This window comes from Lontra canadensis, unplaced genomic scaffold (genome assembly GCF_010015895.1).
Source record: "Lontra canadensis isolate GAN:19392208 unplaced genomic scaffold, GSC_riverotter_1.0 scaffold192, whole genome shotgun sequence".
NCBI lineage: Eukaryota > Metazoa > Chordata > Mammalia > Carnivora > Mustelidae > Lontra > Lontra canadensis.
In genome coordinates, this window is record NW_022631186.1 from 1 (window position 1) to 72,089 (window position 72,089).

Genomic DNA, 72,089 nt, shown 5'->3' on the forward strand with positions numbered 1-72,089 from the left:
TTAGTTATGTGTCTGCCTTCCGCTCAGGTCACGATCCCAGGATTCTGAGATGGAGCCCTGTAATTGGGCTTCCTGCTCAGCATGAAGTCTGCTTCTCCTTCTCCCTCTTCTGCTCCCCCTGCTTCTGCTTACCCATGTTCTCTCTCTCTCTCTCTCTCAAATAAATAAATAAAATCTTTTTTTAAAATTTTGGGGGGAAATCTAAATCTGTTCTTCTCTAAATCTTTAGCTATTTTAGCATCTGGGAATTTACAGTCTTGGAATATTAGGACCATCTTTAATCCTTTCTACCCAGAGATTCTCTAGGCTAAGGCCAAGTTAGGATGTTATTTTTATCTAGACCAAATTCTTCTACCTCAAGAAGCCTGATACCTTTCTGTGTGGTTACCAAGAAAGAACAATTCTTGTTTGTTTGTTTGTTTGTTTGTTTAAGTGGAAGAGTATAAAAGTGAAGAGAATAAACCTGGAAATGACTTTTAAGACCTCAGTCTTAAGGGTAAGCCTAGAATCTAAGTTTAAATTGTGAAAATGATCTGACTGGGAAAGCCTGAGATCTGAGTGAGGGTATTATGCCTAAATTTAGAATTTTGCTTTTCACCCTATGGTTGAAGCTTTCAAACCTAATTCAAAATGCACAGCCTATTTGAGCCAAAGTCCAACATTCTGGCATATCAGAAACAAATAGCCATTCTTGACACAGAAGGATCTAGTTTTAAGAACAGTAAAAGGTAACTTAAAAAGCTTACTAAAAAAGCCACAATAGGCATTGGGCAGCACACAGTTTTTTCTCAACATTTTTATGAGATAAATGCAAATAAATAAGAGACATGTGTTTTCTATTTTCCTGAAATTAGACAGAGTACAACAGGCAGTGAGCTCCAGTTCACATTTTAATAGACTGAGGTTTTTGTTTAGAGGTAATCAATAATACAATTATTATTCTACTTGGCAAAAAGCAAAAGGCTGGCAAAGAATTACGAAAAGGAACTCTAGTATATCCCAGCACAGTGTGTATACATCATTTAATTAAGGATGTATTTACTGACTCCTGCCTCTTTTATCCCTTTCAGGTGTTGACTGTGTTTTTGGAAATACCCAGGAAAGCAGATTTTGAGGGGTGTGAGGGAGGACAGAAAATGAAACTCTTCCAAGCATACTTCTTATAGCTCCAGCACTGTGAACCAAGGAGACTAGGCAAGCCCTTGTGTATAGGGGTTGCAGGATGTAGTGAAAAGATTATGAAACCTGGATTCTAGTCCTGACTACCATTTAGCATAACCTTAGTTTTCTCATGTGTAAAATGAGAATACCAACCTCTGCTTTAAGAAACTCAAATGATTATTGTGAATGTCCAATGAGATCATGGGTGAGAACGTGCTTGTAAACTATAAAGCACTGTGCAAACCCCAAAACCTTCCCTCCTCTGTGCACTATCTTATGTGTTTATCACAATACTTGGCACAATACAAAGTGAGGTCTTTACTGGTATATCTCATCTACCAGACTGTGAAGTCATTAAAGGCATGGAACATATCTGTCCTTTTCACTGTTAAACCCCTGCACCTAGCCCAGAGCCTGACACAAAGTAGGTAGGTATCCAGTAAATATTAAATTGATCATAAGAAGTTCATATTAAAAAGGCATAATTTGCTTTTATGGCCCTTGATATTTTTTGCCAAACTTTTCTTATCACTGGTGCTCCTTCTGTTTCAGAACCCTACTGCTTGACACTTTCCTGTTTTTTTTTTTAATTTCTTTTCAGCGTAACAGTATTCATTGTTTTTGCACCACACCCAGTGCTCCATGCAATCCGTGCCCTCTCTAATACCCACCACCTGGTTCCCCCAACCCCCCACCCCTTCAAAACCCTCAGATTGTTTTTCAGAGTCCATAGTCTCTCATGGCTCACCTCCCCTTCCAATTTCCCTCAACTCCCTTCTCCTCTCCATCTCCCCTTGTCCTCCACGCTATTTGTTATGCTCCACAAATAAGTGAAACCATATGATAATTGACTCTCTCTGCTTGACTTATTTCACTCAGCATAATCTCTTCCAGTCCCGTCCATGTTGCTACAAAAATTGGGTATTCAGCCTTTCTGATGGAGGTATAATACTCCATAGTGTATATGGACCACACCTTCCTTATCCATTCGTCCATTGAAGGGTATCTTGGTTCTTTCCACAGTTTGGCGACCGTAACACTTTCCTGTTAAAAAAAATACTCTGGGGAAAATAACTTACAAGATGTCAAGATGGACAATACTTACTGGGATATTTTCCTTTTCCTCTTGAGAAATTAACATTCTAATAGGAGTGAAGAACTTAGGCTCAAGGAACAATCTCTAATGGTTGGAATTTCAGGTAATTGTGGGCAATTTTTGAGTTTATGCAAGAAGCCTTTGGGAGTTACTGATTTCCAGAGCCAGGTAGGGTGAAGTATGGCAATGGCCTTGGATGCAAAATTTAAGAGAGCATCAAAAACTCAGTAATCAAGATAAATGATATTTTAATAGTTGTTTACATTTTTAGTCTTATTGAGATATAGTTTATATACCATAAAGCTCACTCATTTAAAGTGTACAATATAGGGTTGCTTGGCTGGCTCAGTCAGTAAAGCATGCGACTCTTGATCTCAGGGTTATAAGTTCAAGTCCCATGTTGGGTTTAGTTAAAAAAATAAATAAAATTGTAAAAAAAAAGTGTACAATACAATAGTTTTTGGTATATATTCAGAGTTGTACAATCATCACCATAATGATTTTTAGAACATTTTCACTGCCCCAAAATGAAACATTGTAACCTATAAGAGTCAGTTCCCATTCTTGTCAACCCCCTACCTCTCTCCTCCCAGTTGTAGACAACCACAAATATTTTGTCTGTATAGATTTATCTGTTCTAGACATTTCATGTAAGTGAAATTATACAATATGTGGTCTTTTGTGATTGACTTCTTTAATTTAGTATAATGTTTTCAAAATTCATCCATTGTGTGGATATACCACATTTTGTTTATCCATTCATCAGCTGATGGACATTTGACTCATTTCTGCTCTTTGGCTACTATGAATAATGCTGTTATGAACAAGTTTTTGTGTGAACATGTTTTCCATTCTCTTGGACATATACTTAGGAGAACTGTTGGGTCATATGTTAACTCTAGGTTTAACTTTTTGAGGAACTGCCGAACTATCCCTCATTTTACATTCCCACCAGAAATATATATATGAGGGTTTCCACTTCTCCATATTCTTGTCAGTGATCATTGTCTTTCAGTTATGGCCATTCTAGTAGGCATGAAGTCATGAATGCAAGATTTTTTTAAGATTAAAATTAATGCAAAAATCCATGATGAACAAGATATTGAACTTTTTAATAAAGACAGAACCTGCAGTTCTGTGCTGAGCCATATTAGAGCCTGAGGCAAAAGGAAATATATATGTTCCCATATACATGTTTCTATTTCTTTTTAGTGGTCATAAATAAAAACACTTTGAAAGTACCTTTATGACTGTGAGGAGATATGAATATGCTTCCTGAATTTGAACATAAATTAAAAAGAAAAGAAAATTGGAAATGTACAAATAACCAGATGAGAGGATCAATTAGAGAAAAAATATCAAAGAGAAATTAAGAAAATTATAGCTGTCCTAATTTCATATTTGAAATGGAGATATAAAAAATTACATGAAGTGCCCTCAAAATTTTAATTTTAACCAGAGAAAAGTTTTTGTCTATGAATACTTCTGATTTACAAAAAGAAACCAATGACTTGGCTCATAAATATTTTGATGACTTAAGCCCTATATAAATTTTATCTGAAATAGTTTTAAGAAGCATGCAAAATTATAACAACACAAACTATAACTGACTCAAGAAGAATAACTGACTCAAGAAGAAATAAAACATTTGAATAGATCTTTAAAAGTAAAGAGATAGCATTAGTAATCAATGAGAAGTCCATAAAGAGAGGCACAGGCCCAGATGACTTAACTGATTAATTCTACCAAATGTTTTGGGGTGCCTGGGTGGCTCAGTGGGTTAATGCCTCTGCCTTTGGCTCAGGTCATGGTTCCGGGGTCCTGGGATCGAGCCCCACTTCGGACTCCCTGCTCAGCGGGGAGCCTGCTTCCCTTCCTCTCTCTCTGCCTGCCTCTCTACCTACTTGTGATCTCTGTCTGTCAAATAAATAAATAAAATCTTAAAAAACAAAAAACAAATGTTTTGTTTGTTTTTTTTTTTTTTAAAGATTTTATTTATTTATTTGACAGAGAGAGATCACAAGCAGGCAGAGAGGCAGGCAGAGAGAGAGGAGGAAGCAGGCTCCCTGCTGAGCAGAGAGCCAGATGCGGGGCTCCATCCCAGGACCCTGAGATCATGACCTGAGCCGAAGGCAGCGGCTTAACCCACTGAGCCACCCAGGCGCCCCAAAAAACAAATGTTTAAAGAAGAATTAACAGTCCTTCACAAACTCTTCACAAAAAATAGAAGAGGAAGGAACAATTCCTAACTCATTCTCTGAGACCAGAATTACCCTGATATCAGAACCAGAGAAAGACATCATTAAAAATGAAAATTACTGATATTTCTTATGATTATAAACACAGGAGCTTCAACAAAATACTATCAAGCTGAACCTGGAAATATATAAAGGGGATGATATGTCATGAAGAAGTGGAATTTACTGCAGAAATTGGTTCAACATATAAAAATCAATCACCCTATTAATAGAATGAAGTGCAAAAACCACATGATCATTTCAGTAGATGTACAGAAAAAAATTAACAAAATCCAAACCTTTTCATGAAAAACAAAACAAAACAAAACAAAGTAGGAATAGAAGGGAACTTACACAAACTGAAAAAGGGCATCTATGGTAAGCTGAATAATGGCTCCTGTCCTCATCCCTAGAAACTGTGAACATGTTACCTCACATAGTAACATAGACTTAGATGTGACTAAGATCTTGAGATATGGAGATTATGCTGGATAATTTGGGTGGGCCCAATCATAAATTTCCTTATAAGAGGGAGACGGGATCAGAGTCAAAGAGAGTAGATGAGAGATTAGGGATGATGCTACACTGTTGATTTTGGAAATTGAGGAAGGGGCCCATGAGCCAAGGGATGCATGCAGCCTCTAGATGCAAGAAAAATGCAAGGAAACAAATTCTTCCCTAGAACCTCCAGAAGAAACACAGACTTGCTGACACCTTGATTTTAACTAAGTGCGACTTATTTCAGATTTCCTATCTCCAGAAATGTTAAGAGAGTAACTTTGTATGACACTCAGTCACTGACTTTGCAGTAATTTGTTATAGTGGCAATAGGGAGCCAATACCGCACCAATAAAAATCCTTTCTTCTTAGGTCAAGAATAAACCAAGGATGTTTTCTCTTACCACTTCTTCTTCTTTTTAATATTATTCATTTGAGAGAGAGACAGAGAGAGCACAAGCAGGGGGAGAGGCAGAGGGAGAGGGAGAAGTAGACTCCCTGCTGAGGTGGAAGCCTGATGTGAGGCTCCATCTCAGGACCTGGAGATCATGACATGAGCTGAAGGCAGATGCCTAAACATCTGAGCCACCCAGGCACCCCCCTCTTTTTTAAAGATTTATTTGAGAGAGGGAGAGAGAGAGAGAGCACAAGTGTGAGGGGCAGAGGGAGAAGGAGAGAGAATTCCAAGGGGACTTCATGCTGTGTATGGAGCCTGATGTGGGACTCAATCTCATGACCCTGGGACCACAACCTGACCTGAAACCACGACCTGAGCTGAAACCAAGGGTCGGGCACTTAATTGACTGTGCCACCCAAGGGCCCCTTCTCTTACCACTTCTATTCAGCCTTGTAGTAGAGGTTCTGTCGGGGCAATTAGGAAAGACAAAGAGATAAAATAAATTAAGATTAAGAAAGAAGTAAAACTCCACTGGATTCTACCCCTGAAACTAATAATACAGTATATGTTAAACAAATTGAATTTAAATTAAAAAAAAAAAACAGAAAGAAGTAAAACTATAGGGGCGTGTGGGAGGCTGCAATAAGGCTTGAGACGAGGACCAAACCAGGCCCTGACTTGTGCCTCCTTTAAAGTCCGAATAACCTAACAAAAGGTTTAGGACGGGAAAAGTTGAGTAGCACTGAGAAAAGGTCTGTGCTATGTATTGTGCGCTCGCCTACGTGACTTCCCACACGCTTGCTAAACAAATGAGAACCATTCGGTTGGGGTCAAAAGTTCGTTGCTGGTCCTTGCTGCCCTAGTACAGCCCATAAATTACTTTCAGCTTTGCTGTATTTGTACTGGCATCAACCATTTGGCGTCATGATGAACTCGTGGTTGTTTAACTAGACACAGATGTAAGTAATATCACTATATATGGCCTTAATGCTTTGAATAAACTTAGCACTGTTGGACATCCTCCTCAGTGCCTCCTGCCCCCACCTCTCTGCTTCTCGAGTTCTTTTCTTCATCCTCTTACCCTCACGTTCCTGGTCGATTTGTCACGCCAGCTACAACAGGGGCGCCTGGGTGGCTCAATCATTAAGTGTCTGCCTTTGGCTCAGGTCATGATTCCAGAGTCCTGGGATTGAGCACCGTATTGGGCTCTCTGCTCAGAGGGAAGCCTCTTTCTCCCTCTCCCACTCTTCCTACTTGTGTTCCTTCTCTCGCTGTGTCTCTCTCTGTCAAATAAATACATGGAATTTTTAAAAAAAGAAGTAAAACTATATCTATTTTCAAATGACATAATTTTGTATACTGAAGATCCTAAGGAATCCATAAGAATTCTAGAAGTAGAAATAATAAACCATTTTGATAAGGTTGTACAATACAAAACCAACATACAACAATCAGTTGTATTTCACACATTTGCAATGAACAATCTGAAAATGAAATTAAGAAAACAATTTTATTTAAAATCGCATCAAAAACACTTAGAAATATATTTAACAAAAAAGTATAAAACCTGTACACTGAAAAATTACAAAATGTCATTGACAAAAATTTAAGAAGACCTGAATATGTGGAGAAACATCCATTCCGTGTTCATGGATTGGAAGACTTAGTATTGTTAAGATGTTTTGTATTGTTAAGTATTGTTAAGATATATTGATACTCTCCCAAATTTTGTACACATTTAACCCATTCCCTATCAAAATTCCAGCTTGACTATTTCAACAATTGCCAAGGTGATCCTAAAATTAATATGAAAACACAAAGGACCGGGATAGCTAAAACAATCCAGAAAAAAGGAATAAAGTTGTAGCACTCAGACCCCTTGATTCTTAAACTCACTTCAAAGCTTCAGTAATCAAGATTTGTGGTAGAGACATAGGTTAGAAATATAAATGAATGAAATAGAATTGAGAGTTCAGAAATAAACTTTCACATTTTATGGTCAATTTCCTACAAAGAAAGAATAGTTTTCTAACCATAGGGTGCTAGAACAACTGAATATTTACATGCAAAAGAAAGAAGTTAGATGCCTTTTTTCCACAATATACAAAAAATAATTCGAATTAGGTTAAAGATCTAAGTGTAAATACCAAAACTATAAAAGTCTTAGAAGAAAACTTAGGTGTACATCTTTATGCCTTTAGGTTAGACAATGGTTTCTTAGATATGACATCAAAAGTCCAAGGAACAAAAGAAAAAACAGATAAATTACATGTAATCAAAGTTAAAATATTTTATGCTTTAGATGACACGTTAAGAAATGGAAAAGAACCCATAGAATAAGATAAAATATTTGCAAACTACATATCTGATAAGGCACACATATCCATATATATATATATATCTTACAACTCAACAGTAAAGGACCAATAACCTAATTGAAAAATGGGCAAAGGATTTAAATAGACATTTCTCCAAAGTAGCTATGCGAATGGCCAATAAGTACACACAAAGATGCTCTACCTTGTTAGCCATCAGGGAAATGTAAATAAAAAACACAATGAGATGGTACTTCTCACCTACTAAGCTAGCTATAATTAAAGTGACAAATGTTAGTAAGGATGTGGAGAGACTGGCACCCTGATACTTGCTTGTAGTAATGTAAAATGATACAGTGCCTTGGAAAACAGTTTGCAATTTTTCAAAGGGTTCAATATAGGGCTACCATATTATCCAGCAGTTCTATACCTAGGTATATGCCCAAGGGAATTGAAAACATGTCTATACAAAACTTGTACATGAATGTTCATAGAAGCATTATTCATAATAACCAACAAGTGGAAACAATTCAAACACACATAATGGATAAACAACATGTTGTATATACATACAATGGGATATTATATAATCATAAAAGGCTTGGAAAAGGAATAAAGTATTAATATATGCTATATCATGCATAAACTTTGGAAATATTATGCTATACAAAAGAAGCCAGTCACGGAAGGCCACCTGCTGTATTACTTAATTTATATGAAGTTTTCAGAAGGGATAAATCCATAAAGACAGAAAATAAATTAGAAATTGTTAGGGACTTGTTTGTTGGGGGGAAAGGTGATAATGGGTATGGGATTTCTTTTTGGGGTAATAAAAATGTTCTGAAATTAGATTAATTTAATTTAATTAGATTAATTAATTCTGAAATTAGATAGTGGTGAGGGCTACTACTGAATCATACTCTTTGAAATTATGAATTTTATGGTGAATTATATCTCAAAAAAAAAAAAAAGACCTGGGGTGCCTGGGTGGCTCAGTGGGTTAAAGCCTCTGCCTTCAGCTCAGGTCATGATCCAAGGGTCCTGGGATCGAGCCCCACTTTGGACTCTCTGCTCTGTGGGGAGCCTGCTTCCTCCTCTCTGTCTTTGCCTGCCCCTCTGCCTACTTGTGATCTCTGTCTGTCAAATAAATAAATAAAATCTTTAAAAGAAAAAAAGACCTTCAAGACAGAGAAAGTTGTGTGATTTTACATGTCTCATGATACATTCTCATTCTATATAAATGCCCTCAGTGGTTCAAAGTACATTTATAGATTTCTTCTTGTTTTTCTTCTCATACCCTACATCATTTAGTACAGTGCCTTCCAAAATGTATGATCTTATAAATCATTTTAGGTGTGAAATGTATGCATTATATGTGTCAATTGTTTTTTAATCTCCTTGAGCTCCCTAATAAAAAACATTACTCAAACCTCATGTTTTATTTTTCTCCCCTCACCCACAAATTCCCTGAGGTTAAAAATCATGGTAGATTCATCCCCCTATTCTTTGCACACTCAAACCTCGCTTTTATTCCCACCTTGTATTAGTGTCTGATACAAAGATACTGCTTATAATTCTTTTAAAACTCCTTTTATTTCCCCCTCCCCAACTTGAACCTAATCTTAATGACCAATACTGGGTTTCATTCATATTTGTATTCTCTACCATCCTCTTGTGCAGCCCTATTCTTCATGTAAGTTCTTTTTTTTTAAAGATTTTATTTATTTACTTATTAGAAAGAGAGAGAGAGAGCATGCGTATGCACATGAGCTGGGGGAAGGGCAGAGGGGAAGGGAGAGAGAAAGAATTTCATGCAGAATGCTTAGTGTGGAGCCCGACATGGGGGTCGTGATCTGAGTGGAAACCAGGAGTCTGGTGCTTAACCGACTGAGCCACCCAGGCGTCCCTACATGCAAGTTTATAATGAATGAATAAATTCTGTTATATCTGGTCTCCCATTTGCCACACCAAATTGTACTTTTACCCAATTCATGTTTCAAATTAATGTACTCTAGTTTAACCATGCATGCATCTATTATTTGGACTGTCATTTATAGGTTCATTACTCATTTGTTTGTCTTAAAAAATAAATGCGAAGGTAAGAGAAACTATTTTCCCAGAGATCATAACCTGTGCAATTATATTTGTATATTCTCCAACTGGGAGTCTGCTAAATATGGCCAGATGATGGTGAAATCCCAACTCTTCGCTTGCCTATTTGGATTTTACATCCTTGCAGGAGACAGTTTTCTTATTTTTTTTTTAAAGATTTTATTTATTTATTTGACAGAGAGAAAGGTCACAAGTAGGAAGAGAGGCAGGTAGAGAGAGAAGGGGAAGCAGGCTCTCTGGAGCCTGATGCGGGGCTTGATCCCAGGACCCTGGGATCATGACCTGAGCCGAAGGCAGAGGCTTAATCCACTGAGCCACCCAGGCGCCCCAGTTTTCTTACTTTTGAAACAATTACAATGAAAGGTGAAAACTGGGCTCTCATAGAGCATGGAACAGGTACTGACTGGACCAGGAGTCCAGGAAGTAAACAGAATCAGCCTTGAAGAGCAAATGTTGTAGGTTGGCCACCAAACTCTGTCTCTGGTGTTTTCTGGAGGCATTTTTCTTGGGATCAAGGCAGGTATACTAGAAGTAATGTGAGTGGTTAGAGGCAGGGGTTTCTACCTTTGCTGTGAATTAATTGAACTTTTCTCCTCCTAGGTCCCCGGGTCCAGCACTTCTCAATTTGATACACAACTAAATAAAACAGTGCACCAGGTTTTCCCCCCTAAAACTGACTAGCAGCTTTAAAGCCTATTGTTCTACTAATGCTTCCTTCTGATTATTTATTTATACGTATTTCTTTAAAATCCAAATTGTCATATGTTCCAGACAGAAAAAATCCTGAAAGTCATCAGAGCAAAACTGAAATAGGTTTCACTCAATGCTCTCCACTTTTCTACTTACCCTTAAATTGATGTAGAGAGATGTTGTGTACTTAGCTCAAAATAAATACACTTGGTAGTACAACCAAATCTCCTGCAATACTCAGGATTGATTCTCTCTTTACCCTAGGTTGTTTGCCTGACTCCCTCCTCTCTTAGGATAAGTTATTCCTCAGGACGCCAGAAGTTCCTTCTGCAACTGACTTGTGGTGTCTGCCCTATCAGTTTCCTAGATGTGCTCACACTTGTCTAAACCCCAGGCAATGACACACCTCAAGCTTAAACTAAGACCTCTTCATCTCACTACACAGATTACTGACAACACAGACTGGCTCCATACAGTGTTTTACACAAGAATGGTCATAAATCAAGGCAGAGAAGCTTACACAATTCTCTATGATTAACCTTTATTTGAAGGTGACAATGATCAAATTAAAGAAAGAAAAAGTAATGATGCAAACTTCAGATATCGGGGCGCCTGGGCGGCTCAGTGGGTTAATGCCTCTGCTTTAGGCTCAGGACATAATCTCAGGGTCCTCCGTATTGTGCTCTCTGCTCAGCAGGGAGCCTCCTCCCCCTCCTCCCCCGACTACTTGTGATCTCTGTCTGTCAAATAAATAAATAAAATTAAAAAAAAAAAAAAAAAGAAATAGAATAAGCATATTCCATGCTGGGTTCTTGTACAAAGCTAGAGGTGACATTAGAATGGAGAGAGAAACCAAACTTTGGAAAGGGATTAGGACCCCTTTATTGTCTTTCCCATACTTTATGCAGCACAAACCTTCCCTCACACTAATCTCTCACATCTTTCGTGCACAATGCTTCACAAAGAAGTTTCGGCCTTGTTTTTTAAACGTGTTTTGGGGGCTCGCATCCAGCTAGTGTATTTTCCGTCATGGAGAGAGCCAAGAAAAGATAAACGTTTTTGATAAATATATACAGGCTTTTTAAAAGAGTCAGGGCTGAGCTCAGAGAAGAGAAAGGAGCTTTGGGATTGGGAACAGCGTCCCAAACCCCTTATGAAGATGCTTACTGTTACAGAATTAAACAAGGAAGCGACTTGTTTTGAATCCAGTTTTGTCACTGACTCACTGTATGAATTCAGGCCTAACCCTTCCTATTTCTGTCTTCAGTTTTCCCATTTTTCATTAGTTGGATGAAGTAGACTTTGATCTCTAGCAGCACGGGGCTCCCTGGCGCAAAAAAAAAAAAAAAAAAAAAAAAATAAGGTTCTGTCCACTCTTACTAGCACTTACTAGCTGTTACACTTATTAGCTGTTACAACTTTTGGAAAATTGGTTTACCTCTTCTGGGCCTTAGTTTCCTCATTTATAAAATTGGGAAAATCAGTCCCCAGCTTACCTTATAGTATTACAATAATTTGCCAAAATAACAGAAAGGCAGTTTTGTCATAAAAATGCTGTACACCTGCGAGGTAACTGAAAGTCGAGAACGAGAGAGATCTATAATGTAGAAAGAAGAAAGGACTGGAGGCAAAGGCAAAAGAAATTTGGAATGGAAAAAGAAAAAAGAAGAAAGAAAAGGAGGAAGGACGAGACAAACTCGATGAAGATAAAGGCCGTAAGAACACGCAAGCGCTCTGGAAAACTGGGGGTAGGGCCGCCGGGAAGCCGGATCACGTTGCAGGCGGAACCATTTCGGCAGTGCACGGCGGTTAGGCGCGGACCTATTTGGCTGTGACGCCCGCTCGAGGCTTTTATCCCCTAGAGCTCAACTAAGACTTAAGATGGCGGCGTGTGTGCTGGGGAAAAGTACTGCCGGCCTACCAGGTGTGGAAAGCAGCCAAAGAGCAAATCTGAGGAAAGTACAGAAGCTCGCCAAGTTTTGTTTTGTGGTGAGTGCTGAGCTTCACGTCAGCTAGAGAAGTGTCCGTTAGTAAGGCTACACACTTCGGGATCGCGTGGCCTGCCTAAGTGGGGGGAGGAGCCGGCCGATTCTCATTTTTCTCTCCCGCCTCGCTCTAAAATATCGGAGAGTAATTTTTCTTTCTTTAGTCACCTTACCACCACTGAAAAAGCTAGACGGTTGTGGGTATTAGCTCGTAGGAGGGATTCTGGGCCATTTTCCTCTCATTTTTTCCTCATTTAAACGGGTTTTTATTGACACCACGTGGGCTTAAAATGAAAGATTTTGTGTCCCCAGAGCGCTTTCAGGAGCAGCCTAACCTCTTGGACCTACTTTCTCTTTACTTTCTTCGTACTGTATTTCGCGTGCAGACGTTGTGGTTTTGATAATCAGTTTGTAACATATTCATGGGCTAGATTAAAAAAAAATTTTTTTTAATGCCCCTTATGCTTCAGATGAGAACTTCTGGGCATTTTAAAATTAACATTTGTTCCGGAAGCACATTGTTATGTCGGAGGTAGGTGTGTGCTTCGGTGTACAGGTAATCTTTGGGGGGAATTGTTATATTATTTCGTGGATTATTACCTTGATTTCTTACTGAGTAGGAAAAGAAGTAGATTTTCCGTGTTCAGATCTGTTGATGAAAATAAATTTATATTAAGCATAACATGTTTGGGGAAGACAGTAAAAAATGTGCAGCTTTGTTTTTATGACGAGTAACTGGAAACAACCTGTATAGCCATCTATAGATTGTTGGAATAAATTGTGGGACCTTCGTGTTACGAAATATTTTGCAGCTATAGAAACAGATTTACCTCTTCACACACTTTTGATTTAGCGTATGTTAGATTGTTAGGTGAGAAAAGTAAGTTGCAGATGCTAATATATTCCTGTGTCTTTGGTGGGAAGGGTGATGAGGGAATGTAAGATTAACGTTTTTGTGTTCTTTTTTGGGGGGGGGTTTCCACATATGTTATGAAATAAGTACTTGAAATATACAGACATGTAATGAATAACACAAGAGATGACCCCCCAAAAAAACAAAACAAAAAACAGTGAACCTCTGTTTTCATCATCCAAACATAAAAATAATATATTACTATGATAGTTGAAGTTCTCTGTGTACCCATTCCTGGAGCTCTTTTCTTCCTTCATCCGCAGAGGTTAACCATTATTTTAAACAGTGATTATATTTCCCATGCATTTCTTAAACTTTTGTGACATGTGAACTTACTTCTAAGATGGGTTATTTTTAAAAAAAATTTTGAAGAGAATTTTTTAAAAGAAAAGTCAATAAAAAAGATTAATTTTTAAGTGCCTCTTATCTGGATTACAGTAACAGGGCCGTTTGAAGTTTCTTCTAAGTTGAAGGCAGAATCTAATTAAAAGAAAAACAAAAACAGGAAATAAGTGTTGGTAAGGAAGTAGAGAAATCGGAACTCTTGTACATTGCTTTTGGGATATAAAATGGTGCAGCATGGTTTTGCGATTTCTCTGTAGGTTTAACGTACAATTACTGTGCTTCCTTGCCAACACTTATTTCATTTCGTTTTGTTTTTTCCTAAGAAAATTAAAACCATTTTAGTATGTTTGAAGTATGTCATGGGTTAGATTTGCATTTTCCTAAAGAATTATTTGGGGCATGTTTTCATGTACTTGTTAACCATTTGTATATTTTCTTTGCAGAAATGTCTGTTCAGGTCCTTTGTCCATTTTTTAATTTGGGTATATTTGTTGCTGAGTTGTAAGAATTCTTTATATATTCTGAACTGTTATATATATGGTTTGGAAGTTTTTTTCCCATTCTGTAGGTATTTTTCATTCTTTATAATGTCTTTTGGTTTGCTCTACAATTTTTTTTTAATTTGAAGTCCAGTTTGTCTATTTCTTTTGTTGCTTGTGCTTTTGGTGTCAAATCTAAGAAATTTTTTTTTTGTTAAATCCAAAGTCATGAAGATTTATCTCTTTGTATTCTTCCAAATGTTTTATGGTTTTAGCTCTTGTATTTATGTCATTGATCTATTTTGAGTTAATTTTTGTATATGGTGTGAGGTCCAGCTGCATTCTTTTACATGCATATAGCCGGTTGTCCCAGCATCGTATGTTGAAGAGACCATTCATTCCCTATTGAATGGTGTTGGCACCCTTGTTGACGTCAGTTAGCCACAGATATAGGTTTATTTAAGGTCTTTCAGATTTATTCCATTTGTCTCTATATCTGTTCTTATGCTAGTACCACACTATTTTGATTACTCTAGATTGTAGTAAGTTTTAAAATTGCAAAGTATCGCTCCTCCAGTTTTGTTCTTTTTCAAGATTGTTTTGGCTTTGTGGGCGCCCTGCAATTCCATATGAATTTTAGGATTAGCTTGTCCATTTCTTTGTAGGCCATATGAAAAAAAAAAAGGAGTCGCAAACCAAAAACACAATAGTAATGGCTTTTATAGTTATCTGTATAGTTATCTTTACCTATGTTCTTTATTTTTTCATATACTTCCTATTATTTCCTATTTCATACTACTTTCTATTCTTCCATTTTAGCCTGAAGAAGTCCCTTTGGCAGTTCTTTTAGGGTAGGTCTATTAGCAACAAAATCCCTCATGTTTTCTTTATCTGGAAATGCCTTAATTTCTCCTTTCAGTTCTTTTGACAGAAATATAATTCACACACCATACAGTTAACCATTTAAAGTGTATAGTTCAGTGGTTTTTAATCTATGTACAGCTATCACTGCAGTCATTTTAGAATATTTTCATCACCCCAGGAAGTCCATGCACTTTTTAGCATGGACCCATATCTCCTTGAGTCCTATCTGCCCAGCCCTAGGTAATCATTAATCTACTTTTTGTCTCTATAGATGTCCCAGTTTTGAACATTCTCTATGAATGGAATAATATAGTATGTGGTCTGTTGTGATTGGCTGCTTTTACTTAGCATAGTGCTGCAACGTTCATCCATGTTGTAGCATGTATCAGTACTTCATTCTGTTTGTGGCTGATTAGTGTTACACATTATGGATATACCACATTTTGTTTATGCATTTATTCATTGATGGGCATTTAGGTTGTTTCCACCTTTAGGCTATTAAGAATAATTCAGCTAAAATATTCATGTACAAATTTCTTTGTAGACTTGTTTTCATTTCTCTATGTGTATACTTTAGAGTGTTTTTGCTGGGTCTTATGGTAGCTATGTTTAATTTTTTGAGAAACTGCCCAACTTATTTCCAAAGTGGTGGGCAACCATTTTACATTGACAGCAACAGCGTATGGGGGCTCTAACTTGTCTGCATTCTCACCAACATTTGTCATTTGACTTCATCCAATTCTAGCCATCCTAGTGGATGTGAAGTTGTATATCATTGTAGTCTTCTTTCCCACAAGGTTAGTCCTCAGATGGTGGTCCGTAGGGAGGGGCAATTTGAATATGCCCACAATCACCCTGGGATGACTGGTTTTGTTAGGGCTGTCTTTCCCTTACCACACCCAGCAGCCCAGAGATCAGCTTGCTGGGAACTAATTGTTCACTTGTTTTCCATAATGCCTGGGGGCATAAACTACTTTAAAAGTTAATCCAATCAAAATACGGTCCTTTGAACTAGTTTTTGAGGATAGTGTTTGATACTTGTTTTGACCCTAGGAGGGCTCCTCCCAGTTGCTTCAGTCCCCAGCTCTCTCCTGCAAGCTAGTTTACCTACATAGAGTTTAGCCTCTATATTTTGAATCTGCTAGTTGGCTTTTGCTACAACCTCATTTTCTTTTTAGGACTCCTTAAGGCTTGACCTTCTCCATGCTCTTGTAAATGCAGTCAGTCCCTTTGGGAAGAAATTAAGAGCTCTCTGTTTTAATGTCTGCTTGAGCCTGGTCTCTGGAGGTGGGGTAGGAACAACCCAAGTTTCACTCTGAGTGACAATACTCTCAGGGGTGTAGGGTGTAGCCAGAGGTCATCTGGGTTTGCTTTTCTCTCCTCACAACCCAGGGCAGGGATGATAAGATTCCGGGTCTTTTCCATGCACCATACCCAATAAAGTATAGATTCCACCAGTGGAGGCTGGAAGGGCTAGAACCCCTACCTCACTTGCCCAGGACTCAACCCTATTAATAGGCAGCTTGGGACTGGATGAGAAACGGTTCTTCCTGGGAAGAAAGCACTCTGAACTCTGGACCTGGGGGAGGGGCGGAAAGGGAGCCCTGTATTCTTGGTTGCAGGAATGGAGATTCCGCTTTCTTGAGCTGAGATGAGAGAGGGAGGTATTTGTTCAAATCAGACTCATCTTTCTTAGTGAATTTTTGAAGTTGTCCTTGAATATATGTTTCTTCATTTGCCGTTTATCCTTAGATCAGTTTCCAGAGGCTTTAAATGGCTTCAAAATAAAACAGTTTTCATCAGTTTCAGTGGGGAGCCGCAGGTCACTGGAGCTCCTCATTACTGTCATGCCATAAGCTGATCTCTTTACTTTATTTTTGAAAGACGTTTTTTATCAGATACAGAAGTGTTGTTGACAGCTTTTTTCTTTCGGCACTTTAAATATGTCATTGCATGGCGTTCTGGCCTCCATGATCTCTGATGATGGGTTGCTTCTCTTGATTGTAGGATTCTTTGGGGGAATGTCTATTTGGGATGTCTTTGAGTTTATTCTCTTTGGGGTTCATTGAATTTTTTAAGTTATGTAGATTCGTTACTATTAAATTCTTTATGACTCTTATTTTGTTCTGGACCTCTCATTTTGCATATGTTGCTACGCTTGGTGTTGTCTCTTAGAGTCTTAATTTTTCTTCAGTTTTTTCTTTTTCCATTCCTCATACTAGATAATCTTAATTTAACTATCTTCATGGTCATTTATTCTTTCTTCAGCCTATTGAAATTTTATGTTGAACCCCTCTGAAATCCAGGGAATTTTTCATTTCAGTTACTGTGCTTTTCAGTTTCAGAATTTGTATTTGGTTCCTTTTTATAACTTGTGTTTCTTTATTGTTATTTTCTGTTTATTGATCTTCTGATCTCCTGGTTTTCTTTAGTTTTTGTTCCTGGTTCTGTTAGCTCTTTGGCATATTTATGAAAGTTGATTTTTTTATAAAGTCTAATGTCTGGCCTTCTTTGGGGACACTTTCTGCTAACTTCTTTCTTTCTGTGAATGGGTCATACCTACTTGTTTGTTTATATGCCTAATAATTTTTTAGTGAAAATTTGCCTTGAAAAATAGGCACACTTTGAATTTTGTCGTATGGTGGCTCTGGAAATCAGAGTATTTCCCCCGTCACCAGGGTTTGTGTTGTTGCTTATTGTGGGGGTGCAGTCATCCACTTGTTTAATGACAGTCCACTTGTTTAAAGTCTAAACTATTTTTGCAGACTATATTCCTTGTCATATGTGGTCACTAAAGTCTCCTGCCATTATCTTTGTTGTCGGGTAGTGACCTGATAAGATTTCTTTAAATGACAAAATTTACAGCCCCTTTCTTCTTTGAGCACTGTCCTGATAGTGGTAAATTTCTGATTAGGTTCTAGAGTTCTAAAAGTTGATTCTTACTTTTTTTTTTGCCACTTTAATGATTTCAGTGGAGGGATGAATTCTAGGAGCTCCCTATTCCACCATTTTTGGTGTTGTCCTCTTGTCATACATTTGATACTGTGATTTTATTATAATTCAGTTCATAGTACTTTTTATTAATTTTGCTTGTGAAAGAAATTTGCTTGTGATTTCTTCTTTGACTCATGGGTAATTTAGAAATGTATCGTTTAATTTCCAAATATTTGTGGAATCCCCAATTTTTCTTTTGGTTTCGATTTTTAAAAATTCTGTTGTGTTGGAGAACATACTCTTTATGATTTGAGTCCTAAGGTTCTTCAAAGTATGGTTTGTGGGTCAAATCTAGCCTGTTGTCTGACTTTCTATGACTAGAAAACTATGAGTAGTTTTACAGTTTTAAGTGGTTTAAAAATTCACAAGCAGAATTGTGTTTCTTAACTCATGAAAATCATGTGACGTTCAAATTTCAGTGTTCATAAATAGTTATACTGGTATACAATTATATTTACCTGCATGCCCGTTGTCTATGGATTCTTCCATTGTATAACAGCAGAATTGAGTAACTAAGACGGTAACCATGTAGCGTGCAAAGACTGAAATATTTACTCACCAATTTTTCATCAGAGCTTGCTTACCCTTAAACATTCCTGTACCTCTAACTCTACATTATGCTGCCACCACCCCCTCATCAGCAATAATTGAGTAAAGATTTTATGTTATAGCATTCCTGTTAAACATGGAATAAAAATAATCTTTTTATATCTTACCATTTAATGAACTTAAAAGGCAGAAAAAAGCACACTGAACAAAAATATTGGTGACTGATGTATGAGAAAAACTACAACTATCTTATGCAAGTAATTTTTTTTGTATTAGACCTTTATGCACATCTCTTCCTTCCATTTTAATTTCTTTCCAAACTTAAATTTACCAAAAACAATAAATATTAAGCCTTTTTTAATTCAAAATAATTTATCTGTACTAATGTACACCTATACATTCTGTGTAGTTATAGTCAACTTGTCTTAAAAATACCATTTTATATTTCGTTTTTACTCTTTAATGATACTTCATACAGTATTTTATATCCGTCAAGATGGGCCACAGAGGTGTAGTTTCAAATAGGTTTTTAGTATTGAATTTCCTTTTTTTTCCGTTTTACTGTTTGATCCCCTTCACCCATCCCTGCCTCCCATTGCTCCCCTTCCCCCCATTCTCCATACCTCTGGCAACCACCAGTCTCTTCTCTGTATTTGTGAACTTGGTTTTGTTATTGCTGTTTTAGATTTCACATAGAGCTCAATACAGTACTTGTCTTTCTCTGTCTGAGTTATTTCATCTAGCATAATGCTCTTGAGGTCCATTCATGTCGTTGCAAATGGCAAAATTTCATTCTTTTTTTATGGCTGAATTGTATAATATACACCACCCTTTCTTAATACATTCATTCATCAGTGGACATTTAGGTTGTTTCCTTATCTTGGCTATTGTAAATAATGCTGCGGTGGAAGATGGAAGTGCATATATCTCTTGGAGATCCTGATTTAAATTCTCTTGTATATATACTCAGAAGGGGACTTGCTGGATCATGTGGTTGTTCTATTTTTGATTTTTTGAGGAACCTCCATAATGTTTTCAGTGGTGGCTCCCCCAGTTTACATTCCCACCAATAGTGTACAAGAGTTCCTTTTTCTCCACATCCTCACAGATACTTGCTACTTCTTGTCTTTTTAATGACAGTCATTCTAATAGGTATGAGGTGATACCTCATTGTGGTTTTTTATTTGCTGATGATTAGTGATGTTGAGCATCTCATCTTTTCATGTACATGTTGGTTATCTGGTTATTTTCTTTGGAAAAATGTCTATTCAGATCTTCTGCCCAATTTTTACATTGGATTGTATAACTAACTTATGTCAGTAATTTTTGACTCCCAGTATGTTGGAAAAGAGTGAGAAGGTAACAAGTTTTACTTCGAAAAGTGAATAAAGCAGATTAAAAAAAAAAGTCAGGCCTGCATAGATCTGGAAAATACGAGGAGAGAAATCTATCAATTGAAGCTGGCTTCAGAATGACATCGATGATAGAATTAATGGTTTAAGGATTTTAAACTTACTGTCAATGTAGAGGAAAGACTGAAAATGTTAAGTTGAAGTATGAAAAATATAAAAAAAAATTCCACTTCTGAGAATGAAAAGTATAATTGATTTTTAAATTTTAAAATGTTGAGGGAGTTTCCTATCTTCTTTTGTTATTAATTTCTAGTTTAATTATATTATGGTTTGAGGTAATACTTTCTATACTGTTTTTTATGTATGTTAGGCTTTGCTTTACATGAGTGTTCCTTATATACTTAAAAAGAATGTGAATCCTGTTGTTGGATTGAGTGTTCATACCATTGATTTGTATTTCTTTTGTCAGTTTTTGTTTCATGTATTATGAATCTCTGTTAGGTGCATATACTTTCAGACCTGCTGTGGCTTCTTGTTGAATTGGCCCTTGTCTTATTATGTAATTCCCTTCATTATTTCTGGTAATTTTCTTTGCTCTGAAATACGTTTTTGCATTTTATGTATGATATAACCAGTCCTTTTCTTTGGTTGGTCTTTGCATGCTGTGTATTTTCTCATTCCTTTACTTTTAGTCTTCGTATATCAATATATTTGAAGTCAGTTTCTTGGAGACAGGATATTGTGTCATGGTTTAGGTTTTTTTTTCTTTCTTTCTTTTCTTTTTTTTTTGGATCATCCTGACAGTCTCTTGCTTTTGAGTTTTAGTGGTTAGGCAATTCATATTTAATGTAAATTTGATATGTTTGGATTTAGGTTTACTACTTTATTCATTGGCTTCTCTTTGTTCCTTTTTTGTTCCTCTTTTCCCCCCTTTCTGCCATCTTTTGGGTTATTTCAGTACTTTTTAGTTTTCCATTTATTATTTTTTACTATATCATTTTATGTAGCCTTTTTAAGTAATTGCTGTAGGGGTTACACAATGTGTTCTTAAGTTTTTGCTGTCTAGTTTACCCTATAACTTTGGAATGTAGAAAAAATAACATCTTTTACGTCCTTTAACTTTCTTTCACGCTCTAATGTCAAGTATTGCATTGGTATACATTGAAAATTATCAGAAGATGTTCATGTCTTTTGTTTTTAACCTTGAAACAAATTTAAATAATTCAAGAGAGATAAATAATCTGTTGCATTATCCAGATAAATATTTCTGTTACTCTTTATTCTTGATGATTCAGGTTTCTTTCTTTTTTTTTTTTTAAAGATTTTATTTATTGATTTGACAGAGAGAGATCACAAGTAGACAGAGAGGCAGGCAGAGAGAGAGAGAGAGAGAGAAGCAGGCTCCCTACTGAGCAGAGAACCCGATGCGGGACTCGATCCCAGGACCCTGAGATCATGACCTGAGCTGAAGGCAGCAGCTTAACCCACTGAGCCACCCAGGCACCCCGATGATTCAGGTTTCTTTCTGGTATTTGCCTTCTACATAAAGAACTTTTTTTGTAGCAATTCTTACAGAGAAGCTCTCAGGGGCTATATATTCTTAGTTTTCTCTGATGTGAGAATGAATGTCTTTTACTTCCATTCCTGCTGGTAATTTTTCTGGATTATTTTAGGCTGACATTTTCTTTCTTTCAGCCATTTAAACATCTGTGCCACTTTCTTCTGGCTTCTGTGGTTTCTGATGGGAAGTAATTTATTTGAATCATTATACCTTTATGTGGCAGTATTTTATTTTTCTCTTGGTGCTTTTGTAATAGTTTCTTTAGCTTCAATTTTTGGCAGTTTTATTATGGTATATCTGGTTGTGGATTTCTCTGTGTTTATCCCTTCTGAAGTTTTCTAAGTTTCTTGAATCTGTAGGTCTGTTTCTGTTGCAAAATTTAGGAAGTTTTCAGGCATTTATTTTCTCAAGTATTTTCAGTCCTACACTCTTTTCTCTTATCCTTCTGTTATTGTCTCATCATTCGCTAAGCCTTTGTACATTTATGCTCAATATTTTCTCTATTAGTATTGGATGGTTTCTATTTATCTCTTTATTTTCCTTTGCCATCTCTGTTGTGCTGTTGAATCTGTCCATTTATTTTTTAATTTTAGTTACTGTAATTTTAATTAAATTACATTTAGTTACTATACTTTCAACTTTAATTTTTAAAAAGATTTTATTTTTTAAAAAGATTTTATTTATTTATTTGATAGATCACAAGTGGGCAGAGAGGCGGGGGGGGGGAGGGGAAGCAGGCTCCCCACCAAGCAGAGAGCCCAACTTGGGGCATGATCCCAGGACACTGAGATCATGACCTGAGCCAAAGGCAGAGGCTTAACCCACTGAGCCACCTAGGCGCCCCCCAAATTTTCACTTTTTTGATTGCCTGTTAAGATTTTCACTTTCAGTATTTGTTGCAAGAAAGTTTGTGATTGTTTATCTCAGTATTTTTTCCAGCATTTTTATAAATAGTTATTTTAAGGTCTTATAGTTTTAAGAACTGTAATCTTGTTGGCTTTTTTTTTTTTTTTTTTTTTTTTTTTTTTTTTAGTTGGCTCCATGCCCAGTGTGGAGTCCAGTGCGGTGTTTGAACTCATGACCCTGAGATCATGACCTGAGCTAAGATCAAGAGTTGGACACTTAACTGACAAAGCCACCCAGGTGCCCCTCGTTGGGGTTTTTCACAATTTAATTCATGTTATGCAACCTTGGCAATACTACAAAAGTAATGCTGTCCCATTCTCTGTTTATCATATGTACATGTTGTCAGTATGTCTTAATACATGTGCTGTTAACTTTCATCTCTTGGTTAAAGTGTACCAAAGTTTGCTACTATAAAGTTACTGCTTTTTACTTTGAATTTCACTTGTATCTTGTGGGGATATACTTTGAGATTATGGAAACATCATGTTTCTCATCATACGTTTACCCACTGATTCTATCCATCCATGCCTCTTACCTTTCACAATGATTATGTTAGTGTTTCAAGGTTATTTAGGATTTCCATTATTCCTTCTATGTTTAATAATTGGAAATCCAAGGGGCGCCTGGGTGGCTGAGTGGGTTAAAGCCTCTGCCTTCGGCCCAGGTCATGGTCTCAGGGTCCTGGGATCAGCTCTGCATCAGGCTCACACCTTGGTGGGGAGCCTGATTCCTCCTCCCTCTCTCTGCCTGCCTCTCTGCCTACTTGTGATCTGTCAAATAAATAAATAAAATCTTTAAAAAAAAATTGGAAATCTGAAAGGAATAGCTGTTCCTTCTCCCCATTTTATTTACTTAAATATTTATTAGTATGGACTCATTGATATTTATTTCATTCTTTTGGTTATAATCTTAATGCTGTCATTTTGTTGTAATGGCTCTCAGGTTTAGCCACTGGCCTTTTCTTCATGTTGGCTCCTGTGTCCTTTTGATATGCTCCCATGTTTTTTGAGCATTGTACTCCTTTCTCACAATACAGTATGTATTAGACATATCTGTTTTCTCCCCCCACCCAACTCTAGAATCAACCATTTTTCTAAGGAATCCTGATTCCTACTGGAGAATGGTTTTTAGAAAACAGTATTTGTGTGCTCACTGTGTACTCTGTATTGTGTACTCAAAAACACATGTCTATGTGGTATCATTGTTTTTAGGTCCTCTCAGTCAACAAAGTATATGTTTATAATCACGTGTAGACATCCTTCTTTCTATAAGTATTCTTCTGTACATATGTGTATGTGTGGTTGTGTATGTCTGTAAAACCATGAATTCATATTAATATGTGTGATTCCAGATAAAAGCACAGGCTTCTTTCTCTTCTAGTCTTCCCATTTTTCTTTATTGTAATTCCTTTTTATGAAAGTGAAAAACCTTATTCTCATTATCCTTGATATATATATGTATATATATACATATATATATGTAGGTATATATACTTGCTTGATTTTAGAATGTCAGAAGTTTTTTGATCGTTTCTGTATTTGAAACAATTTCAAAATTACCAAAACATATCCCTCCAGAGAGCAAATTTCCTAGAGTACAGTATTTGTGTACAGTATGTCTTTAGTCTTACAGTATATAGTCAAAAATACTGTTTCTAAAGTTACTTAAGTCAGTTCTTTTCTTATCTGCCCAGTTAAATATGCTTATGTTACCCATTTGTTTTACAGTTCAGTTGGTTATTTTTTGTATTCCATTTTGGGTTTCCTCCCATATGTTGGTTATGTTGAAATTCATATTTATATTTTGGTTATGTGAAATATTACCATGGTTCCAAATGTCAGACCTATACGAAAAGGTTTTTTTTTTTTTTTTTTTTAAGATTTATTTATTTATTTATTTGACAGAGAAAGATCACAAGTAGGCAGAGAGGCAGGCAGAGAGAGAGGAGGAAGCAGGCTTCCTGCCGAGCAGAGAGCCCGATGTGGGGCTCGATCCCAGGACCCTGGGATCATGACCTGAGCTGAAGGCAGAGGCCTTAATCCACTGAGCCACCCAGGCGCCCCTATAATACGAAAAGGTTTATAAAGAGAAGTGTCACTCTGTTCCTCATATTATACATAGGAAAAACATTCCTAACCACCCCCTGTATATAAACAGTCTTGGTAGTTTCTGCTTTATACTCCCTGAATTTCTTTTGCAGAAGTGAACTGATACATGTGTATTTTTGTATATCCTTTTTTTTTTTTTCTTACATGAAAGGTTGCAGACTATAGCTATTCTTTTGGAATTTGATCTTTCTTATTTTCCATTTACAGCATATCCTCAAGAAGTCACTCTGTATCAGGTAATAGAGATCTTCCTCATTTTTATTTTGTTTCGTTTTGTTTTACTGCTGCATTTTTATCTCCTTGTTGGATACACTGTTGTTTAATTATATGTATGTGGGCATTTAGATATTTTTCAATGTTTTCAATTGCAAACAAGACTAGGTTATAGAGAAAAGCTTTGTTTATATATATTTTGTATTGTTGAAGATATATCTATGGTGTAGACTTCCATGAGAGTTGTTAATTGCTTTTTAAAGGTGGTCTTGTTAAGTATTGCCAAATATCCCTCCCAATGATTGTACACTTAGCATTCATACCAGCAGTGTGTGAGAGTACCTATGTCCTTACAGCTTCACCAGTCGAATGTAGTTTTTTTTTTTTTTAAGCTTTTATTTATTTATTTGACACAGAGAGAGCAAGCATAAGCAGGGAGAGGGAGAGGGAGAAGCAGCCTCCCTACTGAGCAAGGAGCCGGATGTGGGGCTCCGTTCCAGAACACTGGGATCATGACCTGGGCTGAAGGCAGATGCTTAATTAACCAACTGAGCCACCCAGGCACCCCTGAATGTAGTTTTAAACAAATGAAAGATTTTACCAAACATGATACATTTTTTGCATTTAACAATAAACGGTGGTCATGTGTGTATACATATGCATACAAAATGCATAGATACACACCTATGTATGTGTTTGCAATGGCTGAACTTTCCCCCCATATGTGTGTACCATATTTAAATAAGCTTCTGCTTTTTTATTTAAAGATTTTATTTATTTGAGAGAGAGAGGAGGAGCAGGGGTAGTGGGTGGAGGGAGTGGGACAAGCAGACTCCTGGTGAGCCTGGAGCCCGACATGGTGCTTGTTTCCTGGACCCTGGCACTCCCAAGCCTCTCCTTGTTGGGTCCGTAATCAAAGGAACGAGACCAATACAAAGCGAAGGTCAAGCAAAGCTTTATTTTGCGCCAAGCATCGAGAATCAAACCTACCGATCGTGGCTGCCTCTTAAGAGAGAGCGACCCCTCCTTGCCTTACAGGCTAACTTTTATAGAGCAGAGGCCATGTGGTTGAAGCTGGCCACACGCAGGTGGCCAATGAGATTGTAACACACAGAGAAAGCTGCACAGTCATGCTAGGTCACACACGGGTGGCCAATTGAATTACAATTCACCCCATAGTAGCTATTTGAACTAGCCTATCACCTTGGTCAGAATTGGCGCCCAAAAGGCGGGGCCCACACTCCTTGGTAGCTAGGGAGACACTATGTGCACTCCACTGATTGGATGTCTCCACCTGGCCCAACTCTTGCATCCGGGCTCTGTTATCTCTACCTGACCTGACCCACCCTTGTATTTGGGCTCTGTTATCTGGGACTGGTAGACCATATTTTACTGGTTTCCTGGACTTGCTTTTAAGTAGGTTCCCCTGGGGTGGGGGGAACAGGGTCAGTTTAAGTTTTACTGCATAAACAACAAAATCACTGTTTAACTGGATAGAATCACTCTGGCTAAATAGATCCTTACATCCTAATGAAACTTTTAGTTTTTTCACGATTACGTACAGTGGTGTGAATAACTTCATAGTGGTTGTGTTTTGTGTTTTTGTTGGAGTCCTGTCTAAAACCAGTTTCTTTAATCAGTGTTTTAGTTTTCTGAGTACACTCTTATACCTCTTTAGTTAGGTTTATTTGTTGGTATCTTATGGTTTTGGTGCAATTTTAAATGGGATTGATACCTTGATTTCCCCTTCTGCTGCTGCTTTATTGGTGTACAGAAGTGGAACAGATTTCTGTATGTTGATTTTATATCCTGCATATGTCAGTTTTAGCAATTTTTTGGAGTCGTTTGGGTTTCCTGTATGGAGTATCATGTCTTCTGCAAATAGTCTAAGTGTGACTTCTTCCTTGCCTGTTTGGATGCCTTTTCTTTTTGCTGTCTAATTGCTGTGGCTAGGACTTCCAATACTGTGTTAAATAACAGTGATAAGAGTGGACATCTGTGTTTTTTTTTTTTTTTTTCAGACCATAGAGGAAGAGCTCTCAGTTTTTGCCCATTGAAAATGGGCTTTTTGTATATGGATTTTATGTTGAGGTATGTTCCTTCTGTCTCTGCTTTGTTGAGAGTTTTTATCATGAGTGGATCTTGTACTTTGTCAGATGCTTTTTCTGCATCTATTGAGAGGATCGTATGGGCTCATCCTTTTTCTTTTTTTTTTTTTTTTTTAAAGATTTTACTTATTTGACAGAGACCCAGTGAGAGAGGGAATACAAGCAGGGGGAGTGGGAGAGAGAGAAGCAGGCCTTCCACAGAGCAGGGTGCCTGACGTGGGGCTCGATTCCAGAACCCTGGGATCATGACCTGAGCTGAAGGCAGTTGCTTAACGACTGAGCCACCCAGGCGACCCCCTTTTTCTTTTATTAATGTAGTGTGTCATGTTGATTTGCAAATATTGAATGCCTGTTGTTGCAGCCCCCAAATAAATCCGACTTGATTGTGGTGAAATCATTCTTTCATTCTTTTCATGTATTGTTGGATTTGATTTGATGGTATTTTGTTGAGAATTTTTGCATCCATGTTCATCAGGAATATTGGCTTGTATTTTTTGTTTTTAGTAGAGTTTTTGTCTGGTTTTGGAATCAAGATAATATTGGCCTCATAGGATGAGTTTGGAAGTTTTCTTTTCACTTTTGTTTTTTGGAACAGCGTCAGAAGAGTAGGAATTAATTCTTTAAACGCTCAGTAGAATTCCCTTGTGAAGCCATCTGGCCCTGCACTTTTGTTTGTTGGGAGATTTTTGATTACTGCTTCAGTTTCTTTACTGGTTATTGATCAAATTTTCTATTTCTTGCTGTTTCAGTTTTGGTTGTTTATATGTTTCTAAGAATTTATCCATTTCTTCCTTATTGTTCAATTTGTTGACATTTAATTTTTCATAATATTCTCTTATAATTGTTTGGATTTCTGTGGTGTTGGTGTTCTTTCTCATCTTTCACTTGTGATTTTATTTATTTGGGTCTTTTCTCCTTTTTTTGGCTAGTCTGGTTTAGGGGTTTGTCAATTTTTTTTTTTAAGATTTTATTTAATTATTTGACAAACAGAGATCAAAAGTAGGCAGAGAGGCAGGCAGAGAGAGAGAGGTGGAAGCAGGCTACCCGATGAGCAGAGAGCTTGATGGGGGGCTCAATCCCAGGACCCTGAGATCATGACCTGAGCTGAAGGCAGAGGCTTAACCCGCTGAGCCACCCAGGTGCCCCTAATTTTTTTTAAATATTTTCAAAGAAAGAGCTCCTGGTTTCATTCATCTGTTCTGGGTTTTTTTGTTTGTTTTAGTATCGTTTATTTCTGCTCTAATTTTTATTCCCTTTTTCTGAGGACTGTACGCTTTCTTTGTTCTTTTTCTAACTCCTTTAGGTTAGGTTGTGTATTTGAGATTTTTCCAACCTAAGGTTAGGTTGTGTATTGAGATTTTTCTTGGTTCTTGAGATATGCCTGTGTGCTGTATACTTCCCTCTTCTGATGGCTTTTGCTGCTTCCCAAAGGCTTTAGACCGTTGTGTTTTCATTTTCATTTGTTTCCATGTATTTTTTAATTTCTTCTTTAATTTCCGGGTTGACCAACTTATGATGTTTAACCTCCATGTATTTGTGGTCTTCCCAAATTTTTTCTTGTGCTTGACTTCAATTTTCATAGTGTTGTGGTCGGAAAAGATGCACTGTATGTTGAGGCCTGGTTTGTGACCTAATATGTGATCTATTCTGCAGAATGTCTTATGCGTACTTGAAAAGAATGTGTATTCTGCTTTGGGATAAAATGTTCTGAATATATCTACTAAGTCCATCTGGTCCAATTTGTCATTCAAAGCCATTGTTTCCTTGTTGATTTTCTGCTTCGATGATCCGTCCATTGATACAAGTGGGGTATTAAAGTCCCTACTCTTTGCTGTATTTTTATCCATGCTTTCCTTATGTTGGTTATTAATTGTTGTATATATTTGCTTGTTCCCAAGTTGGCGGCAGAAATACTTAACGATTGTTAGATCTTCTTGTATGAATTGTCCCCTTTATTATGATACTGTGTCCTCCTTCATCTCTTGTTATAGTGTTTGGTTTAAAATCTCGTTTTTCTGGTTTAAGTATTGCTACTCCAGGTTGCTTTTGACATTCATTGCATGGTAAGTATTTCTCCATTCACTCACTTTCAATCTGCAAGTGTGTTTAGGTCTAAAATGAGTCTCTTGTAGGCAGCATACAGATGGGTCTTGTTTCTTTCATCCTTTCTGATACCCTGTGTCTTTTAATTGCCATATTTAGTCCATTTACATTCAAAGCAGTTATTGATAGATACGAATTTAGTGCCATTTTATTACTTGTTTTATCATTGTTTCTGGAGATTTTCTCTGTCCCTTTCTAGTCTTTGTCACTTCTGCTTTTTCTTTCCCATCCAAAGAGTCTCCTTAGTATTTCTTGCACGGCTGGTTTAGTGGTCATGGACTCTGGTTTTTGTTTGGGAAATTTTCTCCTTCTATTCTGAAAGATAACTTTGCCGGATAGAGTATAGCTGGCTGCAGATAATTTCCCATTCAGCGCGTTGAGTATATCATGCCATTCTTTTTTGGCTTGCCAAGTTTCTATGGAGAGATCTGCAGTTAATTTTATGGGTCTTACTTGTAAGTTAGGGACTTCTTTTGTCATGCTTTCAGAATTTTTCCTTTATCAGTATATTTTTCAGATTTAACTATAATATGTCTTGTTACTAGCTTCTTTTTTTGATTCAGGTGGGAGTTCTCTGAGCTTCCTGGATTTGGATGTCTGCTTCTTCCATCCTTGTCATCATTACATCCAGTCAGTTTCAAATCTCAGTTACTGCATTTCTCATTTCTGCCTGATTGTTTTTTAACTCTCCTCTTTGTGGTAAAGATCTCCCTGATGTCTTTCATGCTTTTCTCAAGCCCAGGGACTTTACGATTGTTGTTTTAAATTCTCCATCAGGCATATTATTTCTATCTGTTTCGATTAGATCTTTGTGATCTTTTCTTGTTTTCTTTTGGTATGAATTCCTCCTTTTGGGCACTTTGACTCCAGGTCTGTCTTATGTGTGTTAGAAAAGCCTGTTACGTTTCCTGCTCCTGAGAATGATGGCTTTAGGAAGAAGAGGTCAGGTAGTGTACAGGGCTTGGCACTTCAGCGAATGTCTGTGGTGTGTACTGCATGCACTCTGCTCTCCCTCATGCAGCACTCTGCCTCTTCTCTCCCTTTTGCAGCACTCTGCTACGCTCTTGGGTCAGTCATCTGCAGAGGTCCTCCTTGCCTGCAGTGAGCAGTGTTTGGCCCTTGGCCAGAATGTGGTGAGTTTTAGCCAGGTGTGCTCTGGTCCTCTTGTTACATGAGAACTGATACTACTTCCAGTAGAACTGAAGCCTGGCAGAACTCTGTGGTCAGGGGATGCCTGGGTGACTCAGTCACATGTCTGCCTTTGGCTCAGGTCTTGATTGCAGGGTCCTGGGATCGAGCCCTGCATCAGGTTCCTTGCTTGACAGGGAGCCTACTTCTCCCTCTTCCTCTACATACCACCTCCCACCCCGTGCTTGCTCTTGCGTGCTCTCTCTCTTAAATCTTAAATTAAAAAAAAAAAAAAAAAAAGAACTCTGTGGTCTGTAGACATGGTGCATGCAGGGCTTTCTGCTGGTCTTCTGGGGAAGGGGCCTGCTGTGCTTTTCCTTACTGCTGGAGTCAAGCGTTAGCAGCAGAGTATGGGGGTTGGGGGGGGTTGGGGGGGCGGGGAGGGGTCAGGGAGCCAGGCAGCCAGTGTTGGCGCTGTGCTGTTTATTGAAGTTGGTTTGTGCTGAGAGGCAGTGGAGGGAAGTGGCGCCAGCTATTCCTTTTTTTCCCCGGAGAGGGAGTCTGTGCTTGGTGCTCTGAGGGAAGCACTCCCAGAACAGTGAATAATTTCCCCTCATGTGTCCCATGTTTTAATTCAGATCAGTTTTCATACTGTCTCCAGGTTGCTTGCCTTCTTGGAGTAGTTTATTGCACTTTGGGCTGTATCCCAGCCAAGCTTGCTGGCTTTTATTAAACGGCCAAACTTTAGGGACTAGGTGTGCTGGGGGCCTGCGATGGTCTTCTGGGGTAGGGTCTCACTCCAGTAGAACTAAAGCAGGTTTGATCAAGAAGAGCAGTCACGCCAGAGTGCAGGGGTGTGGGATTTAGACCAAAGTGGGCTGAACAGCCAGTTTCTGATTTATCCACCCTCAGCCCGCGTCTCTGTGCCTGTGCTGCTCTTTTGTCCGTTCTGTCCCTGGAGAGGCAAAGCCACCTCTTACAGATAACGCTCCAGGAAGTGTGAACAGCCTGTTCCCATGTGCCATCATAGGCAGTCCTCAGATGGTGTTGTCTGCCTCGGGTTGCTTGCCTGCCTTCTCTCTAGGAGTAGGGCAGTGCCCCCAGGTCTCTATCCCAGCCAAGCCTGTGGACCTCTAAAACTCAAGGCTTTAAGTCCCACTTGTTAACAAAAACTCATGAAGATCAGCCTTTCTGTTTTTCCCAGCCAGTGGCTTTGGAGAAGTGTTCTCTTGTGTGTATCCCTGTGCATAGCATTCTATCTCACCTTTCTCTGAGACCAGGGCTCCTTCCCTGGCACAGCACCCACAAGTTCATTTCTCCCCCAAAGCACCTCTCAACATTTCCCAACTTCCTTGATGTGGCCTCTTCTCTCCCTCTAGTTGTACAGTTTGTTCTGACAGTTCCCAGGTTGATTTCTTGGGTGTTTAGAATGTTTGTAGGGTCCTCCTACAATGCCACCATCTTAGCTCTTTTTTACTTTTTCCCAGTTTTCATATTTAAAAAAATATTGCCAATTTGGTGAAGAATGGCATCCCAGTGTTTTTTAAATTTGTATTTTTAAAAACTTTGAATAAGTTTAAAATTTTTCTCAATTTTAAGTATCATTTTTATAGACTTTTCTTTCTTTTTTTTTTTCTTTAAATATTTTATTTATTTGACAGAGACACAGCGAGAGAGGGAACACAAGCAGGGGTTGGAGGAGAGGGAGTAGCAGGGACAACATGGCACTCCATCCCAGGACCCTGGAATGGGATCATGACCTTAGCCAAAGGCAGGTGCTTAACGACTGAACCACCCAGTCTCCCCTTCATAGGCTTTTCTTTTGCAAGTAGTTAATACCCTTTTTTCCTGTTTATCTGTTAGATTTTTGATAATTTCTCTGCAATTTTAAAGAATTCTTTGTTTAATTTGAATGTAGCCCTATCTGAAGTTAAATTGCAAATATTTTCCCTGAGTTTGTTAGTTACCCTTCTTCCTTTTTCTTCAACTTAGATGATGTAGGAAAGATGTTAGGGTTCGAAGCTGACGGCCAAGAAGGAATTCTTGAGACGTCTTCGGTACAAAAAGGTGATTTTATTAAAGCACGGGGACAAGACCTGTGGGCAGAAAGAGCTGCACAGGGGTCATGAGGAGTGGCCCATTACATACTTTCAAGTTGGAAGGGGTTTAGGGATACTGTAAATCTCTAAGGAATTTGGAAGCAAGGTTTCCAGGACCTTGAGGGGGCTAGCTATTGTTGGGAAAAGGTCATTTATTACCACCTAATATAACCTTAGTTATGAGACCCTTCAGATATATACCTGTGGCTTGGGGGAAGATTGCCAACAGGTATCTTGCGGGGAGGGGGGTGGTTAGAGATAAAGGAAGTTTCCAAAGGAATTTTTATATGTTAAAGTAGACTTACAGGTTTGGGGGTGGGGTCTGGTTAGGATTGCCTTTTGCCCGTATTAACATTGAGGCAGTTGAGTCCCTAGAGGAATGTCACTCTGCCTGTTTTAGGGACTTCTCAGTGGGCTGTAGCTAGTAAGGAAATTTAATAATTTTTCTTCACCTTTGTTTCCCACATCAAGATATAATTTATAAATAAATTAAAATTGATAGTAGCTTAGTTTATTTGTTTACTTGTTGGAAGGACTTTGGTTGTCTCCAGGTTTTAGTGGTACAATAAAGCTTCTGAATATTTCATACTAATTTTGGTATGGATATGTATTTTTAGTTTTGTCTTGGGTAAATAAATACCTTGGAGTAGGTTTATTGGGTCATATTGTAAGAGTATAATTAACCTTACAAGAGACTGCCAAATCGTTTTCCAAAAAAGCTTTACTGTTTTACATTCCCACCTGAAATGTATGCATTTCCAAATGTTCTACCCTGTCAACAGCATTTCATAGTGTTTTAAAAAAAGCCATTCTAATAAGTGTTTAGTAGTATTTTGTCATTTTAATTTGCATTTCCCCAGTAATTATGATGTTGAATACCTTTTCATGTGCTGTTTTACATTTATATCTTTCGTGAAATGTCTGGTCAAAATTTTGTTCATTTTTAATTGGGTTGCTTATCTTAGGATTGACATAGAATGTTTCTTCGTATTTTCTAGGTATAAGGCCTTTGTCAGATGTATTTTGAATATATCCTCCCATTCTCTTGGGGTGCCTTTGGTTTTCTTAAGGATGCCATTAAAAGATCAGAAGTTTTTTTAACTTTTTGTTTTTGTTTTTAAAGATTTCATCCATTTATTTGTCAGATAGAGAGAGCACAAGCAGGGGGAGTGGCAGGCAGAGGGAGAAGCAGGCTCCTCTTTGAGCAAGGAGCCTGACACAGGACTTGATTGCTCTGAAGACCCTGGGATCATGACCTAAGCTGAAGGCAGATGCTTAACCAACTGAGCCACCTAGGCATCCCAAAGATCAGAAGTAGTTTTTTGTTGTTTTTTTTTTTTTTAGATTTTGTTTATTTATTTGACAGAGATCACAAGTAGGCAGAGAGGTAGGCAGAGAGAGAGGAGGGGAAGCAGGCCCTGCTGAGCAGAGAGCCAGATGTCGGGCTCTATTCCAGAACCCTGGGATCATGACCTGAGCCAAAGGCAGAGGCTTTAACCCACTGAGCCACCCAGGCGCCCCAAAGATCAGAAGTTTTTTGATGAAATTCATTTCATAACTTTTTTTTTCTCATATGGTATATACTTTATTGTTTTTTTTTTTTGTTTCAAGTTTTTATTTAAATTCTAGTTAGTTAAAGTATAGTGTAATATTGGTTTCACGAGTAGAATTTAGTGATTCTTCACTTACATATAACACCCAGTGCTAATCACAGCAAGTGCCCTCCTTAATACTGGTCACTCATTTAGCCCATGTCCCGCCCACCTCCCCTCCAAGGAACTCTGTTTTCTGTAGTCAGGAGTCCCTTATGGTTTGCCTCCCTGTCTTTTTTTTCTTCCTTCCCCTATGCTCATCTGTTTTGTTTCTTAAATTCCACATATGAGTGAAATCATGGTATTTGTCTTTCTCTGACTGACTGACTTTGCTTATACTCTGGCTTCTTCGTGTCGTTGCAAATGGCAAGATTTCATTCTTTTTTGATGGCTCAGTAATAACCCCTTGTATATATTTACCACATCTTCTTTACCCAACAGTTGATGGACATTTGGGCTCTTTTTCTAATTTAGCTCTTGCTGATAATGCTGCTGTAAACATCAGGGTGCATATATCCCTTCGAATCAGTATTCTTGTATTCTTGAGTAAATACCTGGTAGTGCAATTGCTGTATTGTAGGGTAGTTCTATTTTTAACTTTCTGAGGAACCTCCGTACTATTTTCCAGAGTGTCTGCATCAGTTTGCATTCCTAACAACAGTGTGAGAGGGTTCCCCTTTCTCCACCTTGTGAGGTGGTAATCTCATTGTAGTTTTTATTTGTATTTTCCCTGATGGTGAGTGATGTTGAGCATCTTTTCATGTGTCTGTTGTTATCTGTATGTCTTTGGAAAAATGTCTATCCATGTCTTCTGCCCATTTAACTGGATTATTTGTCTTTTGGGTTTGGACTTTATAAGTTCTTTATAGATTTTGGATACTAACCCTTTGTCAGATATATCATTTGCAGGTATCTTCTCCCATTCCGTATGTTGCCTTTTGGTTTTGTTGATTGTTTCTTTTACTGTGTAGAGGCTTTTTATTTTAATGAAGTCCCAGTAGTTCTTTTTTCCTTTTTCCCCTGTTTACAGAGATGTGTCTTTAAGAAGTTCTAAGACCAGTGTCAGAGAGGTTTCTGCCTGTGTTCTCCTCTAGAATTTTAATGGTTCCTCATCTCACGTTTAGGTCTTTAATCCATTTTGAATTTATTTCCATGTATGGTGTTGGAACTAGAAAGTGTTCCAGTTTCATTCTTTTGCATATTGCTGTCCAGTTTTTCCAACACAATTTGTTGAAAAGAGGTATTTTTCCCAATGGATATTCTTTCCTGCTTTGCCAAAGATTAGTTTACCATATAGTTGTGGGTCCATGTTTTTTATCTAATGAATATTTTCCTTTGCCAAAGTAGAAAAAATAGTCTGTTTTCTTCTCGTTTTATCATTTCACTTCTTACATTCAGGTCTTTAAATCTATTCATTAAAGTTAATTTACTTAATTTTATTTATGGAATAGCTTTAGACTTACAGAAAAGTCGAGCAGCTAGTACAGAGAGTTCCCATACTACTCCCTCCCCATCATACAGTTTACCCATCTTGCATTAGTGTGGTTCATTTATTACAGTAAATGGACTTACAGTCATTATTGTTAAGTATCATCTGTAGTTTATATTAAGGTTCACTCTTTATGTCCTGCAATTTTAAGAGTTTTGACAATTGCATGATGTCATGTATCTAACATAACAGTATTATACAGAATAGTTTACTCTATGCACCATCTCTCCATCCCTTCCTTTCACCTGCCTCCCTGAAGTCCGTGGCAACCAGTGATCTTTTATTGTCTCTGTGTTTTTTCCTTTTCCAGTGATCTTTCATTGTTTCTGTGGTTTTTCCTTTTCCATGTTCTGTAGTCTGAATTATATAGTATATAGCCTTTTTAGATTGGCTTCTTTTACTTAGCAGTATTCTTCTAAGAACCCTCCATGTCTTTTCATGGTTTGATAGCTCATTTCTTTTTAGTGGAGAATAATAATTCAGTGTCTGGATGTACCATAGTTTACTTACCATTCACCTACTGAAGGACAACATCTTAGTTGCTTCTAATTTTTGACAGTTGATGTATTGTGAAGTAAACCCGTATCTTTATAAATCAAGCTGCTATAAATATCCTTTTGCAGGTTGTGTAGACATAAATTTTCATTTCTAATACCAAGAAGCATGACTGCTGAATTGTATGGTAAGAGTGTGTTTAGTTTTATATTGCCAAACTCTTTCCTGTACTGGCTGTGGTATTTTGCACTGTCACTAGTAATGAATGAGAGTTGCTTTTTGTCCTTGGTGGCATTTGGTATTACCAGTTTTGTTTCATTTTGTTTTAACTTTTGTTTTTGCTTTTTAAAAATATATTAGCTATTTTTTTTAAGCTATTTTGATAGGTGTGTAGTGGTATTTCACTGTTGTTTTAATTTGCAGTTCTCTTATGATATATGTTCATCTTTTCATCTCCTTATTTTCTTTGGGTCACTGTTCAGGTATTTTGCTTATTTTTTTGACTAGGTTTCTTGTTTCCTTATTGTTGAGTTTTAAAAGAGTTCTTTCTGTGGGGTCTCCTGGGTGGCTTGGTCATTAAGTGTCTGCCTTCAGCTCAGGTCATGATCCTGGGGTCCTGGGATCGAGCTCTGTGTTGGGCTCCCTGCTCAGCAAGGAGTCTGCTTCTTCCTCTCCCCCTCCCCCCATTCATGCTCTCTCTCACTCTCTTGATCCTACTATCTCTTTCTCTTGAATAAAGAAATACAATCTTTATAAAAAAAGAGTTCTTTGTATATTTTGGTTACACATCCTTTATCAGATAGTGTTTTGCAAAATCATCTCTTAGTCTCTTCATTTTCCTTGTACTGTCTTGTACAGAGCATGCAACTTATTTTAGTTTAACTTAATCAGTTATTTCTTTCATGGATCGTGGTTTTGGTGTTGTATGTAAATTGTACTTAAAGGAAATATTTAAGACAATTTTGGTATAATTGGGGGAGGGTCAAGGGTCATAAAGGAGGGGTGGTTTCTGTACTTGATTTGAACTAGTAAAAGGTTGATAGTAGACTTTGGTAATGTGTGTGTGTGTATATATATATATATGCATGTAAAAAATAGAAAACTAAGAGAACAAAGGAAAAATAAAATGGCAGAGGTTAGCTTTAATATATTGACAATTACATTAGATTTCAATGGTCTAAATACACTTAAGACAAAGACAAGAGACTGTCAGAGTAGAGTAATAGCTATGACCCAATTATATGTGTTAATAAGAAACTGACTTCAAATATGATTATGTAAGCAGATTGAAAGTAGAGTTGTAGTCAGAGATACGCCATGCAAACCTCAAAGGAAAGCAGTAGTGACTTTTTTTTTCAGATTTTATTTTATCTATTTTTATTTTTATTTATTTTTATTTTTAAAAATTTTTTATAGATTTTATTTTCAAGTAAACTTTACAGCCAATATGGGGCTTAAACTTACAACCCCAGGATTAAGAGTCAGATGCTGTAGCTGACTGATCTAGTCAGGTACCCCAGTAGTGACTCTTCTAATATCAGATAAAGTAGGCTTTAGACAAAAATATATTGTATATATGACACATTAATATATTGATATGTATTAATGTATAGATATTAAAGAGGAGGGTACTTTGTAATGATAAAATTAACTTACATGGCAGTCCTAGGGCCCCTGGGTGGCTTAGTTAAGTGTCTGACTCTTGAATTCTACTCAGATCACCATCTCAGTCATGAGATTGAGCCCCACATCGGGCTTTTCCCTCAGTGCAGTGTTTGCTTAAGATTCTCTACCTCTAAATCAAAACCACAATGAGATACCACCTCACACTAGTCAGAATGGCTAAAATTAACAAGTCCGGAAATGACAGATGCTGGCGAGGATGCGGAGAAAGGGGAACCCTCCTACACTGTTGGTGGGAATGCAAGCTGGTGCAACCACTCTGGAAAACAGCATGGAGGTTCCTCAAAATGTTGAAAATAGAACTACCCTATGACCCAGCAATTGCACTGCTGGGTATTTACCCTAAAGATACAAACGTAGTGATCCGAAGGGGCACGTGCACCCGAATGTTTATAGCAGCAATGTCTACAATAGCCAAACTATGGAAAGAACCTAGATGTCCATCAACAGACGAATGGATAAAGAAGATGTGGTATATATATACAATGGAATACTATGCAGCCATCAAAAGAAATGAAATCTTGCCATATGCGACAACGTGGATGGAACTAGAGGATATCATGCTTAGCGAAATAAGTCAATCAGAGAAAGACAACTATCATATGATCTCCCTGATATGAGGGAGAGGAGATGCAACATGGGGGCTTAATGGGGTAGGAGAAGAGTAAATGAAACAAGTTGGGATTGGGAGGGAGACAAACCATAAGTGACTCTTAATCTCACAAAACAAACTGAGGGTTGTTGGGGGGAGGGGGGTTGAGGGGGGGGTGGTGTTATGGACATTGGGTAGGGTGTGTGCTATGGTGAGTGCTGTGAAGTGTATAAACCTGGAGATTCACAGACCTATACCCCTGGGGAAAAAAAAATATATGTTTATAAAAAATAAAATTAAAAAAAAAAAAAGAAAAGATTCTCTACCTCTCCCTCTGCCCCTCCTCCTCCACTCTCCCACTTGGATTCTCTCTCCAAAAAAAAAAAAAAAAAAAAAAGATACGGCAGTTCTGAAGTGCATGTACCAAACAGTAGAATTGTAAGATTTAGCAGTCTTCACAATTGGTAGAAACAATGAGACAGAATATCAGTATGTGTGTAGAAGAATTCAACAGTGGGGCACCTGGGTGGGTCACTTGGTTAAGTGTCTGCCTTTGGCTCAGGTCATGATCCCAGAGTCCCAGGATCAAGCCCCGCATCAGTCTCCCTGCTCATCCGAGAGCCTGCTTCTCCCTCTCCCTCTGCCTGCCACTCCCCTTGCTTGTATTCTCTCTGTCAAGTAAATAAAGTCTTAAAAAAAAAAAGAAAACAGTACAGTAAACCAGAACACATCATACAACAACCGAAGAATATACATTAATTATTTTTAATTACTAAGGTTTATTTTTTAGTTTTATGTTTACAGAAAAATCGAGAAAATATAGTTTCCATATATCCTCTCAAAACACCCCCCCCAAATAAAACCAGTTTCCTTTATTGTTGCTATCTTGTATTTGTATGGTACATTTATTACAATTGAGCCAGTATTGATATATTATTAACTAAGATCTATAGTTTACATTGGGGTTCACTCTGCTTTATATATTATATTTGTTTTTGATAAATTTAAAATTATATGCATTCACCATTACAGAATCCTACAAAGTAGTTACACTGCCCTAAAAGTCCCCTGTACTCCCACCTTTTCATCCATCCCACCCTTCAAACTCCTGACAACTACTAATATTTTTTACTGTGTTCATTGTTGTGCCTTTACCAGAATGTCCTACAGTTGGAATCATACATTATATAGCCTTTTCACTTTTCTTCTTTCATGTAGCAATATGTATTAAAGTTCCTCTGTGCCTCTTGAGTTGATAGCTCATTTCTTTTTGTTGCTGAATAATAAATACATACTATTTTATAGAGTTTTCTGTGCTATTCAGAAGATTTAGGGGTGCCTGGGAGGCTCAGTTGGCGAAGTGTCTGACTCTTGGTTTTGTCTCAGGTTGTGATCTTGGGTTATGAGATTGAGCCCACATTGGGCCCCATGCTCAGCGTGGAGTCTGCATGAATCCCCCCCTCCCCCGGGGCTTGCACAGGCTCACTCGCACTCTCTCAAATTAAAAAAGAGGTTTACCAACATAGACCAAACTTTAGCCATGAAACCTCACCAAATTTAAAATAACTGAAATCATACAGAGTATATTCTGACTATAATAAATTCAACCTAAAAATTAAAAGCAAAAATAAGGAACTCTAACTAGTTGGATATTAACTCTCTTAAATAATCTGTGGGTCAAAGTTAAAGTCTCAAGGGGGAATTTTAAATATATGCATATATATGTTTATGTATCTGAAAGGACATGTAAGCATAGCTATCAAAATATGTGAGACAAAGTATTAAAGCATTGTGTGGAGAAGAATTTATACCACTAAGTACTTTCTTTTTCTTTCTTTCTTTCTTTCCTTCTTTCTTTCTTTCTTTCTTTCTTTTTTTTTTTTTAGAAATGAGAAAAGGTGTCAATTCTATAATCAACTTTCCACTTCAAGAAACTAAAAAAGAAAAAAAAAAAGCATAATTAACCCCAAACCAGCTAAAGGAAGGAAATAATAAGGTAAGAAATTAATGAATTTGGGGTGTCTGGATGGCTCACTCGGTTAAGCATCAGCCTTCAGCTTAGGTCATGATCTTGGGGTCCCAGGATCTCATGCCCCTCCTGCTTGTGCTTTATCTGTCAAACGAACAAATAAATAAATAAAATAAGAAGAAAAAACATATGAAAAAGCAAAGGCCCTAGAATAGCTGAAACAATCTTGAAAACTGAATTGGTAGAATCATTCTATCTCTTATTAATGTCTACTATATATTTAGAATAATCAAGACAGTGTTAGCTGGTAGAGGGATAGACACATACTTATCAGTATGACAAAATCAAGAACTGAGAAATAGACACAGTTATGCCCACCTGATTTTGACAAATGCAGAAAAACAGTTGAGTAGGGAAGGAGCCTTTTCAACAGTGGTTCTTGAGCAACCGGACATCCATAGGGGGGAAAAAGACTCTTGACCTGAGTTTCACACCTTGTATAAAAATGAACGGAAAACAAACTCTAGACTTCAGTGTAAAATGTAAAACTTAAAACTATAAAACTTCTAGAAGAAAACAGGAGAAAATCCTCAGAATCTTGGGGTAGACAAGGAGTTCATATACTTTTTTTTTTTTTAAGTTTTTTATTTTTTTGACAGATAGAGAGCACAAGTAGGCAGAGCATTAGGCATAGGGAGAGGGAGAAGCAGGCTCTCCACTGAGCCGGAGCCTGATGTGGGGCTCAATCCTAGGACCCTGGGATCATGACCTGAGCCTGAGGCAGCTACTCAACTGACCAAACCACCCAGGGGCCCCAGGAGTTCATATACTTCAAAAGCATGATCTGTAAAAGGAAAAATTGATTAATTAAACCTCATGAAAACTAAAAACTCTTATTCTGCTAAAGACTGGTAAGAGCATGTAAGGAGAAGCTACAGAGTGGCAAGAATTTATTTGTGAACTGTGAATCTTCCATGCAAATACTGGTATTATTTAGTTACAAATACATTAAAAATCTAGAAACCAAATAGTAAAAAACCAGCCTGTCAATCCAATTAGAACATGGACAAAAGACATGAAGGGATATTTTAAGGAAGAAGATAAGCAGATGGCACATTAGAAAAGGAAGAGCTGTTCAACATCACTAGCCACTTTTATTTATTTATTTATTTATTTATTTATTTATTTTTAAAAGATTTTATTTATTTATTTGACAGAGAGAGGGAACACAAGTAGGCAGAGAGACAGACAGAGAGAGAGGGAAGCAGGCTCCCTGCTGAGCAGAGAGCCCGATGTGGGGCTTGATCCCAGGACCCTGGGATCATGACCTGAGCTGAAGGCAGAGGCTTTAACCCACTGAGCCACCCAGGTGTCCCCATTAGCCATTTTTAAAATGAAGATGAAAACATGAGGAAATAGATTAAAATAATAAAATGAAAAATAGTGGTAACATCAAGTATTGAATGCAGAGAATCTGGATTACTCATGTTTTTGATGGGAATGTACAATGATGTAGCTATTCTGGAAAAGTTTAGCGGTTTCTTATTATATTAAACATGCAACTACTGTATAATCCAGCAGTTACACCCTTGAGTATAAAAAATAAATCCCAGAGAAATGAAAATTTATGTTCACATACAAACCTGTGTATGAATGTTCATAGCATCTTATTCATAATAGTGATAATGTAGAAATTCCAAGATGGGGGCGCCTGGGTGGCTCAGTGGGTTAAGCCACTGCCTTCGGCTCAGGTCATGATCTCAGGGTCCTGGGATCGAGCCCCACACTGGGCTCTCTGCTCAGCGGGGAGCCTGCTTCCTCCTCTCTCTCTGCCTGCCTCTGCCTGCTTGTGATCTCTCTCTGTCAAATAAATAAATAAAAAATCTAAAAAAAAAAATTTCCAAGATGTCTTTTATTTTTAATTTTTTAAAAAATTCTTTCAGTTTTTAGATTTTATATTTTTAAGAGAGAACAAGTGTGAGTGGGGTTAGGGGAGGGGCAGGGGGGTAGGGAGAAGCAGACTCCCCGCTAAGCAGGGAGCCAGAGGATGCAAGGGTGGATCCCAGAACCCTGGGATCATTACCTGAGCTGAAGGCAGATGCTTAACCACCTAAGCCACCCAGGCACCCCCTTCCAGATGTCTTTTAATGGTTGGATGACTTAAAGAAATTGTGGTATGTTCATTGCAAGTTGCTAATTGAAGTTTTTTTTTTTTTCCCAAGATGCATTTAGTCACTTAAGAAAGACGCAGCAGGAGGAGGGGTAGAAGGAGTGACTCTCCAAGCAGACTCCCTGCCAAGCATGGAACTGGCTCAATCCCACAACTCATGAGATCACAACCTGAATGGAAACCAAGAGTGGGATGCCTAACCGACAGTCATCCAGGCGCCCCAAATTAACATTTGTTAAGTAAAACTCTTGGGATGTTTGATGGTGAGCCCAGGTGCTATAAGAGGCCACAAGGAAAATTGGAAATAGAGAGTTCATTACTCACAGGTCCTTGGAGGTAAGTACACCACACATCTTGAGGAGCCACATGAAGAAGTCAAGAAGGTGCAGGTAGATAGCAGGTCAGGACCTGGGGCACATACCTTTGTTAGGGTTTGTAGGTGGTGCTTTGGGATTTCTGGGCTAAGACTGGATTGGTCAATTCAAGCCTAGAAATACAAGGTTTTGTTAAGCTTTTCAGGGGTCTAATACAAGGGTTGCACAAGGGAAAAGCCCTGGGAGGCAAGGGAGACTTTATCACAGCGCCATTGGGGAAGTTTTATCAGGACTAACGTAGTTGTGACTGTGTAGGTTGTTATCTAGGGCATGTGTTTGCATGAAGAGCAAATGTCAGTTTAAGGCCCCTTCAGGCCTGTTAGCCAAACAAAATGGATGCTGAGGCAGCAACATAGAGAAGCTTAGCTAAATTTTTGATATGTGTAATCACTTAGGAATAAAAAAGAATGAAGTTGATACAACAACTTGGGTGACTCTCCAGAGAATTATGCCAGGTGAAAAAATCCAATTGTAGAAGGTATTATTTATATAGTATTCTGAAAATGACAGAATCATAGAAATGGAAAATAGAGTAGTGGTTATTAAGTTTCAGGGATGGGGTTGGGTTCAGAAGGGTGATGAGTTGTAAGATCACATGAAATATCTTTGTGTTAAAGAAAGTGCTCTGGGGGCACCTGGGTGGCTCAGTCAGTTAAGCCTCTGCCTTCGCTCAGATCATGATCCCTGGATCCAATCCCTGAGTCAGGATCCCTGCTCAGCAAGGAGTCTGTTATAACCTTCTCCTTCTGTCCCCTGCCCCCCACCCTCGCTCATGTACTCTCTTGCCCATTCACTCTCTCAAATAAATAAAATTAAAAAAAAAGTGTCTGCATCTTGACTATCAGTAAAAGTATCCTGGTGGTGGTGGTATTGTAGTTTGGTTTTGTAAGCTGTTGCTGTTGGAGTAATGTGGGTAGACAGTAAAAGGGTTATCTTTGTATTATTTCTAAGAACTGCATATGAATGTACATTTATCTTAAAATTACAGGTTTAATTATAAAAGACTCTGGTCTTGAATTACTGATTTATCAAACCTTTATAGATTTCAAGTTATCTGGACAAGGTTTCATTTTATATTTTTTTAACTTTTTTTAAAAGAAAACTTTTTTTTTTTAAGATTTTATTTGTCAGAGAGAGAGAGCATGCGAATGAACACAAGCATGGAGAGCGGCAGGCAGAGGGAGAAGTAGGCTCCCCACTGAACAAGGAGCCCAATACAGAACTTGATCCCAGGACCCTGGCATCATGACCTGAGCCAAAGGCCAACCCTTAACTGACTGAGCCACCCGGGCATCCCAAGGCTTCATTTTCAGTGCAAGTATAGAATCATCTTAATGTCTGAAAGTCAACTGTTTAGCCAGTTAATGTGTTTTGAACACAGCTCAAAAGTAGAATAAAAAGCATTTTGAGTAAAAGAGGTACAGCAGTGTCTGCACTAGAGCTCATATTGAATTCATTTCAGTGAATCTTTCACCTGGAACCTTGATATATAATTCTAATAAATCTGGTTTCCAGGTCCATGACAGATTTTGAAAGTAGGAGAGGAGTGATAGCATGAATACATTGATTGTTACTATAAGTGCAGCTCATAGCCTGACTGCAGGTAAGGAGGCAAATATATATAAAATAGTTTGGGACAATTTATTGTAGAGGGCGTCTAGGAAAGGTTAAGTTGTAGTTACATCTTCTGTTTTGTTAGTCGGAAAAGTATGTTACACATTTTAGGATTCTCTTCTAAAGTTAAAAAAAAAGTTTGCATATGGTGTAAACCCTCAGCTAATTGAGAAAACTCACCTATTCAGAAGACACAGCTTTAGTAGTTCCTGGAAGGAGTGAGAAACCCTTATTGATTCGGAAATGAAGCATAGTGTTTGTTTTTTTATCCCTTGTTTTCGACAAAACAGATGAAATAATAGTGAAATTGTCATTGCTTAGACTGGTGTAGGTGTCAGTAGTACTGTTGGGAAAGGGCAGTAAGCCATAATAGAGGAGTTGGCACATCTAGGGGGACATAACACCTGAGGTGGTGGCCAACAGTATAATACAATTTTCAGTGTGTGGGCTTTCCGAGGGAACTGCAGAGTGGAAGATACTTTCAGGGTAGTACTAAGTTGTTACTTTGCTTTTACCGTGTTGATATCTGCACTGATGGTGTCAAAGCAGTGGAAAATAAATCTGCTTCTGCCTGAGTACAGAGGTACCAAATTGTACCAGTGGTCATTGTATTCTTCACCATGCACTTGTACTAAAAACAAAGGGGAAAAAAAAGTCAATTTTTCTTAAAAAATGTTTTTGCGCAAAAATGTTACTAAATTATATTAAATATAGACCCATGAGTACATGTCTTAATATTGTGTGATAAAAAGGAGAGTAAGCATGAATCACTTCTGGAAACTGAGTTATGGTGATTGCCTTGGAAAATCACCTGTAGCATCATAGAAAACTGTTATTCAATTTTTTCAATTAAAACAGTTTACTTAGAAGAATAACTGTTAGAGAAACTATGGTTTTTTATATTTGACTTTTAGGCATATTTTTTTTTTTTAAGTAAATAAGTGAGCTGCTCCTTTCAAGGAAAACAATTACAGTATTTGTTACCCATTTAAAATTTTGGATTTCAAACAAAATTTAGAATTTTTGTGAACTTATGTCCATCTGTGTGAGCTTTATAGTTTCACCAATACTTACAGTTAAGATTTTTGTGATGAGATTTATTTATTTATTTAAAGATTTTATTTATTTATTTGACAGAGAGAGATCACAAGTAGGCAAAGAGGCAGGCAGAGAGAGAGGAGGAAGCAGGCTCCCCACTGAGCAGAGAGCCCAATGTGGGACTCTATCCCAGGACCCTGAGATCACGACCAGAGCCAAAGGCAGAGAGGATCAACCCACTGAGCCACCCAGGTGCCCAACATGAGATTTAAAAAAAAAAAAAAAAAAAAAGATATTTATTTGACAGAGATCACAAGTAGGCAGAGAGAGGGGAAGCAGGCTCCCCACTATGCAGAGAGTCCAATGTGGGGCTTGATCCCAGGACCCCCGGCATCATGACCTGAGCCGAAGGCAGAGGCTTAACCCACCGAGCCACCCAGGCACCGCTACATGAGATACTTTAATGAATGTGATTTTTAAAATATCATCTAATGAAATGTGCAACATTTTGAGGATCTGCATGACTCAGTAAACCAATATTTTCCAAATGACCCTTGTAGGGTGTTCCACAATCATGCATGGGTTAAATACTCATTGAAAGGGCAAGACCAGTGGATTTTAAAATAACAAAATATAAGTTATGTTTTTAGATTCTTACGTTTCAGCTGATCTTTGAGAAACTATCACTTGTTGAGTTTTGGTCTAGTACCGTTGGAGAATATTCATAATTATCTGAAAGGATATTAATATATTTCTTTTTCAACTTCATGTCAGTAGGACTTTCTTTATCTGTTTCCACCCAAGCAAAACATTTCATAATAGCTCGAATGGAGAAGCAGATAATGAGGTTCCAGCTGTCTTCTATTAAACCAAGCATTACTGAGAATTGCAAACATATATAAATATATGTAAGACAATGCTATTCATTGCTAGGGTTATTTGGTTTTGAAAGTACAGTCATTTTGCACAAAAATTCATTATGTAAAATTTGTTATGTATATGATGTATTAGAGTTAGGGTTAGAATTATAAGTAACATTAGCCATTTAAGTTAATTGATTAAGTTAATCATTAAATTGATGATTAAATAGGCATTTTAAGTATTTAAAAGGCTTTTTAGTTTACTTGTAAATGAATCAACTAAAGCTCTTTGTTTTCTCAGTAGTTTTAAGAGTATAAACTCTTCTAAAAGCTTTAAAACCACTGGTCTGAAGTTCATGTTTGAGCATAGGGGACATGGCAAATATATGTCTGATCTGGCTCGACGTTCAGGGAGATGGGATCCAAATTGGTAGGTAGAGCATTTCAGCAGATACTTCTAGGTAGTTATGTTACTCAGGCAGACCGATTGTCGTCCCCCGATGGTTGATTTAGATTGGTGCAGGACCCAAAACAAAAGTTTTGAGGTAAGGTGGGGGGCGGTGCCTGGGTAGCTCAGTCGTTAAACGTCTTTCTGCCTTCAGCTGAGTTCATGATCCCAGGGTCCTGGGATCGAGCTCCACATTGGGCTCCCTGCTCTGTGGGGATCCTGCTTCTCCCTCTCCCAGTCCCTCTGCTTGTGTTCCCTCTCTCACTGTGTCTCTCTCTGTCAAATAAATAAACAAAATCTTAAAAATCCTTTAAAAAAAAAAAGATCGAGGTACAGAGCAAGACTCCTAATAGGAATGAAGGCTAGTCATATAGACTGAGAATAGGAGGTTCGAGGAAAGCTCCAGTTTGGTGAAAGCATAGGTGATCAGGGCCCACCTTTGTCATACTACATACCAGGTTTTTGTAGTGGAGTAGTTTCAGTCTTCCTAACTGGTAGAGAATGGAGCTCCAGAATTACTCCTGTGGTGAATGCCCAGCCTCAGAGAGTCCAGCTGATTGAGTTGCAGTTTTACACTAGGTAGCTACTTAGTTGTTTGTTTAAGTAATATTTGGATGTAGAGAATAAGCTGTTCCTTCATATTTGGAAGTCTCCGCATTCCCATCTTGTGCTTCCTTGAAGTGATTCTAAACTTTATGTAAAATGCAGCTTATAGGTTAACTAAACAATAGTTTAATGTTACCAGAGAACTAATGGCACATGCTCAAGATGTAGATGTACTTCTTTTGATTTAAACTTAAAAATAAAAGATCTACCATATAGTAGAGTTATATAGCTTTATAAGGTTGTTTAAATAAAACAAAGTTGTCTGATTTCCCTCATCCCTTACTTTTCCATTCTCAGAGCAAACCAAATCATGCTGAAATTTCAGTTTTTCTATTAGTTGTATCTAAATAATATGCTAATATAACTTTTTTTTTAAATTTTTAAGTTTTAGCCATTATCTATTGACTGCCCACCCTGGATAATATTTAACTTTCCTTCATACACATACCTTTCTTACTCCCACCCTGAATTCAGCTATATTATATACATACTCAACTGCTGGTCCTTTCTATTATCTTAATGTATTTATATCAAGATTTTTACTTTCTCCCTATGTAGTATCTAGCTTTTAAATATTTAAGTTTACTGAAGTGTAATTTAAATAATATAAAATTCACTCTCCTTAGTTTTATACTTCTGAGTTTTCACAGAGGGCTTCAGAGTATAACTGTCACTGTAGTCAAGATATAAAATTGTTTCATAACCTAAAAAATTTTTCTCATGCTCCTTTATAGTTAGCCCTTTCTCCTCATTCTCTGATAATTCCAGTACTGTTTGTTGACAGTTCTGTGTTTTTTCCCTTGCACTCTTTTTACATCAATCAGTGCCACAAATTAATTAACCATATACGTGTGGGTCTGTTTCTAGACACACTGTTTTGTTCCACTGATCTCTTTGTCTGTCATTTTGCTAATACTGCATAAGTTTTGAGATAAGTTTTGAAAACAGGTATTGTGAGTGCTCCAATTGTAGTTTTTTCCCCCAAAACTGTTCTGGCTCTTCTAGTTTCTTGGTTTTCCCATCACTGCCCTAAATATCCCCTGTGCTCTGCCAGTTTGTGCTTCTCTCTCCCTTAGCCTCAGACAACCACTGATCTTTTTACAGTCTTGATGATTTTGTCTTTTCCAGAATATCAGATAGTTGGAATCGCATACATTATGTAGTCTTTTCACATTGACTTCGTTCACTTAGTAATACACATCTATGGTTCCTGCTTGTCTTTTCATGGCTCGATAGCTCATTTCTTTTTGAGCCCTGAATATTCCGTTATCTCAGTGTACCAGTTTACTCATTCATTTATAGAGGGATGTCTTGATTGTGTCCAAGTTTTGGCAGTTAATGAATAAAGCTGCTGGAAACATCTGTGTGCACGTTTTTGTGTGGATGTAAGTGTTCCGCTCCTTTAGGTAAATACCAAGAGGTGTGATTATTGAATTGTATTATAAGAGTATGTTTAATCTTTTAAGAAGCTAACAAACTGTCTTACAAAGTGGCTGTACCATTCCTTTTGCTCCATAACCTCTTTAGTATTTGTTCTTAGAGTTCCAGATTTTGATCATTGTAATAGGTATATAGTGGTATCTCCTTGTTATTTTAGTTTGCATTTCCCTGATGATATGTTGTGGGGAGCATCTTACATAATTATTTATCATCTATGTATCTTTGGTCAGGTGTGTTTGTTCAAGTGTTTTGCTGATTTTTTAGTTGGGTTTTCTTGTCGAGTTTTAAGGGTGTTTGTATATTTTGGATAAGTCTTATTTATTTATTTATTTAGTTAGTTAGTTAGTTAGTTATGGGAGGAAGGGCACAGAGGGACAGTGAGAGGGAGAAGCAGACTGCCTGCTGAGCAGAGAGCCCGACATGGGACTCAGTCCCAGGACCCAGAGATAGTGACCTGAGCTAAAGGCAGGCGCTCAACGGATTGAGCTGCCCAGGTGCCCTTGGATAATAGTCTTTTATGAGATAATGCCTTTTACAAATATTTTCTTTTAGTCTGTGCCCTTTTTTCCCCCCATCTTTTGCAGAGCATTAGTTTTGAATTTTAATGAAGTCCAGCTTATCAAAAATTTTTTTCATAGATCTTGGTATATCTAGAAAGTCTTCACCATATCCAAATTCATCTAGATTTTTCTGTGTTTCTTTCTAGGAGTGTCATAGTTTTGCATTCTATATTTAGGTCTGTGACCCATTTTGAGTTAATTTCATATGTGGATATCCAGTTATTCAGTCCCCATTTATGGGTGACACTGTTTTCTACTGAATGACCTTTGCTGTTTTGTCAGAGATCAGTTGACTGTGTCTCTGTGAGTCTCTGGGCTTGGGCTTTCTGTTCTGTTCATCTATTTGTCTATTCCTTCTGCAGTATCACAGTGTCTTGATTACTGTAGCTTTATAGCAGGTCTTAAAGTCAGACAGTGTCAGTCCTACAACATTGTTATTCTTCAGTATTGCATTAGTAATATTGGATCTTTCACTTCTCCATATAAACTCTAGAATCAGTTTGTTGATCATATGTAGAATAATTTGCTAGGATTTTGATTGGGATTACATTAAGTATGTTGAAACAAATTGGGAAGAATTGACATCTTGACAATACAGATGGTCCCCAATTTATAATGGTTCAACTTAGATTTTTCAACTTCATGGTAGTAGAAAGGTGATACACATTTAGTAGAAATTGTACGTCAAATTTAAAATTTTGATCTTTTCCTGGGCTAGCAATATCTAGTATGATACTCTTGTGATACTGGGCAGTGGCAGTGAGCTTCTAGCCATGAGATCATAAGGATAAACAACCAATACATTTAAAACCAGTCTGTACCCATACAGCCATTTTGTTTTTTTTTCACTTTCTGAACATTATTCAATAAATTACATGAGATATTCAGCACTTTACATGGACTTTGTATTAGATGACTTTGCCCAAATATAGGCTAGTATAATTGTTCTGAGCATGTTTAAGTTAGGCTAGGCTAAGCAATAATGTTCAGTAGGTTAGATGTATTAAACACATTTTATACTTATATTTTCAACTTATGACGAGTTTTTTGGGGGGATGTAACCTCATCATGAGTCGATGAAGATTAGTATTTAGTCTTCCTATCTATCTGTAATATGTTTCCATTTATTATTATTTCATTATTCCATCTTTGATGTCTGTCATTTGGGTGTTGTAGTTTTCCCCATATAGATCTTGTATATGTTTTGTTAGATTTACACCTAAGTATTTCATTTTGGGTGATATGAATGTAACCAGTATTGTGTTTTTCACTTCAAATTCCACTTATTCCTGGTCTCTAGGAAAGCTGTTGATTTTGTGTATTAACCCTGTATCTTGCAACTTTGGTGTAATTGCTTCTTAGCTCCAATTTGGTTTTTTTAGTCGGTTCTTTAGTAGGATTTTTTTACATAGACTACCATATCATCAGTGAACAAAGACAGTCATATTTCTTTCTTCCCAGTCTATATTCCTTTTCTTGTCTTGTCTTTTTGCATTAGTTAGGACTTTTAGTGCAATTAAAAAAGGAGTAGTGAGAGATAGACATCCTTACCTTCTTGAATTTCGTGGGAATTCTTCCAGTTTCTCACCATTAAGTATGATGTTAACTGTATTTATTTTGTAGAGGCTCATTATTAAGTTGAGGAAGTTCTATATTCCAAATTTGCTGAGCATTTTTAATCATGGATGGGTGTTGGGGTTTATCAGATGATTTTTCTGCATCTGTTGATACGATCTTTTGATTTTTCTTCTTTAGTTGTTAATGTGATGGTTTACATTGATTTTCTAATGTTGAATTAGGCTTGCATACTTGAGACATACAGCTTGTCATGGTGTATAATTATATTTTTGGATTCAGTTTGCTAGTTTGTTGGGTATTTGTGCATCTTTATTAATGAGAAATGTTGATATGCTGTATTTTTTTCTGGTAATGTTTTTCATTTCGCTGTTAGGGTAATGTTGGCCTCATAGAATGAAGTATTTCCTCTGCTATTTTCTGAAAGAGATTTTAGAGAATTGGTATTATATTTTATTAAATGTTTGGTAGAATTCACCAGTGAACCCATTTGGGTGTGATGCTTTCTGTTTTGAAGGTTAATTATTGATTCCATTTCTTTAATAGATACTGGCCTAATAAGATTGTCTGTTCCTCCGTGTGTGTGTGTGTGTGTGTGTGGGTGTGTGTGTGTGTTTAAAGATTTTTTATTTATTTATTTGACAGACAGAGATCCCAAGTAGGCAGAGAGGCAGGCAGAGAGAGAGGAAGGGAAGCAGGCTCCCTGCTGAGCAGAAAGCCGGATGTGGGGCTCTATCCCAGGACCCTGGGATCATGACCTGAGCTGAAGGCAGAGGCTTTAACCCACTGAGCCACCCAGGCGCCCCTCCTTGTGTGTGTTTTGATAGATTGTTAGGATTGTGTTATTTAATCTGCAAGTATTTGGGGGTTTTCCATTTATGTTTCTGTTACTGATTTCTGATTTAATTCCATTGTGGTCTGATAGTGTATATACAGACCACAAGAGGGATGCTGTTATCTCTCTCTTTCTCTGGTTCTCTCTGGTAAACTTTTAACTGGTGTTTTTTAGCTTGTTGCTCTCATGTAGTTACCAGTCTCCATTCAACTGCTTACCAGCAAAATTTCTGTTGTTCTTGGGAGTATTCTTAGGATTGATTCCCCGCCCCCCCACCCTCAAGTGTATTCCAAATACATCCCCAGTGTATTCCCTTGGGGATACCTTCTGAGCTCTCTGTTACAGACTGTCTTTGCCCCTTCTCACAACCTCTGCACTGCTGCTCCAGAGCTGAGAGGAGGGGAAATGACTTGCTTTTTCTCAGTGTGACACCCTCACTTAGGGAGCAGAGTTGTTTGGCTAGGGTAGTAGCCTCTAGTTTTCCTAAATGACTATTTCAGCTTCAGGTTAAGTTTTTCCTTTGCGCTGTGTGTCAGAGAAGGTCTCTTTCCACATTAATGTTCATTTTATCTACAAAAATACCTTTTTTAAAAAAATCTGTAAAAAGAGGTTGCTGAGATTTTGATTGGGATGGCATTGAATCTATAGATAAATTGGGGGAGATTGATAGATTGATATTTTACTAAGTTTTCCAATTCATGGGCATAATATTTCTCCCTATTTTTCTGGATTTGTTTTGATATATTTTATTAATATTTTGTTTCCACATACTGTTTTGCATGTATTTTGTTAGATTTATACATAATAACTTTATTTTGGGGGGGTGCTATTATAAATTTTATTATTTTTATTTTTTCATTTTGAATTCCAATTATAGCCATATATAGGAATATGATTGACTTGTCTATTGACCTTATATTCTGCTACCTTGCTAAACTCACTTTTTCATTCTAAGAGGGTTTTTTGGGGTAGATTATTTGAGATCTTTTGGACGGAGAGTATTGTTTCCTGCAGATTAACTTTCTCCTTTCTAACATGTGTGCCTTACAATAGTTTTTGTTTGCTTTATTGAACTGGCAGGCCTTCCAATACAGTGTGGAATGGGATGGCGTACTTTCCTTCTTTCCAGTCTTTGTTAGCTATAGGTCTTTCATAGATGCCCTTTAGTAGGTTAAGCAATTCCCAGTCTATTGAGTGTCTGGAGGGGTTTTTTGTTGTTGTTGTTGCTGTTTTTTTTTTTTTTTAAGATTTTATTTATTTATCTGACAGAGATCACAAGTAGGCAGAGAGGCAGGCAGAGAGAGAAGGGGAGGCAGGCTCCCTGCTGAGCAGAGAGCCCGATGCGGGGCTCGATCCCAGGACCCTGAGATCATGACCTGAGCCGAAGGTAGAGGCTTAACCGACTGAGCCACCCAGGCGCCCCTGTTGCTGTTTTTTTTAAAGATTTATTTATTTGAGCGAGTGAGTGAGCATGAGTGGGAGGGACAGAGCAGGAGAGGGAGAGGAAATCTGAAGCAGACTCTGTACTAAGCAAGGAGCTGAATCAGTGCTCAATCTATAGACCCAGAGAGAGCATATAGTTGTTTGTAGTATTTCTTCATTTTCCTATTAATGTCTTTGGCGTCATTTGTGACACTGATTCCGAGCTTTATATGGAAAGGCATACATTATAACAAATAATGTAGTATGGAAGAAGCACAGAGTTGAAGGACTCACACCATTTGTTTCAAGACTTACTATAAAAAGTATAGTTACGAAGATAGGGCAGAATATAGATCAATAGAATAGAGAACTGAGACTCAACGCAAATATTGTAAACTCATCTTTAACAAAGGCAGACAGAGTGCTCAGTGGTAAAAGGGTGGTGTTTTCAAATAGTGTTGGAACCAATTGTATGTTCACAGTTTAAAAAGTGAACTTACCTAGAGACATTACACTTTTAACAAAAATTCTCTCAAAATGGATCTTAGACCTTAAATACAAAATGGAAAACTGTAAGACTTCTAAAAGCAAATACAAAAGAATATGTGAACTTGGGTTAGGTGATCAGTTTTAGATCCAACATCAAAAGTGTAATTCATGGGGTGCCTGGGTGGCTCAGTGGTTAAAGCCTCTGCCTTCGGCTCAGGTCATGGTCCCGGGGTCCTGGGATCGAGCCTCACGTCGGGCTCTCTGCTCAGCAGGGAGCCTGCCTCCTCCTCTCTCTCTCTCTCTGCCTGCCTCTCTGCCTGCTTGTGATCTATCTGTCAAATAAATAAAAATCTTAAAAAAAAAAAGTTTAATTCATGAAAGTAGAAATTGGTAAGCAGGACTTTATTAAAATTAAAAATGTTTGCTCTGAAAAAAAAAGTGTCAAGTGAATGAAAAGACAAACCACAGACTAGAAAACAGTTTTGCAAAACCCATATCTGGTAAAACACTTGAATATACAAAAAACTCTTTAAATTCAGTAATAAGAAAACAACCCAGTTAGAAATTAGGCAAAGATCTGAACATACACCTCATCAAAGAAGACACAGAAATGGCCAATGACCAAATGGAAAGATGCTCATTTGCAGTTGGAGGAATTCTATTAAAAAAATGAGAAGTTGCAGGTGCCTGGGTGGCTCAGTGGGTTAAAGCTTCTGCCTTCAGCTCAGGTCATGATCCCAGGGTCCTGGGAGCCCCGCATTGGGCTTTCTTCTCTGCAGGGAGCCTGCTCCACCCCCACCCCCAACGCTTGCCTCTCTGCCTACTTGTGATCTTTGTCTGTCAAATAAATAAAATCTTTAAAAAAAAAATGAGAAATCCCCATACCCATATTAGAATGTTTAAAATTTTTTAAAACTTGAAAATTCCAGTTGCTGGCTGGAATGTATAGCAATAGGAAACGCTCATTTCTAGTGTATTTTTTTTTAAATTTTATTTTTTATAGACATATATTTTTATCCCCAGCGGTACAGGTCTGTGAATCGCCAGGTTTACACACTTCACAGCACTCACCATAGCACATACCCTTCCCAATGTCCATAACCCCACCCCCCCCAGTGTATTTTTTAATTCATTTTAAAATTGTTGCTCAAGAGATTATAATGTACATTATACTTGTATCTTTTATGCAGTTCTCTTAAATTATTTTAGAAAAAAGGAGTAAAAATTAATTTCTGTCATTTACATTTATCTGTGTAATTAGCTTTTCAGAGCCTGTTTATTTCTTCATATGGGCTTCTTTTTTATTTCTTCATAGGAATTTGACTTTAATTCAGTTGAATTAAAGTCATTTCTTTTCAACTTTGTTTTTTTCTTTGAAGGCATGTCAACTAACTGAATTCTCTTAGCCCTTTTTTTTTTTTTTTTAAGATTTTATTTATTTGACAGACCGAGATCACAGGGAGGCAGAGAGGGAGGCAGAGAGGGAGGAAGGGAAGCCAGCTCCCTGCTGAGCAGAGAGCCGGATGCGGGGCTCAATTCCAGGACCCTGGGATCACGACCCGAGCCGAAGGCAGAGGCTTTAACCCACTGAGCCACCCAGGCACCCCTCTCTTAGTCCTTTTTTGTCAGTCTTAATTTTTTCTCATTATTGAAAGATAGTTTTCTGGATATAAGCTGCTTGCTTGCCCCCCCCCCTTTTTTTTTTTTTTCTTTTAGCACTTTTTATAATACTACTACTTTTTGTACTACTGTTACCACTACTACTACTACTACTACTTTTTGTACAACCAGTGCCTCTGGTCCTTATTGTTTCTCATGAGAAATCACCAGTAAAGATTCTTTGGGTCATTTGTGTGTTTTTTCTGTTGTTGCTTTTATAATTTTTACTGAAAGCAACAAAATGTTAGTAAAATAAAGAAGTTCTAGATAAATAGGGATTAATACAACATCCCTGATTCAGGAGATTTGGTAAGCTATCACATATTCTGAATTTCATCTGTATATTCAGTAGTTGTCTCAGTCAAAATCTCAGCAAGGTCTTTTCGTAGATATTGCTAGCTAATTCTAAAATTTATATGAAAATGTAAAGAAACTAGAATAAGCAAAACAGTTCTAAAAAATAAAAAGTTGGAAAGGCAGAGCGCCTGGGTGGCTCAGTCAGTTAAGCCTCTGACTTCTGCTCAGGTCATGATCTCAGGGACCTGGGATCGAGCCCCACATCAGGCTCTGTGTTCAGCAGGGGGTCTGCCTCTCCCTCTCTTTCTCAAAAAGTTTGAAAGGACACACTATTTATAGACTCATGATAAAGATGGTAATCAGTAGTATTTGGTATTGGTGAAAGGAGGAAGACAACGATCAGTGAAAGAGATCTACAGAAATCTAGTTAATTATTTTCAACACAGATGCAAAGACCATTCAATGTTGAAAGGATAATCTCTTTAACAAAAGCTGCTGAAACAATTGGAGGGCCACATGCCAAAAGAAAGTGTGAACACATACTTCATTCATTATACAAATATTAATTAAAATGAGTCACAGAGAAATTATATGACATCTAGAAGAAAACACAGGAAAACCTCTACAGTTTTAGAAAGAGCACTGAAGGCACAATACTAATGCTAATTGATAAATTTATTTCTTAAAAAAGTATGGACTTTTTTTTTTTTTTTTAAATAAACATGTATTTTTATCCCCAGGGGTACAGGTCTGTGAATCGCCAGGTTTACACACTTCACAGCACTCAACATAGCACATACCCTCCCCAATGTCCATAGCCCCACCCCCCCCAACCCCCCTCCCCCCATCAACCCTCAGTTTGTTTTGTGAGATTAAGAGTCACTTATGGTTTGTCTCCCTCCCAATCCCATCTTGTTTCATTTACTCCTCTCCTACCCCCTTAACCCCCCATGTTGCATCTCCTAGGACAACTTTTTTTTTTAACAATTTAATTTTAGGGCAGTTTTAGGTTCATAGCAAAATTGAGAGGGAGGTAGAGAAATTTCCTATATATTCCCTCCCCCACAACATGCATCACCTCTCCCATTATCTACATCCTCCACCAGAGTGATACACTTGTTCCAACTGTTACAACCTTCATTATTTACACATAATCATCTAAGGTCATTAGGGCTCACAGTTTGGACAAATGTATTATGATATTTATCCATCACTGAAGTATCATACAGTCTCTGCCTTGAAAATCCTGTCTTTGACCTATTTATTCCCTTCCTCCAGCCCCCAACTAATGGTAACCACTGATCTTACTGCCTCCATAGTTCTGTTCTGAATGATTTTTCCCGCTCTACTTTCTGCTTGCATCTTAGACTGGGTAATTACTGTTGACCTATGTTGAAGTTCCCTGATTCTTCATTTGTGTTGAGTGTACTTAAAAGCAGGCATATTCATTTCTGTCAATGTGTTTTTAATTTCTACCATTTTCATTTGATTCTTTTTTATATAATTTCCAACTCTTCTGTTATTACCTATGTGATGTGGCCTGTTGTCTATGTTTTTAACGTATCCTAGTTATTTTAAATTTACCGTTAGTTTCTACATCTCATATCTCAATCTGGTTTTGATTGCATTTTCTTGGGGCTCCTGGGCGGCTCAGTGGGTTAAAGCCTCTGCTTTCAGCTCAGGTCATGATCCCAGGCTCCTGGGTTCGAGCCTTGCATTGGGCTCTCTGCTCAGCAGGGAGCCTGCTTCACCTCTGTCTGCCTGCCTCTCCACCTACTTGTGATCTTTGTCTGTCAAATAAAGAAAGAAATAAAATCTTTTTTTTTTTTTAAAGATTGCATTTTCTTCACTATTTTTTTGTCCCTTTGTTTTTATATACATTATAATTTTGCTGGAAGGCATATTATATAAGATAGTAGATACTGAAGTATTTAAGTTTTCATTTTAATTCCAGTTAGTTAACATACAATGTTGTATTAGTTTTAGGTGTTCAGTATACTGATTCAATGTTTCCCATATGTCGCATTCCCATGTGTTCATCACAAGTGTAGTCCCTGATCTCCATCACCTATTTAACCTGTCCCCCCACCCACCTCCTCTCGGGTAACCATCAGTTTGTTCTCTATTAAGAATCTGTTTCTTGATTTGTTTCTCTTATTTTTCCCTTTGCTTGCTTTGTTTCTTAAATTCTGAGTGAAGTGCTATGGTTTGAGTGAATGAGTGAAATGATACGGTTTTTGTCCTCATCTAACTGACTTATTTCACAAAGCATTATACCCTCTAGCCCCATCCATGTTGTTGAAATGGCAAGATTTCATTCTTTTATGGCTGAATAATACTCCATTGTATGTATATACCACCTTATCTTTATCCATTCATCAATAGATGGACACTTGGACTGTTTCCATATTTTGGCTGTTGTGAATAAAGCTGCTATAACAGTAGAGGTGCATGTATTCCTTTGAATTAGTGTTTTTGAATTCTTGGGGGTAAATACCCAGTAGTACAATCACTGGATCATAAGGTAGTTCTGTTTTTAACTTTTTGAGGAACCTACATACTGTTTTCCAGAGTAGCTGCACCAGTTGGCATTCCCACCAACAGTGCACGAGTGTTCATTTTCCTCCACATCTTATACCTGTTGTTCTGTGGTTGATTTTAGCCATTCTGACAGGTGTCACATGGTATCTCATTGTACTTTCGCATTTCCTTAATGATAAGAGATGATGAGCATCTTTTCATCTGTCTGTTAGCCATTTGTAGGTCTTTGGAAAAATACCAGTTAATGTCTTCAGCCTATTTATTTATTTGTTTTAAGATTTTATTTATTTATTTGACAGAAAGAGCGAGCACAAGTAGGGGGAGCGTCAAGCAGAGTGAGAGGGAGAAGTAGGCTCCCCGCAAAGCAGGGAGCCTGATGTGGGGCTTAATCCCAAGACCCTGGGATCATAACCTGAGCCGAAGGCAGACGCTAAACTGACTGAACCACCCAAACACCCCATTGTCTGCCTTTTTTTAAATTGGATTGTTTTTCGGGTGTTGAGTTGTATATTGTATATATATTGTATTTTGTATATATATTGTATTTTGTATATATATTGTATATATCTTTATATATTTTGGATATTAAGCCTTTATCAGGTATGTTATTTGCAAATATCTACTCCCATTCTGTAGGTTACCTTTTAGTTCTGTTGATTATTTCCTTCGCTATTCAGAGCTTTTTATTTCAGTGTTGTCCCAACAGCTTATTTTTACTTTGGTTTTCCCTTGCCTCAGGAGACTTCTCTAAAAAGATACTGGTACAACCCATGTGTTAAAGAAGTTACTTGCCTGTGTTTGCTTCTAGGACTTTTATGGTGGCAGATCTCACATTTAGTTCTTTAATCCATTTTGAATTTACTTCTGTGTGTGGTGTAAGTAAGTGGTCCAGTGTCATTCTTTTGCATGTAGCTCTCCAGTTTTCCCAATATCATTTGTTGAAAAGGCTGTCTTTTTCCCATTGATTAGTCTTTCCTGCTTTGGCAAAGATTAATTGATGATACAATTGTGGGTTTATCTCTGGATTTTCTGTTCTGTTGATCTCTGTGTCTTTGTGCCAGTACCATACTGTTTTGATCACGACACATTTGTAATTTAACTAGAAGTCTGGAATTGGTGATGCCTCCAGCTTTTTCTTTTTCAAGATTGCTTTGGCTATTTGGGGACTTCTGTGGTTCCATACAAATCTTAGGGTTGTTCTGGCTTTGTGAAACATGCTGCTGGTATTTTGATAGGAATTGCATTAAATGCATAAATTGCTTTGGGTAATATAGTCATGTTAATGATATTTAGTCATTTTAATAGTATTTGTTTTTCTAATCCATGAGCGTGGGATGTTTTTCCATTTCTTTGTATCATCTTCAGTTTCTTCAGTGTTTGTAATTATTGTTTTCAGAGTATAGCTCTTTCACCTCTGGTTAGGTTTATTTGTAAGTATCTTACGATTTTTGGTTCAGTTCTATATGGAATTGATGCCTTGATTTCTCTTTGTGTTGCTTCATTATTGGTGTATAGAAATGCAACAGATTCCTGTACATTAATGTTATATCCTGCAACCTTACTGAATTTGTTGATCAGTTCTAGCAGGTTTTTGGTGGAGTCTTTTAGGTTTTCTGTATATCGTCTATATCATGTCATCTGCAAATAGTGAAGGTTTTATTTCTTCCTCGCTGATTTGGATTTCTTTTATTTCTTTTTGTTGTCTAATTTCTGTGGCTAAAATTTCTAGTACTATATTGAATAAAAGTGGCGAGACTGGATATCCTTGTCTTATTCCTGACATTTAAGGATGATATTAGCTGTTTTTTTTCCCCCGTAGATGGCCCTTACCATGTTGAGATATGTTTCTAAACCAGCTTTGCTGAGGGTTTTTATCATGAATGGATGCAGTGTTTTGTCAGGTGCTTTTTCTGTATCTGTTGAACACATCATATAGTTCTTACTCTTTCATTTAGTGATGTATCTATCACATTGACTTATTTGTGGATATAAACCACCCTTGTAACCCAGGAATAAATCCCAGTCACTCTTGGTGAATGATTTTTTTTTTTTTTTTTCTTAAATATATGTGTTGTTGATGGGTGCCTGGGTGGCTCAGTTGGTTTAAGCGTCTGCCTTCAGCTTAGGTCATTATCCCAGCGTCTTGGGATCGAGTTCTGCATCAAAGTCCCGGTTTAGCAGAGAATCTGCTTTTCCCTGCCCCTCTGCTGCTCCATCTGCTTGTGCACTCTCTCTCTGTGTGTCAAATAAATACAATCTAAAAATAATTTTTTAATGTATTATTGAATTTAGTTTGCTAGTATTTTGTTGAGGATTTTTGTATCCATGTTTATCAGAGATATGGGCCTGTACTTTTTTTTTTTTTTGGAAGGTTTATTCATTTATTTATTTGAGAGCAAGAGAAGGAGAGTGTGCAGGGGCGGGGGGTGGGGGAGGCAGGGAGGGAAAGAGGGAGAGAGAGAATCCCAAGCAGACTCCATGCTCCAGGCTCCATGGAGCCTGATACGGGGCTCAATCCCATGACCCTGAGATTGTGACCTGTACTTTTTTTGTGGTGTCTTTATCTGGTTTTGGTATCTGGGTAATGCTTGCCTCATAAGATGATTTCAGAAGTTTTCCTTCTGTTTGCATTTTTTGGAATAGTTTGAGAAGAATAGGTATTAACTCTTCCTTAAATGTTTTGTAGAGTTTGCTTGTGAAACTGATCCTGGACTTTAGTTTGTTGGGAGTTTTTAGATTATAGATTCAGTTTCTTTGCTGATTATCTAATGGTCTGTTGAAATTTTCTGTTTCTTCCTGTTTCAGTTTTGGTAGTTTATATGTTTCTAGGAATTTATCCATTTCTTCTGGGTTGTCCAGTTTGTTGACATACAGTGTTTCATAATCTCTTATGATTGTATTTCTTTGGTTTTAGTTGTGATTTCTTTTCTCTCATTTGTGATTTTGAGTCTTTTCTCTTTTTTTTCCTTGATAATTCTGGCTGTAGCTTTATTGATTTTATTGGTTTTCTTTTTTTACAAAGAATCAGGACCTGGTTTCATTGATCTGTTCTGTTGTGTTTTCTTTTTTTAAATCTCTATCATTTATTTCTGTCCTAATCTTTATTATTTCCTTCCATCTGCTGGTTTTAGTTTTGTTCTTTATCTAGTTCCTTTAAGTGCAAGGTTAGGTTGCTTGATATTTTTTTTGCTTCTTGAGGTAGGCCTCTATTGCTGTAATCTTCCTTCTTATAACCCCTGCCTCATCCCACAGGTTTTGGATTATTGTGTTTTTATTTTAATTTGTTTCCATGTATTTTTAAAAATTTCTTCTTTGATTTCCTGGTTGACCCATTCATTGTTTAATAATATGTTATTTAACCTCCATGTATTGTGGTCTTTCCAGATTTTTTTCTTGCAGTTGATTTCTATTTTCATAGCATTGTGGTCAGAAAATATGCATGGTATGATTTTGATCTTCTTGAACTTGAGGTTTTTTCTAATGTGCTAACATGTGATCTGTTCTGGAAAATGTTCCATGTGTACTTGAAAAGAATGTGTATTCTGCTGATGAGGGTGGAATGTCCTGAATATATCTGTTTTTTGTTTTTTGTTTTTTGTTTTTTTAGTGCAGAAAGGTGATTTTATTAAAGCATGGGGACAGGATCCATGGACAGAAAGAGCTGCTGCCTAGATCTGTTAAATCTTTCTGCTCCTGTGTGTCATTCAAAGTCATTGTTTCCTTGATGTTGTTTAGATGATCTGTCCATTGATGTAAGTGAGGTGTTAGAGTCCCCCACTATCATCATGGTTTTAGAAATTATTTCCTTTATGTTTGTTATTAACTGTTACATATATGGGTACTCCTATGTTGGGTGCATAAATATTTACAATTGTTATATTTTATTGTTATATTTTCTCCTTTATGATAATATAGTGTTCTGCTTTGTCTCTTGTTAAAGTCTTTTTTAAAAGTCTGTTTTGTCCAGTATAAGTATTGGACTCTGGTTTTCTTTGATGTCTGTCTGAAAGATGCTTCTCCATCCTCTCATTTTCAATCTGCAGGTGTCTTTAGGTCTAAAATGAGTCTCTTGTAGGCAGTGTATAGATGGGTTTTGTTTTTTTATCCATTCTGTCATCCTGTGTCTTTTAAATGAAGCCTTTAATCCATTTACATTCAAAGTAATTATTGATAAATATTTATTGCCATTTTATTACTTGTTCTTTGGTTGTTTCTAAAGATTTTCTCTGATGCTTTTTTTCTTTCATGATTTTCTTTAGTGATATATTTGGGTGTCTTTTTCTTTGTTCTTTGCCTGTATATTAGTGGTTTTAGATATATCATTATCAGTAGGCTTGTATATAACCTCTTCTGCAAATAGCTGTCTATATTTACTTTATGGTCATTTAAATATGAACCAATTCTTTACTCCTCTCCTCCCCATGTTTTAGGGATGTTTTAATTATTTTCATATCCCTTTTTGTTGGTTAGTTCCTTAACTGATTTTTTTTTACAAAAATACTCATTTTTACTGCTTTTGTATTTCTTACTTTGTACCCTCCTTTTTCATCTTTCCTTCCATCAAGGAGTCCCATTTAGTATTTTCTCATAGGGCTAGTTCATTGGTAATGAACTCCTTTAGTTTCTGTTTATCTAGAAAACTCTGCATCTCCTATTATGTATGATAACCTTGCTGGAAAGAATGCTCGTGGCTATAGATTTTTCCCATTCAGCACTATGAATATATGATTATATCATACTGATGAGGGAGCAGGAGGCTGGCTGAGGACAAAGCAAAAGCTGGCACCTTGCACCCCCTCTCCACCCGCTCCCCTCAGTAATATGTGTGACATTCCTCAGGCACCTCTGGCTGCCCTACAAGAAAAACAAATAGTTAACTTGCAGAGATCACAATCCTGCAAGACAGGAGTCTCCCTTGGTTTACCAATGTCCTAGAGATTTACAACAAACAAGCTATCTTAACAGTAGCATAATTTCCAGAGGCAAATAACTCAGTTCCTCAAGCCCTAAATAAAATTAAATTTCTTCTAAACCCAAATCACACTAACAAGGACACTTGATAGGAGAAATGTGAAACTTTATCTCTGGATCTCCAAGATAGTGTCGAAAATCATTCCCAAGCATATGGCCCACTGATATACATCTAAAGGGTCTCGCAAGAAGATTTTTACTACTGGTAATAAATAAACTTTCTCCCAACAATAGCTAGCCCCTCAAGGTCCTGGAGACCTTGCTTCCAAAATTCCTTAGAGACTAACATCACCCTCTTTGTCCTCACCTACCCAACTCCTGTGTATATAATCAGCCACTCCTCAGGATAACGGGGCAGCATCTCCGTCTGCCCACGGGTCCTGTCCCCGTGCTCTAATAAACCACCTTTTTGCACCAAAGACGTCTTAAGAATACTTTCTTAGCCGTCGGCTCCGAACCTCACCCCATCGAACCTCACCTAGGTTCTAGAACTTCATCAATACCACTCCCTTCTGGTTTACAATTTTCTGTGAAAATCTCCTGCTCTCTGTATGGGTTTTCCTTTGTAAGTTAATGGCTTCTTTTGTCTTGATGCTTTTAAATTTTTTTCTTTATCTCTATATTTTGCAAATTTAATTATGTTTTGTTACATATTAAATGTCTTAGTGTCTTTGTTGATTTTGATGGGTGTTCTCTCTGCCTCCTGGATCTGGGTATCTGTTACCTTCCAGGTAGGGAAGTTTTCAGCTATTACTTCTTCAGATAAATTTTCTGCCCCCCTTTCTCTTACTTCCTCTTGTGGGATTCTTAAAATATGAATGCTTTTACATTTAATGGAGTCACTGAGTTGCCTAAGTTCTCACTTTGCAAAAAATTTTTTCTGTCTTTTGTTCACCGTGATTACTTTCCATTTCCCTGTCTTCTAGGTCACTATTTCACTCCTCTGCTTCTTCCATCTTACTGTTCATTCCAACAAGTATGTTTCTCATTTCATATCAAGCCCTTTATCTCTGCTGTATTATTCCTTATCTCTGTGCTAAGGGTCTCATTGTCTCTTTTCTCATTCCAGTGAATATCTTTGTGATCATTGCCTTGCCTTGTCTATCATTTTACTTTTATCTGTTTCACTAAGATATCTGGTTGTGGTCTTGTCCAGTTCTTTCCTTTGGATCAATTTCTCTGTCTCTTCACTTTTTCTGCTTTTCTGTGTCTGTTTATGTTTTTTTTTTTTTTAAGATTTTATTTATTTATTTGACAGGCAGAGATCACAAGTAGGCAGAGAGGCAGGCGGGGTGGGGGTGGGGAGGCAGGCTCCCTGCTGAGCAGAGAGCCCGATGCGGGACTTGATCCCAGGACCCTGAGATCATGACCTGAGCTGAAGGCAGAGGCTTAACCACTGAGCCACCCAGGTGCCCCATCTGTTTCTGTATGTTAAGAAATTCAGCTGTGTCTTCTGCTGTTGGAAGTAGTGGCTTTATGAAGAAGAGGTCCTGGAGTGTCCTTTAGTGCAGTGCCCCTTATTCACCAGAATCTGGCACCTATGTGTGTTACATACACCCTGTTGTTGTGTCTGAGTCATTTTTCCTTTTAGTGCAGTTTTCAGCACTGACTCTCTGCCTGTTGTGGGCTGTAATTGCTGTTTGTGGCGTTAGTGGGACCCAGACAGGCCAGCTTTGAGGGGGGCGTGCCTACCAGGGAACTTGGGAGCAGGGTAGTGGAATTAACAAAGTTTATACTGGGCCACTAGTCTGTGCCGGATCTCCTGAAACTCTGTGGCAGCTAGGGGCTGAATGCAGTGGTTAGGGGAAGCATGCAGGTGGGTGTGGTACAAGGTGGTGGCTAGGGACACATTGGCTTGGATTGGATTGGATTGTGATTGTGATTGTGATGGATGGGTGTGACTTGAAACAGCAGCTGTGCACCCTCTGGCTGGGTGGGGCAAACGCACGCAGGGGCTTAAGAAAATTTGCCCTGAGGCCAGGGAGTGGGGGAGTCTTCAGGAGACACCTTGGGCAGCGTGCACTGCTAGCAGGTTAGGTAACAAGTGTCTCTGTAGCCCTGCCTCCCACAGATGGCTCTGTGTTTATGCTGGGGGGCAGGGGAAGAAAATGGCCCCTGCTAGCTCCCTTGTTTTTGGAGAAGTCCCCCAACACACTCTGAAATCAGTATGAATAGGTCTCTCCCGTTTGCCCATGGTGTTGTGTTAACTGCTGTTTTTATGTTGCCTCTCCACACAAGCTGCTGTCTCTTTAAGGCCTGTGACCCAGCTATAACTAGCTCTGCTGGTTTACCGAGTGCTGACTCAGCTGACTTTTAAAGCTCCAAGCTCCAAGTCCTACTGGTTTTGCAAACTGATGAAATTCAGCCCCTTTGGTATGTATGTCTGTACTAGTTAAGTAGGTAGGTAGTTTTATTGTAACAAAGCTTGTACATTTTTAATGTTTAAAACTGAGCATCATCTTTCCTTTCCAGTGTAACACCAAATTTAAAAATAAACAGGAGCAAAACTGTAATAGGGAATGTCAGTTCTAAGTAAGATCCTATATATAGGTTCTACTGATCTACTGAGTAGCAGGGCTCTAGTCATCATAAGTAAAGAATATAATTTTAAAAGTATCATCTTAAACTGCAAGGATGTCCCTTAAACATCACAATTAAACATGCTGAAGGAAAACCCATGTTGTCAAAATGCCCATTTAACCCACCCAGGCATCTCAAACCCATCCTTTCCTGACCTTCTGTAATCTCATTTTTAAATTCTTTTTCTTTTTTTTAAATAAGAGAAAGTGGAAAGATACATGTTGGCAAACACTAACTGCCCATATTCACATAAAGACAGTGTAATCTCTGAGCACATTATACAGAGAAAGGAGGACAAAAGTTAGAATTCCGTATACTGCAATACAGGGGCCTAGCATTCTCCAGCTTCCAGCAGAGGTAAGGGAGCAAGTTTTCCTTTTTCCCCCACAAAGCATGGTGATGTTGGATTTCATAATGTTTTTGTTGAGACAGGAAGGGATAAAAATTTGGAAAGGAAAGTGGTAGATACTTTTCCCACTGTATTCTGCTCAAGGTATTTCCCCCCAGCATAAGTTGAGAACCATGTTTTAAAGGGAGAGAAAAATGACTTCAAAAAAAACAGGGAGGGTGAGCACAAAAGGAGGAAACAAAAAGACTGCAACTTGCTCCCAGGGACTGAAGGAAATTAAAGAAAAGGAAGGTTGGAATCCCATCAGTTTTCCATTAGTCATCTTCTCCTTCATCCTCCTGTCCTTCCTTCTCTACCTCATCTTCACCTTTATCGTCATCTCCTTCTTCATCAATATATTTTTTTTCTTTTTTTTGGGTAAGATTTATTTATTTATCAGAAAGAGAGAGCATGCAAGTGAGCAGGGGGAGAGGGAGAAGGAGAGAAGTCCTCAAACAGACTCCTGGCTGAACTCGGAGCCTGGTGAGGGGCTTCATCTCACATTTTCAAGACCCAGGCTGAAACTAAGAGTTGACACTCAACTGACTGAGTCACCCTGGCACCCCTTCATCAGTATCTTTTTTTTTTTAAAGATTTTATTTATTTATTTGACAGCGAGATCACAAGCAGGCAGAGAGGCAGGCAGAGAGAGAGGAGGAAGCAGGTTCCCTGCTGAGCAGAGAACCCGATGCGGGGCTCCATCCCAGGACTCCGAGATCATGACCTGAGCCGAAGGCAGCGGCTTAACCCACTGAGCCACCCAGGCGCCCCCCCCCTTCATCAGTATCTTCAGTCCTCCTTCTTCGTCGTCATCATCATCTCCTTCTGCTTCATTATCCATATTAGGAGCCAAGTAGTACTGTAAGGGATTTGGCCCAATATCATCTTTGATAACCTCTCCTGACTCACCTGTACCAGCCTGTTTTTAAAAGCCAAACATTATGGGGATTAATCTTCCCTGTGTTAGCTCCCTGGTATTAGGGCCTGTTTCTTTGCCCTCTGTGCATGCATGCAGCTTCCTCCCTCCTGCGGGCAGCCTCTCTATGCCATTCTGACCTACTTGACCTTTCAGATGGAGCAGCTTCTCCATATTTACTTATGGAGTTTCTTTTGTCAGTCTTCAGATTGTTGTCTGATTTACTGGCTTGAATGTGGATGATATCTAGTTGTAAACGTGGGATAGGGTGAGCTCAGGTTCCTTTTACTCCGACATCCTCCTCCTCATGAAGTAAATATTTTTTATTCTTTGAGAAAAGCATACCCTCCCTTTTTCTATGCTATTTATGTAGAATTTTGTGTCAGACTAGTCAGAATTGGACTGGTTTTAGAGTTTCTTACTATGGTTTCTCTCTGCACCAGAGCCTTGGAACCTTGTAATGATATTTTGTTGTTGTGTTTCTGTGTGGTTTTTGTGCTTTTGCACTACACCCCAGAGGGGGGGTCTGTCTTCTTCAGCTTTCCTCTGTGTGTTGTCTTCTAATTTCACTCAGATTTTAGTCAGTACTTGTCAGCATGTGTTTGGGGGTAGAAAATGGGAGCATTCTCTAATGTTTGGATTGAGACTTAGTCTTAAGCAGGCATTGTGAATCTGGGTTTTGTGGTATGGCCATCACACGTTTTCTTGTACCTTCAGGTATAATGCTATTGCCAGCATGTATTTCAGTTCTCCCCCAGGGCTAAAGCTTTAGTTGGTTTTTCACCCCTTACCCAGCTATAGTTGGTTTTCACCACTGTATCCCCACATTGTGCTCCTTAGGCTTTTGTTCCTTAGGGAAGATAGGCCTGGTATTAACTTTTGACTGCCTGTATTTAGTGCTTCAGAGTATAGGTTTTCTTTTTTTTAAATTAATTATTTTTATTAACATATAATGTATTATTTGCCCCAGGGGTGCAGGTCCGTGAATCATCAGGCTTACACACTTCACAGCATTCACCGTATCACATACCCTATCCAGTGTCCATAACCCGACCAGCCTCTCCATACCCCGCCTTCCCCCAGCAAACCTCCATTTGTTTTGTGAGATTGAGTCTCTTGTGGTTTGTCTCCCTCTTGATTCTATCTTGTTTCATTTTTTTCCTTCCCTACCCCCCAAACCATCCACTCTGCCTCACAAATTCCTCATATCAGGGAGATCATATGATAATTGTCTTTCTCTGATTGACTTATTTTTATCAGCATAGTGCCCTCTAGTTCCATCCACATCATCAAAAAAGGCAAGATTTCATTTCTTTTGATGGCTGCAGAGTATTCCATTGTATGTATACACCACATCTTCTTTACCCATTCATATGTTGATGGACATCCAGGTTCTTTCCATGGTTTGGCAATTGCGGTCATTGCTGCTATAAACATTCGGGTGCACATGCCCTTTCGGATCACTACATTTGTATTTTTAGGGTAAATACTCAGTAGTGCAATTGCTGGGTCGTAGGGTAGCTCTACTTTCAACTTTTTGAGGAACCTCCATGCTATTTTCCAGAGTGGCTGCGCCAGCTTGCATTCCCACCAACAGTGTAGGGGGGTTCCTCTTTCTCTGCATCCTCTCCAACATCTGTCGTTTCCTGACTTGTTAATTTTAGCCATTCTGACTTGTGTGAGGTGGTATCTCATGTGGTTTGGGTTTGTATTTCCCTGTTGCAGAGTGATATTGAGCATTTTTTCCTATGTCTCTTGGCCATCTTGATGTCTTCTTTGCAGAAATGTTTGTTCATGTCCTCTGTCCATTTATTGATTGGATTATTTGTTCTTTGGGTTGTTGAATTTGATAAGATCTTTATAGATTTTGGATACTAGCCCTTTATCTGATATGTCGTTTGTGAATATCTTCTCCCATTCTGTCAGTTGTCTTTTAGTTTTGTTGACGGTTTCCTTTGCTGTGCAAAAGCTTTTGATCTTGATGAAGTCCCAATAGTTCATTTTTGCCCTTGCTTCCCTTGCCTTTGGTGATGTTCCTGGGAAGAACATTCTCTAGTGCACATGGAGTGTACTTGAGACTATTCTTGTTTCTTGAGAAAGGCTTGTATTGCTATATACTTTCCTCAGCTGCAGCTGAGGTCGAAGAGGTTGCTGCCTAAGTTCTCAAGGATTTTGATGGATTCCTGTCTCACATTGGGGTCTTTCATCCATTTTGAGTCTATTTTTGTGTGCGGTATAAGGAAATGGTCCAGTTTTATTCTTCTGCATCTGGCTGTCCCAATTTTCGCAACACCATTTGTTGAAGAGACTGTCTTTTTTTCCATTAGACATTCTTTCTGCTTTGTCAAAGATTAGTTGATCATACAGTTGAGGGTCTCTTTCTGGGCTCTCTGTACTGTTCCACTGATCTATGTGTCTGTTTTCATCCAGTACCATACTGTCTTGAAGATTACAGCTTAGAAATAGAGCTTGAAGTCTGGAATTGTGATGCCACCAACACTGGCTTTCTTTTTCAACATTCCTCTGGCTATTCGGGGTCTTTTCTGGTTCCATATAAATTTTAGGATTATTTGTTCCATTTCTTTGAAAAAATTGATGGTAGTTTCATAGGGATTGCATTAAATGTGTAGATTGCTCTAGGTAGCATAGACATTTTCACAATATTTGTTCTTCCAATCCATGAACATGGAACATTTTTACATTTCTTTATGTCTTCCTCAATCTTTTTCATGTGTACTTTATAGTTTTCTGAGTATAGAGTCTTTGCCTCTTTGGTTCGGTTTATTCCTACATATCTTATGGTTTTGGGTGCAATTGTAAATGGGATTGGCTCCTTAATTTATCTTTCTTCTGTCTTGTTGTTGGTGTATAGAAATGTAGCTGACTTCTGTGCATCGATTTTATATCCTGACACTTTACTGAATTCCTGTACAAGTTCTAGCAGATTTGGAGTGGAGTCTTTTGGGTTTTCCACGTAAAGTATCATATCATTTACAAAGAGTGATGGTTTGACTTCTTCTTTGCCAATTTGGATGCCTTTAATTTCTTTTTGTTGTCTGATTGTTGAGGCTAGGACTCCTAGTACTATGCTGAATAGCACTGGTGATAATGGACATCCCTGCCGTGTTCCTGACCTTAGCGGAAAAGCTCTCAGTTTTTCTCCATTGAGAATGATATTCGCTGTGGGTTTTTCATACGTGGCTTTGATGACATTGAGTTGTGTACCCTCTATCCCTACACTTTGAAGAGTTTTGATCAAGAAAGGATGCTGTACTTTGTCAAATGCTTTTTCAGCATCTCTTGAGAGTATCATATGGTTCTTGTTCTTTCTTTTATTAATGTATTGTATCACATTGATTGATTTGAGGATGTTGAACCAGGCTTGCAGCCCTGGAATAAATCCCACTTGGTGGTCGTGAATAATCCTTTTAATGTACTGTTGGATCCTGTTGGCTAGTATTTTGGTGAGAATTTTTGGATCTGTGTTTATCAAGGGTATTGGTCTGTAATTCTCTTTTTTGATGGGATCTTTGTCTGGTTTTGGGATCAAGGTAATGCCGGCCTCACAAAATGAGTTTCGAAGTTTTCCTTCCATTTCTATTTTTTGGAACAGTTTCAGGAGAATAGGTATTAATTCTTCTTTAAATGTTTGGTAGAATTCCCCTGGGAAGCCATCTGGCCCTGGGCTCTTGTTTGTTGGGCGATTTTTGATGACTGCTTCAATCTTCTTACTGGTTATGGGTCTGTTCAGGTTTTCTCTTCTTCCTGCTTCAGTTTTGGTAGACTATACATCTCTAGGAACGCATCCATTTCTTCCAGATTGTCAAATTTGCTGGCGTATAGTTGCTCATAATATGTTCTTATAATTGTTTGTATTTCTTTGGTGTTGGTTGTGATCTCTCCTCTTTCATTCATGATTTTATTTATTTGGGTCCTTTCGCTTTTCTTTTTGATAAGTCTGGTCAGTGGTTTATCAATCTTATTAATTCTTTCAAAGAACCAGCTCCTAGGTTTGTTGATTTGTTCTACTGTTCCTTGGTTTCTATTTCATTGATTTCTGCCCTGATCTTTATGATTTCTCTTCTCCTGCTGGGCATAGGCTTTCTTTGCTGTTCTTTCTCCAGCTCCTTTAGTTGTAGGGTTAGGTTGTGTACTTGAGACTATTCTTGTTCTTGAAAAAGGCTTGTAACGCTATATACATTTCTCTGTGGACCACTTTTGCTGTGTCCTACAGATTTGAACCATTGTGTTTTCACTATCATTTGTTTCCATTAATTTTTTCAATTCTTCTTTAATTTTCTGGTTGACCCATTCATTCTTTAGTAGGATGCTCTTTAGCTTCCATGTATTTGAATTCTTTCTAACTTTCCTCTTGTGATTGAGTTCTAGCTTCAGAGCATTGTGGTCTGAAAATATGCAGGAAATGATCCCAATCTTTTGGTACCAGTTGAGACTGATTTATGACCCAGGATGTGATCTATTCTGGAGAATGTTCCATGTACACTAGAGAAGAATGTGTTCTTTTGCTTTGGAATGGAATGTTCTGAATATATCTGTGATGTCCATCTGGTCCAGTGTGTCATTTAAAGCCTTTATTTCCTTGTTGATCTTTTGCTTGGATGATCTGTCCTTTTCAGTGAAGGGGATGTTAAAGTCCCCTACTATTATTGTATTATTGTTGATGTGTTTCTTTGATTTTGTTATTAATTGGCTTATATAGTTAGCTGCTCCCATGTTAGGGGCATAGATATTTAAAGTTGTTACGTCGTCTTGTTGGACAGACCATTTGAGTATGATGTAGCGTCCTTCCTCACCTCTTATAGTCTTTGGCTTAAAATCTGATTTATCTGCTCTAAGGATGGCCATCCCAGCATTCTTTTGATGTCCATTAGCATGGTAAATTGTTTTCCACCCCTTCACTTTAAATCTGGAGGTATCTTTGGTTCTAAAGTGAGTTTCTTGCAGACATCATATTGATGGGTTTTGTTTTTTTATCCATTCTGATACCCTGTGTCTTTTGATTGAGGCATTTAGCCCATTTACATTCAGGGTAACTATTGAGAGATACGAATTTAGTGCCATTGTATTGCCTATAAGGTGACTGTTCCTATATATTGAAGCTTTCTATCTCTCCTTCTATTTTCATTGATAGCCTGTCTGGATATAGTATTTCTGGCTGCATATTTTTCTCATTTAGTGCTGTAAATATATCATGCCAGTTCTTTCTGGCCTGCTAGGTCTCTGTGGATTAGTCTGCTGTCAATCTAACATTT

General features: G+C 37.9%; 2 long non-coding RNA genes across 2 annotated transcripts; both read left to right on the top strand.

Annotated features, from left to right (window-relative positions):
- The first annotated feature begins 12,378 nt into the window (after positions 1 to 12,378).
- Positions 12,379 to 42,291, top strand: LOC116861202. Its single transcript, XR_004381433.1, has 3 exons — positions 12,379 to 12,495; positions 39,951 to 40,060; positions 42,256 to 42,291. It is a non-coding gene; the product is annotated as an uncharacterized LOC116861202 (long non-coding RNA).
- A 60-nt stretch (positions 42,292 to 42,351) lies between these two features.
- LOC116861192 lies at positions 42,352 to 44,784 on the top strand. Its single transcript, XR_004381432.1, has 2 exons — positions 42,352 to 42,539; positions 44,093 to 44,784. It is a non-coding gene; the product is annotated as an uncharacterized LOC116861192 (long non-coding RNA).
- Positions 44,785 to 72,089: the final 27,305 nt, after the last annotated feature.